We start from the raw sequence: 72089 nt of genomic DNA on the forward strand, positions 1-72089 counted from the left end.
GACCAGGCGCCAAACACGAAGGCGCAAGGAAAGATGAAACTGATCCGCAATAAGCGCGGTGAGGGGCCCAATTTAAGGTGCAGGTATGTGGGCACACAAAGGTAGACTTAAAAGCAGGGGCAAACACAATTTAAAACAAACGAAATACAAAAACGGTATTTTTAAAAAAAAGAAGCAGCGCTGTAGATTATAATTCCAGCAGCATAGCGCGCGTGCGTGCTATTACCTTCTCCCTTCGGCCTTGTTCCTGTAGCCCTCATAAGTTTTACTGGTCCATGCGCAGTGCAGTGAACTGCTGATCATGCCCTTTTACTATTGCGGACGGTGCTGCAGCCAGCAGCACCGTCCGCAATAGTTAACGACCAGGATGCGCCCACCAGTATGTCGGGTGCATCCTAATTGGGCGGGTGGGACCGCCGTACGTCTGTCGGTCGGTCCCATCACTGTTATGATGGCAGGTGGACTGATGTCCGTCCGCCACCATAATGAGCCCCATAGTGAAAGAGGAGTGAGAGGATTGGATAGTTTAGATGAACAAAAGAAAAAATATGTGAGAAGAAAAGGAATTCAGATTATAAGGTGTACATCCTAGATCGAGAATAGAGCAGGTAGAAAGAGGTGGATTTTGCATGAAAGAAATACTTCCATAGAAAAGGATAAAGTAGATTTTGTAGAGGAAAGTGTGTGAGATAGGTCTTATGAAGTTAGTGGAAAACTTTTGACTGAAGAAGAACCCAATATGAGGGGAATTTTCTATGCTTGTAGGAAAACTGCATATTTGAATCTATAGAAAAATTGGGTAGGTTCAATTTTTTTGACTTTAGTTTTTGTTTTTCCTAGGGTTTAGCATGTGGATTCATTGGGTGGCGAGTTTAGTTTGAGGAGAGCAAAATAAAGCTTTGGACTCGTAGTTTTAGGTATAGTAGGGGCTATCATGCCTTCTGTAGAAGTAACGATGAATGACATGAAGATTACATGATTATCCACAGTGGTAGATAGGCTTGCCACAGATACAGCAGGGTCATTTAAGCTAGTGAAGGAAGAGATGTTAGTAATAAGGGCAATGGCTATTCACAATTGTCTTGCTGTGGATATTCTTTTGGCGAAGGAAGGTGGAGTCGGTAACGTAATTAATGCTAAGAGGTAATATATTTACATCCTTGATCACAGTGGACCTATTGATTCTTTCATTACTAACATGACTAATTTGATTTATGAAATTAACTCTTTGGAAGAACTTGATCTATGGGAAGCTGTAGGAACTTGGTTTCATGAGACAAAGAAGAGTTTAGTGGATCACTGGCCGATAATTGGAAACAGAACAATTGTGTGGACATAATTATTTGTCAAAAGTATTGAGGGCCAAAGTATTTAAGAAATGCAAAAAGGTAAGTACAGGTTTACTCTGTACACAACAAAGGCAGTAGCCTGGTATTACAAAGCCGCACTACCTGACATCGTCATTGAAAATGTACTAGATTAACACGTTGCTCACCTCAATGGCAGCTGCTCACTGACCAAACATAAACATAGATTATATACAAGTAGCTAGGCAACTACAATCAGTTGTCAGTGTTATGTATACAGAAAACAAGAAATAGATGATCGTTGGTCTTGGTTGATGTTTCAGTCACTGTGCTTTATTGTATTTTTTGAAAAGGACGCAGCCAACACATTTTACCTTAAAAAAGGCTTAACCAGGGAGAGCGATCTTTGGAAGATCAAAATTCTTGTTTACATTCAATCGAACGCATGGTAATCTTTCACTAGTTGGTTCGTAGACCAAAGGTATTAGCCCAGTGGTCTATTGGATTATTTCAGTATTATTTCAGTATTATGAAGGTGTACGCAGTCTTTCGCCCATATCTATAGCGTCACTTCTCTTAAAGGCTAAAAGCAAAGAATCTTGGGACCAGCATATGCCAAATTGGATAATTTATCGTCAGTTGCGGGGTTACTATTCACAAACCCTCTTGGTCTTTATGCGTGGGTCGTGTTCGGGTCCATTGCACTCTGGATGGTTGTGCACATTACCTAAACAATGGCTAGGCTAGAAGGGTTAAACCTGAAATGTCTGCTCTTTAACAACCATTTCTGAAGTTTTGCAGCAGGGCGTTTGAAAATCTTGTGTCAAATCCAAAAACAGATAATCTTATCTTACTTTACTTGTGGCTTCTGTTAGAGAAGGAGTCACAATTACTGGCACCACCACAAGGAGAGTCGAGATTCTAGTAGAGTCAATATGACGACTCACTCAGTCTCACTCTCTCACTACCTGACCCATGGCCCACCCAAAGACCGACAATGAAGTGAAGTAACAGTGATGGATCAAACCCAGATCTTTTGACTGGGTGTGAGTGATTGATTGGTTCTGATGCTCCGTCCATCACCACCCCCTTTTGTACCGCTTTGTTCGCCATAAGTTGGGAGGGTATGCTCAGACGTGAGTCCCTTGCTCACTTTGCCACTGGATTCAAGCAAGCCTGGCTGAAGATGGCTGAAATGCCAGAAACCGGTCCTAGGAAGCTTGTTTCCGGTCCAGGGAAGGCATGGCTTGGCAGTTCGGGCTGGACTGTTCCCATGAGGCACAGGGTCAGACTGATTTGCATATTGCCATGTCGGAACTGGGGTGGCAGAGTGGGCTAAAGAACGGTGATGGATCAAACCCAGATCTGTTGACTGGGTGTGAGTGTTTGATTGGTTCTGATGCTCCGTCCATCACCACCCCCTTTTGTACCGCTTTGTTCGCCATAAGTTGGCAGGGTATGCTCAAGCTTCCTAGGACCGGTTTCTGGCATTTCAGCCGTCTTCAGCCAGGCTTGCTTGAATCCAGTGGCAAAGTGAGCAAGGGACTCACGTCTGAGCATACCCTGCCAACTTATGGCGAACAAAGCGGTACAAAAGGGGGTGGTGATGGACGGAGCATCAGAACCAATCAAACACTCACACCCAGTCAACAGATCTGGGTTTGATCCATCACCGTTCTTTAGCCCACTCTGCCACCCCAGTTCCGACATGGCCATATGCAAATCAGTCTGACCTTGTGCCTCATGGGAACAGTCCAGCCCGAACTGCCAAGCCATGCCTTCCCTGGACCGGAAACAAGCTTCCTAGGACCGGTTTCTGGCATTTCAGCCGTCTTCAGCCAGGCTTGCTTGAATCCAGCGGCAAAGTGAGCAAGGGACTCACGTCTGAGTATACCCTGCCAACTTATGGCGAACAAAGCGGTACAAAAGGGGGTGGTGATGGATGGAGCATCAGAACCAATCAAACACTCACACCCAGTCAACAGATCTGGGTTTGATCCATCACCGTTCTTTAGCCCACTCTGCCACCCCAGTTCCGACATGGCCATATGCAAATCAGTCTGACCCTGTGCCTCATGGAAACAGTCCAGCCCGAACTGCCAAGCCATGCCTTCCCTGGACCGGAAACAAGCTTCCTAGGTGTGGAAATATGGATTTTTATGATCAGTTATGTCCCCTATCTTGGACCCCAACGGTTTCATGTATGAATCACAAGTACATGTATGTTCCCTCCAGTTCCAGTTATGAAGACGCAAATACATGTGCGTCCACCGTTAACATGTCCTCTTTCAGGACCGCCATGAATGGGCCGGATATTCCATTCCTAAGTACGAAAGGCCACCGGCTTTATATGGTTCACTTATGCCATTTTACAGTCCAGGCAAGTAGGCCCTGATTCTGCCATCAAGCTTTTCCTGCCTTCTGCCTCTGAGAGCTCCAGTCTGAGCCTGTATCTGTATCCATGAACTTTGTCCTCATTCTCTGCGCAGCTAACGGTGCCTGACATCAGCTTGTAGCCTGCCAAAAACTGTATTTCACCTTCGAAATTATCTGCTCCGCTCCCTGCCCAATGCATTCCTGTCTGGTAGTTTAAGTAAACATCCCCCAGCTACCGAGCAGAGGCTCGGCTTCTCTGTCTTTATGCAAGTAATTCATAGCCCTATTATTATGGAAGACTTCTGCCCTCGCATCTAGTGTAGACACTTAGACGCTTGTACACGCACTAACAGTCAGTATAGTCAGTATAGAATAAGATTCTATTCTAAGAGACCTCTCTTTTGGATAACATAGTTCTTTAAACATAGGATGTTAGATATGATTTGGGATTAGGTTGACTTGACCCTCCAGACATCTGTCGCCACATGTAGAGTTAAATGTCAAATCCCCTTCACCCCCTAGTCGCACGTCAATCATACGTCATGCCGCTGCGCGCGCATTTCTGTCAAGTATTTCTGCTGACATTGCGAAATTCTTTCATGGAACCACCCTATTATGACATCATACCTGATGACGTTCTTTAGTTACACCCAGTCACGCCTACTTTTGCTACGCATGTATGTTTTATCTTCACTATCAATTGTTACGCCTCCTGCATTTGCTTCACTGTAATGCCTATTGTATAAAAGTGATTACTTATCAATAAAATATGTACTTCACTTCCTGAACCTCCGTGGTGATGGAACCTGGAGTCAGCGATTCGAATCGTCCATTGGAATAAAGCCCATTCCGAACCTCTAATATCACGGATTCTGCCTCTTATTTTACTGAGCTATATTTATTATTTTTCTGTATCAAATTAAGTCCCGGTAATTAAATTATTTACCACATGAATGGCGCCCGAATAGGGACACTTTCTCATCTCACGCGCCGGCGGTGCGTTGCAGGCCCGGTCTCCTGCCACAGCTGGACGGACAACAACGCGTACCAGCAGGATTTCCTGTATCTCCCTCCGGTCAAGCGGGGGCGACTGAGGCTGCGATCAACACCCAGACGAGGCGGTGAGAAGTGCGAAGTATCCCGACCAGAGCCTAGCTGAGAGAGCAAGATCCGAGGTATACAGAGGCCCACCAAGTTCCGAAATTCCGAAGTTCCGAGGTTTCCGATGTTCCGAAGTTTCCGAAGTTTTCGAGTCGAGTCCAGTCCAGTTCAGTTCAGTTCCGTTCCGAGGCCTTCCGTTCCGAGCTACCCGGTGAGTACCATTACTGGGGAGGCGTTCTGGCGTGCACATAAGTTGTGCCGGTCCAGACGGGTTTGGGTACACAAATCCGGTCTGCACTGTTTTAGCAGTGTATCTGTACTGTTTAGCAGTATATCTAGTATATCAAGTATATAAATTCAGAATAATTCAGTTAATGTCGAGGATTATGTCTTGTGATTAAGTTTTCTTAGATCGTCATCATCATTGTTGCTCATTTAAACGTTAAATGTTAAATGTGTTAATACGTCCTGCATATTGTGGTGTGAATGACTGTTCATTATTGTGTTTATTGTATTAAGTTTGTTCAAGACCAAGTATCAGATCAGTTCTCAATATGCCGCTCTTTTCGAAACTAAGACAGATCACAACTAGAAAAGGGGTACTCGAAGAAGCTGTTCCCATTCCTCCTAGGGACACTCCAGGGTACTTCATGTATCATAAACATGGCCTAGACGCCATATTATTTCTTGATCTATGGGTAGACTACACTAAGGAATTACCAGAAAGTCAGAGGTGGCCCGCAGCTGGGACCTGGGATGCAGATTGCATCGTGAAAGTAGAGGAAGAATTATGGAAAAGGAAAGCCAGACAGTCACAGAAAGACGCCATTGAATTATGGCGTAAAGAATCGTATAGACGCACAGAAAAAGCACGTAGACAGGAAGAGAAGAGTAAGGAAAATTCAAATAAAGTCCGAGAAAATCTATTAATTGAAGAAGGTACACGAGTGAAATCAGAACAAGTAGACAGACAAAGAAATGCCCTTATGAATGGTATGTATCCCCTTCTGGCCGAGGGATTACCTAAGGCTACTCCGGAGATACCAAAAGACTTGCCACCCCCATTATTCCCAATAAAAATGCATCCTAAGGGGCATCCTAGAACAGCAGAAGATGTTTTTCTTTCCTCATATTTAGATGACGCAGCTCCCGAGTATGCTAACTCCGCCCCACATAGACCGTCTGCCGGGGAGGTTCAACGCCAAGATCCAGTATCTGTATCCCTACAGCATCAAATCCTGACACAAGTTCCGGCAAGCACATCTGTTTCCACATCTGTTCCTACAGCTGCTTCTACAGCTGTGTCCACACCTATAGTTGCTGTATCGCGTTCAACGAATCCTTTCACGCCCGATACCCCAGACGGGGCTACCGGAGGTGCTACCAACATTTTTTCTACGCCACCCAGAATAAATAAACTTACTTTTCAAGAATCAGCACATCCACGTACCCCCAAACTCATAAATTCCCGCACGCTTAAGGAACTTCTTGTAGATTGTAGATATGACCCTGTGCCCGGAAAAGAGGACGAAATGATCCTGGCATCATTACGTATCAGACGAGCTGCGGTGTATTTAGGAAAGCTACCAGGAATGACTATGCATCTAGACAATATATATCATTTTGTCCAAACAGGGCGAGATTCTGAATGTATTAACAGAGCTATGGAATACCAGAAAGTGGAGATACAGGGGGAACTGTTACGTTTCCTCATAAACTGTGTGATCAGAAATCAAGACCGACCGGGGGTAGATCCGGAAATAATGCAAACTCTTACCAGATGGAGCCAGAATATATCAGAGGGGAGACATGATAGGCAAAAATGTATAATAGCCATGTGCCGAAAGATCCGTAAAGAAATAGAACGCTTACACGAAGAGAGATTAGCGGTAGATCAGTTTGAACAAAATGAGGAGGAGGAAGGATCAGGACTGCCCACAGGACAGTCAGAAACCATAGCCTATGTAGGTAGAGGAAGATCTTGTAATAGTACTAGATGTTTCACTGACCCGATACGTCCGATATGTTCAGATAATAACAGGAATTTCCAAACACCTATAATGAATATAAGGTCCCCCGAGCATTCGTTCCAAGCCGCTGACAAATTACTCCGAGAACGAAGGGGTTATCATTTACTCGATTCTATGGATGAACAAGAATTAGCCAGGTCAGCCGTTCATTGGGTTGACAGTCCTGGAAAATATGGTGATGATACAGTAGCACACACATTTTTGAACCTCACCCCAGATGAACAGCGTTTAGCTGGGATTTATATGATTCAACAACTTCTTATACTTTATCAAAGTCAACATTCCGATCCTGGTCTTTTACCTGATATATTGACTGAATTACTCTCGAATAGATGGAGAGGTTCAGGTACTAAGTTAATTAGAGATATACTAGAATCAAGAAAGCAGTACATTCTTTTTGTATGCCCAGAACATGTCTCACTGCCCATCAAGGAAAGAACGACGTATTACATGGACAGACAGAATCCCTTACGAGAAGTACACCCAATAAAGGGCGAGGACAATCAGTTTAAACGTGTATATGTATATACGCCCATATCGAAAATAGAATTGTTAGAAATGAAGAAAGTGGTACCCAGTCATGACAAAGACCCAGCGGGTTTTCACCGAGAAATTAAAGACATGTTACTCATGGGAGAGTATACCTATCCCGACATTATGACAATATTAAAGGTATTAATGCCTGCTGGCATTTATGAAAAACTCAAGGAAAAAGAGTGGGAGGTGGGAGACCAAAAGATAGACTGGACAGCATTAGAAAATGAAGAAAAGGCCCGAGGTCCAGGTTCGGGGCTTGGGGATAAAACTAAAGCACTACCAGGTTTACTAGTACAGGTACTGCCACGTTTATTAACCACGAAAAAGGAAGACTGGGGTGCAATCTCAGCCTGTAAACAAAAGCAAGATGAAGACACTAGTGATTTCTATGCCCGATTCGAAAAATGTTTTGGTATAAATAGCGGTATAAAAGCAAGTAGCGAGTCATACCCACATCTGTTTGTGACAAAATTAGTTGAAAATTCCTTGCCCCAGGTAAAGAACAGAGTATTAAAATTCGAGAGCACCTGGCAAGGTAATACCCCGTCACAAATGTTACAAATGTTACAGTACCATTACAATAGAATTAGAGAGGAACAAGAACATGAACAGAAACGCATGAAAGACACAAAAATGAAAATGCTAGTTTCCCAGACAGTTCCAGCTGAAGGTCATAAAAAAGGTACGACACAGTCCGGTGATTCAGCAGGACCTGTAAAAGGGACATGCAACTATTGTAAACAACCAGGTCATTATATACACGATTGCCCAGTCCTGAAGCGTAATATCGCCACAGGTAAAACACAAGAAAGACCACGGCCACCTAGACAGGATCAGAACGAACAAGGAGCACCGCAGCATGCACAGTCCATGCCAGCTCCACAACAGTCTATACAGTTTGTGCCAGCCGCACCAGCGTTGCCTGTTGCTGCCACACAAACCACGACACGACAGCTGTACCAGACCGCACAGTATGACTATCCTGATTATCAACGATACGCATGAACCAGCCTAGAGAGGGAAGTTGACTTACCCCTTATCGAGGTCCCTGTAGACCAAGAAGGACCTTATGTACATAGTGAACTATTAGGCCAGGATAGAAAATTTTTACTTGATACAGGGGCAAGTCGAACAACTATAAAACGTAGTGAAGTTCCAGGGGCACCCCTCTCAGGCTCACAGAATATTTCCCTTGGTTTTTCAGGAAAACCTATTGTTAATGAAGTATCACAGCCTCTTCCACTTACGATAGGACCCTTGACCCGAACTACAGATTTATTGCTTACTAAATCATGTCCAGAAAACCTGTTAGGTATAAAAACACTGAAAGCTCTAGGAGCTATAATATGTTGTTCTCCGGAAGGAGTAAGATTGTTTTTACGTGATTTCAAAGGTCACTATGTGTCTCGAGACATGGATCCCCGACTGCAGACTTTACCTACACATTTATGGGCACAAGGCCCTACTGATGTTGGTTGCATGAATATTACACCATACCGAGTTACACTAAAGGCAGGAGTGGTACTACCACGAATGCGACAATATAAGTTACCACCAGATGCTGTAGTGGCTTTACTGCAAATTATTGACGAGCTCATTGTCCAAGGAGTGGTTGTGGAAACAGACTCCAATGTATGTAATTCCCCGATAATTCCGATTCTTAAACGAACAGATCCAAAGGCCCCGCCAGTGTATCGATTGGTTATTGATCTGCGCGAATTGAACAAATGCATTGTGCCACAATTCCCTGTGGTCCCAGATATCTCGTCATTACTGACAGCTATTGATTCCGGAGCAACATTCTTTACTGTAATTGATCTCAAGAATGCCTTTTTCAGCGTCCCAATAGATCCGGAAAGCCAATACTTGTTCGGATTTAGTTTAAATGGACGTAGCTTTAAATTCACACGCGCACCTCAAGGATTTACAGAAAGCCCCAGCATCTATAGCCAAGCACTAAAACGAGAACTCGACAGTATCCACATGCCAGTCAACACTGCCCTGCTTCAATATGTCGATGATCTGCTGATCACCGCTAGAAACGAACCTGAATGCGAGAAAGCATCACTGACGGTATTACAATTTTTGGCCGAAAAGGGGCACAAGGTGTCCCCTTCTAAGCTGCAATTCTGTGTCCAGCGAGTTGTTTACCTTGGTCACTCGCTGTCCAAGGAGGGAAGGCAGCTTACACCAGATCGCATCCAGCTAATTGCAAATATGCCGATACCCAAGACACAAAAGGAGGTGCGGGCTTTCATAGGCCTCACTTCATATTGTAGGCAGTGGATCCCTCAGTATGCATTTCTAGCAAAACCACTCATTCAATTGACAACACAGGAGGCAGCCACATCGACTGTCCTCCCTTGGACTCAGGAACATACACACGTTTTTGAAAGTTTAAAGAAAGCTTTATGTCAAGCACCTGTCCTAGCAACACCATGTTACAATAAACAGTTTACACTCTTTGTTACAGAACGCGAAGGTACTGCTTTGTCAGTACTCACTCAGGAACAAGCAGGATCACACAAACCGTGTGCTTATTTTTCTAGTACATTAGATCCCGTAGCTCAGGCTTTGCCTGCATGCCTAAAATCAGTGGCAGCAACAGCTTTAGCAATCAGACAAAGCGATGCCATAGTATTAGGACATCCATTGACAGTACAAGTACCACATGCAGTAGAGGTTCTCTTGAACCGCACACAAACACAACACTTGACTATAGCACGACTCACCGGTTACGAATTAACATTGTTTCAGCCACATATAGAAATCAGACGTTGTAGTACATTGAATCCTGCCACACTGTTACCTGTAAAGGGAACAGACCCACTTGCACATGATTGTATTGAAGTTATCACTATCACGACGAAACCTAGACAAGACTTGACAGACGTTCCATTGTCAGACCCAGACCTGACGTTGTATGTAGATGGTTCATGTATGAGAACAGGTACAGGAGAGTTAGTGGCCGCTTATGCAGTCACAACAGACACTGAAATCATTGAAACAAATTGTATAAATACCTTGTCCGCTCAAGCAGCAGAGCTCATCGCTCTGACACAAGCCTGTATTCAAGCCACAAATAAAAAAGTCAACATATACACTGATTCACGTTATGCATTCGGAGTTGTACATGACTTCGGCGTGCTGTGGCGAGAGAGAGGTTATTTAACTTCTCACGGTGCCCACATTCAGCACGGACCCCCCATTCATGCCTTATTAGATGCAATACATCTACCCACTGCCATATCAATCATGAAATGTAAAGCTCATACGAAAGTCACTGATATCATTTCTCAAGGCAATGATCTAGCTGACAGAACAGCTAAACAGACTGCTCAAACTCAAACATCCGACATGACAAAGACAATAGTCCCGACGCCAACACATTGTATGACAGTTAAGGATCCCGCTCTTGACGTAATTGACATACAGACACATGCTACTCCAGACGAAATAAAGAAATGGACTGAATTAGGAGGGATCCAAACGGATCAAGGATGGATGACGAAGGAAAAATCTGTGTGGTTCCTTCCTGATTCAATGGTCCAAGTCATTATTAACACTGTACATAGTCCAGCACATCTAGGAGAAAAAGCTATGCTAGACAGCATCCAACACATTTGGTTCAACAAACATTTACGAGCAGCAGCTAAACAAAAAGTCCGTACCTGTATGATCTGTTGTCAGTTTAACCCAGGAAAAAGCATTCCCGTAGAACAGGGTGGATTTCAGCCTCCTGATCACCCTTTTGAAGTCCTCCAGATGGATTATATCCAGATGGAACGATGTCGAGGATTCAAATATGTTCTCGTAGTTGTCTGTGCTCTTTCCCGCTGGACAGAGGCATACCCGGTTTCAGATTACACTGCCCCGACTACTGCCAAACAGTTAGTTCGAGAATTCTTCCCACGGTACGGTTTACCACGTGTTGTCTACTCAGATAACGGCCAGCCGTTCTCATCCGAACTAATGAAACACGTTTCACTTTTGTTAGGTTATCAGTGGAAGTTTCACTGTGTCCGACACCCCGAGGCAGCAGGTCTCGTGGAAAGACATAATCAGACCCTGAAAATTAGATTGTCCAAAATTTGTAGAGAGAAAGGTGTCGACTGGGTAGTAGCTTTACCCGTTGCACTCTTTTACATGAGAATGGTAGCACACTCTCGAACAGGGCTATCCCGTTATGAGGTGATCTTCGGTAGACCACCAAATATGTGGGGGACGCCTATACCACGCAAAATAACCGATATTGACTGTAACATGCTGACAGATTACATGGCTTCCTTGATGTCTGCACTACAATCTTGTCGTTCACAGGTAGCTGCAGCTTTTCCCGACAACACTGAGGTGAAACCCCATGACGTAATTCCAGGAGATTTGGTCTTAGTGAGGAACTTTGATCGGAAGTCTCACCTGGATCCTAGGTGGAGGTCGCCTCAGCTCGTATTACTAACGACGAGGACAGCCGTGAAGATCGAGGGTCGAAAAGGCTGGATACATTCAAGTTATATCAAGAAATTTCATGGACTACCATCAGATGTAAACGACACACCTTGCGTGTCTTCCCCGAGTGACTCTAAACTTCCTTTGGTTGAATTGAATAGTCGTGAACTATATAAACTAAAACTCAGGTCTAACCAGTCAGGCAATTTGATTGTTTAAGTCCTCTCCAAGGTGAAGCGGTCGAATTTGTCTCTGACATGTACCCCTTAGACCTGTACAGAGAAAGAAACAAAAGGATAAAGCTGAAACGACATGCGTACTGTAAATCACTGCGTAGTCATTGCACAGTGACGTTATTAATTTTGTTTTTCTTAAGCCTTTTAATAATTACTGCAAGTATATTGTTGCACATATATTATCCTGTTTCTAGACATGTTTATAATGTTACTGCTGAACATTCTTTTAGTGAATTACCTCCGCATGAATTGTCTTATAGATTTGCGCTGCGCAATAACACTTTTATTAGTATGTTACATCATTCCCATCAGGTTAGCAATGCTACAAATTGTTGGATATGTGGCCGACTCCCTCCCTATCAGAACTATAAAGGAATTCTACCTCTCTTTCCATACCCGTTCACACACAACGGCTCCTGTGGAGCATGGTTTAGTTTAATTAATTACCTAGATTCGAATTCTGCAGTTTACCAGAAAAACTGGGTATGGGGAAACCTGAACTTAGTTTTACTCAAAGTCTGCCACCCCAACAAGGAGGGACTTCCCAAAAGAACAGGAACTGATCTAGAAAATGAAGTATATGGATTAGGTAATTTTACGCTTAATCTCATGATCCTGAATGTCGAATCCGAAGCTACTCCAATTTTGCCCGCCATGTCAGTATTTCCAGTTAAAGGTGAATTATGTGTAAGAAAGAATGGTTCCATACATATGGGCCATAGTAGATGCCCCACTGTAATAGAAATTAGTGATCAAGGCAAGTCTACATTTAGAGCTTCCCGCCATTCCTACTTCATATGTGGTCAGACAGCATACATACGTTTGCCTCTAGATTGGGATGGTACCTGCTACATCGGATTCCTTTTGCCACCTGTTTTTCTAGCTCCTCCTGATTATCACAGAAATACTCATTTAGTACACAATAGAGAAAGGAGAGATCTCCCAATAGTCGATTACACTGAAACAGCATGGGAAAAATACACAGATTTCAATAAAGGTCTCTTTCCCTATATAGGTACCGTCACTAATAGTAAGCTGATACGTAGATTAACTAGAACCCTTGAAGCAGTAGTGAACGAAACTATTTCCGCCTTAGGCAATTTAACAGAAGAACAGTCTGCTATGCGGATTGTTGTGCTTCAAAATCGTCTTGTCCTTGACGTCATCCTGGCCGATAGGGGCGGAGCTTGTAGGGTCATCGGATCAAGTTGTTGCATTTTCATACCAGAAAATTCGCCATCTGTATATAAAGCCATAACTCGCCTTCATAAGATTGTAAGCCAGATACATCAGAATCCAGGCACCTGGACTTGGTCCGGTTGGTTTTGGAGTGTATTATCTACCTTTGGATGGAAGGTCCTATCCTTCCTAGGTATTGGCTTTCTCATACTATTCAGTTGCTGTCTATGCCTACAATGTGGACCAGCGATTTGTGGTCTGTGTGCCACATCGTGTATTCCACCACCAAGATTTCGTTCGTCCCAGAAGAAAAAAGAAGAACAAATGATGCTATATGAACAGATCAATGGATTGATGAAGATTGATATCTCTTGACGGGCAAGTAGGGGACAAGGAGGGAATGTGGAAATATGGATTTTTATGATCAGTTATGTCCCCTATCTTGGACCCCAACGGTTTCATGTATGAATCACAAGTACATGTATGTTCCCTCCAGTTCCAGTTATGAAGACGCAAATACATGTGCGTCCACCGTTAACATGTCCTCTTTCAGATCCGTCATGAATGGGCCGGATATTCCATTCCTAAGTACGAAAGGCCACCGGCTTTATATGGTTCACTTATGCCATTTTACAGTCCAGGCAAGTAGGCCCTGATTCTGCCATCAAGCTTTTCCTGCCTTCTGCCTCTGAGAGCTCCAGTCTGAGCCTGCATCTGTATCCATGAACTTTGTCCTCATTCTCTGCGCAGCTAACGGTGCCTGACATCAGCTTGTAGCCTGCCAAAAACTGTATTTCACCTTCGAAATTATCTGCTCCGCTCCCTGCCCAATGCATTCCTGTCTGGTAGTTTAAGTAAACATCCTTCCAGCTACCGAGCAGAGGCTCGGCTTCTCTGTCTTTATGCAAGTAATTCATAGCCCTATTATTATGGAAGACTTCTGCCCTCGCATCTAGTGTAGACACTTAGACGCTTGTACACGCACTAACAGTCAGTATAGTCAGTATAGAATAAGATTCTATTCTAAGAGACCTCTCTTTTGGATAACATAGTTCTTTAAACATAGGATGTTAGATATGATTTGGGATTAGGTTGACTTGACCCTCCAGACATCTGTCGCCACATGTAGAGTTAAATGTCAAATCCCCTTCACCCCCTAGTCGCACGTCAATCATACGTCATGCCGCTGCGCGCGCATTTCTGTCAAGTATTTCTGCTGACATTGCGAAATTCTTTCATGGAACCACCCTATTATGACATCATACCTGATGACGTTCTTTAGTTACACCCAGTCACGCCTACTTTTGCTACGCATGTATGTTTTATCTTCACTATCAATTGTTACGCCTCCTGCATTTGCTTCACTGTAATGCCTATTGTATAAAAGTGATTACTTATCAATAAAATATGTACTTCACTTCCTGAACCTCCGTGGTGATGGAACCTGGAGTCAGCGATTCGAATCGTCCATTGGAATAAAGCCCATTCCGAACCTCTAATATCACGGATTCTGCCTCTTATTTTACTGAGCTATATTTATTATTTTTCTGTATCAAATTAAGTCCCGGTAATTAAATTATTTACCACATAGGACCGGTTTCTGGCATTTCAGCCGTCTTCAGCCAGGCTTGCTTGAATCCAGTGGCAAAGTGAGCAAGGGACTCACGTCTGAGCATACCCTGCCAACTTATGGCGAACAAAGCGGTACAAAAGGGGGTGGTGATGGACGGAGCATCAGAACCAATCAATCACTCACACCCAGTCAAAAGATCTGGGTTTGATCCATCACTGTTCTTTAGCCCACTCTGCCACCCCAGTTCCAACATGGCCATATGCAAATCAGTCTGACCCAACTTTGCAGTTTTGCTAATTGTTTTGCATGAATTATGTATAAAAACCCCTGGTTTTGGACGGTGTGGGGTGACTTCTCATTTTCCTCTTGAGACTGTCCGATTTGACTGAGACTTTACCTTTGCCTTAGATGCTGTCAGTACTCTTTATTAGTTGACATTGAATTCCTGGAGAGATTGAAATGCTTAAATTGGGATTATTATTCTGATTCTGATTTTGTATTCTGTATCTGAGTCTTCATGACATGTATTGCATTTTTCCGGTGATGCTGTTACTAAGATTTCCTGTAACACACTTTTAAAACTTATTTTCCTGATCGAGAACTCAGTTTTTGAATGGTCCTTGTTATTATTTGGTTATGTTGATTCATACTCCCCAAATTTGATGAGTTCAACTAAAGAGGGCAGTATCTGTAGGCGCTAGATCAACAAAACTGTGGAGCTGAACTGTCAAGGGTTAATTTTGAGTTATCTGAATTATTGGGGTTAATTGAATTATTAGGGTTCAATGCACACAAACCCTCTCTAAACGCTTAGATGAGCGGTCATAAAGGTGTACATGTGGATGGCCAAAGATCCCTTGCCATGTCTAGGGTGGTTCAAAACAAAGCTCACGTACCAAGACCTGTGTGTCGAGGCTGACATTCACATGATCAATAGACCCACGGCAGCAGACTGTCTTCTAAGTCTACACATGGCAGAACATCTAAAACTGGTGGCCATTCTGTACAAGGTGAAAGACAAGTCCCCAATTGTGCACAAATATCCTAAGCTATACAGTTGCTTCGGTAAAATGGTGAACTTTCAAGTCCAACTGCACATTGATGAGCAGATGAAACTGGTAGCGCACCACAGAAAGGTGCCATTCCACTTTCAGAGAACTGTAGAGAACGAAGTGCAAAAACTGTTATGGGTGGACATCAATGACAGATCCACAGGGCTGACAGTGTGGGTATCCTCTGTGTTACCAAAGCAGATCACAGATGGAAAGTATGCCTATATGTTGACATGAGGCTGCCCAATACTTCCATTGAGCGAGAGAGACATACTGGACCACACATCAGCAACATGATCACATTGTTAAATGGTGCCAAATATTTTCCAAGCTAGACCTTAACAAAGGGTATCACCACCTAGAGTTACATGGAGACACTAGGTATATCACCACCTTAACAACCCATCAAGAACTATTCAGATACAAATGACTCAGCTTCGGCATATGGTCAGCAGCGGAGATCATCCAGGAAGCAATCAGGAGTAATTTGTCCTGTAGAAAACACCCTAGACTACAGTGATGATACTTGGTCTTTGAAGCCATGCTGGAAGCTCACAACAAGGTCTTATATAAAGTGTCAACCTCTCCAAAATTCCCAGCTATCTCTCAATGCCAATAAATTTGACTTTCACAAACCCAATATGTGCTAATATGGACACATCTTCTCAGGGGAAGGCAAGAGACCAGATCCAAGTACTTAACCAGACACCCAGCGGAGTATGAATATTTTTTTCAATAAAATCAAATGCAGGGTAGGCAATGCTGCTAACTCGACTTACTTTATTCCCAGTCTCCAAACCGAGATCATGGTAGATGCAAGACCTGTCAGACTGGGATCAATACTAACACAACACCATAAAGAAGATGAGGGACATCAAATCATAGCATATGCAAGCTGCAGTCTGACTGACACATAAAGGGCATACACCCAACCTGAAAGAGAGACCTGGGCATGTGAACATTTTCCTATCTTCATAAATGGCAAGCACTACACAATTGTGACTGATCATCAATCCTTGCTGGCCATCTTTGGCAATCCACAAGTAAAAATGCCACCCTGGATCGAAAACAGGGGGTCTACATAAGAAAACATATACACCACCATCCACAAGCCAGGAAAGGCAGAAAATCTGTTCGACTACATATCAAGGCATCCCATTGCTTCCACCAAAAAAGGGTCATTTCCAGCTAAAGAATCTCCACACTGTGATCGACAGGTTCAACCACCTGCTTTGCCATTAGAGGCCAATACTGATGCCACTAATAATGATGTCATTCTTCAGGCGCTCAAGAGGCATTTGATCAAAAATGAGTGGAGACAGCTTGATGATAATACCGCTCTAACTTGGGTAGACTAAAAAGAACTGGTCTCATTCCGACACATCAAAGACGAACTGACCATGGTGGAATGTGGACTGATAATAAGAGGCAAGTGCATCATCATTCACAAGAAACTACACCTAGAAATAGTGAACCTGAGAAATGAAGGGCACAGAACGTTAATGGCAACAAAGCGAGCCCAAGGAGAATGGGTTTGGTTCCCCTGCTTAGACCTGTTGCAGGGATTCTGCTCATGCACAGAACTATGCGCAGGAAACCAGGACCTCGGTGTAATGATGTGTACCAAAAAAAACACCTCAGTGCCCAGAACCCCAATCCGACTAGCATTAGTGTTTCATTCGTTCTCTGTACTACAGCAAAGCTACCAATGATTTGACAACCTAGAACATGCGACTTAGTAAACTCTCGGGAATAGTAGGAAACAAGAACACTCTTTCGTTCACACTCATATTTGTCCACAACGTGAGTAAACAAAGACACTGTATAGTTTAAAATGTTTATTTTTAACTAACGTGCTCTAAGATGCAGTACTCTAGCCAACACGAGAAGCATAATGCATAAAAACAATATAATTATCATTGCTACAATTCCATAAAGCACAAAAGAGGAAATCATATTATAATGACTGTGGAAACAGAACTATAGCTCCTTTTACCACCCTCCCCGTGCTCATGAGCTAGTTTAGAATAATTATAGAAGACCTCTGGGCTTTGTCAGCGAGACCCCATACAATCGAGATCAGATTATTGAATTACATCTCAGGATCAGCACAGCTCTTCTATGTTGGAAAGGTTTTCTCCAAGTGCTCTTGCATGCATGTAATGCCATATTAAGGGCACCCGAGTTGGGCCGCTGTGCTTCATGTTATGTCTATGTGCGTGGGACTGGCCAAAGTGAATCAACAAAACACACAAGATGATGGACGGAATGTTGCACATTGGCAAAACATTCACTCCCAGTCACAGATCTGGGTTTAATCCATTGTTATTTTGCTCACCACGACACCCCAGTTCAGAGATGGCCATATGCAAATCAGTCTTGACCCTGTGCCTCATGGGAACAGTCCAGCCCAAACTGCCAAGCCATGTCTTCCCTGGACCGGAATCAAGCATCCTAGGACCGGTTTCGGGGTTTCACCCCTCTTCAGCCAGGATAGCTTGAATCCAGTGGCGTAGTGAGCACGGGACCCACGTCTGGGCATACCCTTCCCACATAGGGCGAACAGCAAAACACACAAGATGATGGACGGAATGTTGCACATTGGCAAAACATTCATCCCCAGTCACAAATCTGGGTTTAATCCATCGTTATTTTGCTCACCACGCCACCCCAGTTCAGACATGGCCATATGCAAATCAGTCTTGACCTTGTGCCTCATGGGAACAGTCCAGCCCAAACTGCCAAGCCATGTCTTCCCTGGACCAAAATCAAGCATCCTAGGACTGTTTTCGGGGTTTCACCCCTCTTCAGCCAGGATAGCTTGACTCCAGTGGCGTAGTGAGCACGGGACCCACATCTGGGCATACCCTTCCCACATAGGGCGAACAGCAAAACACACAAGATGATGGACGGAATGTTGCACATTGGCAAAACATTCACCCCCAGTCACAGATCTGGGTTTAATCCATCGTTATTTTGTTCACCACGCCACCCCAGTTCAGACATGGCCATATGCAAATCAGTCTTGACCCTGTGCCTCATGGCTTGGCAGTTCAAGACTGATTTTCATATGGCCATGTCTGAACTGGGGTGGTGTGGTGAGCAAAATAATGATGGATTAAACCCAGATCTGTGACTGGGGGTGAATGTTTTGCCAATGTGCAACATTCCGTACATCATCTTGTGTGTTTTGCTGTTTGCCCTATGTGGGAAGGGTATGCCGAGACGTGGGTCCCGTGCTCACTACGCCACTGGAGTCAGGCTATCCTGGCTGGAGAGGGGTGAAACCCAGAAACCGGTCCTAGGATGCTTGATTCTGGTCCAAGGAAGACATGTCTTGGCAGTTCGGGCTGGACTGTTCCCATGAGGCACAGGGTCAAGACTGATTTGCATATGGCCATGTCTGAACTGGGGTGGCGTGGTGAGCAAAATAACGATGGATTAAACCCAGATCTGTGACTGGGGGTGAATGTTTTGCCAATGTGCAACATTCCGTCCATCATCTTGTGTGTTTTGCTGTTTGCCCTATGTGGGAAGGGTATGCCCAGACGTGGGTCCAGTGCTCACTACGCCACTGGAGTTACGCTATCCTGGCTGAAGAGGGGTGAAACCCCGAAACCGGTCCTAGGATGCTTGATTCCAGTCCTGGGAAGACATGGTTTGGCAGTTCGGGCTGGACTGTTCCCATAAGACAAAGGGTGAAGACTGGTTTGCATATGGCCATGTCTGAACTGGGGTGGCGTGGTGAGCAAAATAACGATGGATTAAACCCAGATCTGTGACTGGGGGTGAATGTTTTGCCAATGTACAACATTCCGTCCATCATCTTTTGTGTTTTGCTGTTTGCCCTATGTGGGAAGGGTATGCCCAGACGTGGGTCCCGTGCTCACTATGCCACTGAAGTCAAGCTATCCTGGCTGAAGAGGGGTGAAACCCTGAAACCGGTCCTAGGATGCTTGATTCCGGTCCAGGGAAGACATGGCTTGGCAGTTCGTGCTGGACTGTTCCCATGAGGCACAGAGTCAAAACTGATTTGCACATGGCCATGTCTGAACTGGGGTGGCGTGGTGAGCAAAATAACGATGGATTAAACCCAGATCTGTGATTGGGGGTGAATGTTTTGCCAATGTGCAACATTCCGTCCATCATCGTCTGTGTTTTGGGGTTTGCCCTATGTGGGAAGGGTATGCCCAGATGTGGGTCCCGTGCTCACTATGCCACCGGACTCAAGCTATCCTGGCTGAAGAGGGGTGAAACCCTGAAACCGTTCCTAGGATACTTGATTCCGGTCCAGGGAAGACATGGCTTGGCAGTTCGGGCTGGACTGTTCCCATGAGGCTCAGGGTGAAGACTGATTTGCATATGGCCATGTCTGAACTGGGGTGGTGTGGTGAGCAAAATAGCGATGGATTAAACCCAGATCTGTGACTGGGGGTGAATGTTTTGCCAATGTGCAACATTCCATCCATCATCTTGTGTGTTTTGCTGTTAGCCCTATGTGGGAAGGGTATGCCCAGACGTGAGCCTCGTGCTCACTACGCCACTGGAGTCAAGCTATCCTGGCCGAAGAGGGGTGAAACCCTGAAACCGGTCCTAGGATGCTTGATTCCGGTCCAGGGAAGGCATGGCTTGGCAGTTCGGGCTGGACTGTTCCCATGAGGCACAGGGTCAAGACTGATTTGCACATGGCCATGTCTGAACTGGGGTGGCGTGGTGAGCAACATAACGATGGATTAAACCCAGATCTGTGACTGGGGGTGAATGTTTTGCAATGTGCAACATTCCGTCCATCATCTTGTGTGTTTTGCTGTTCCTCCTATGTGGGAAGGGCGTGCCCAGATGTGGGTCCTGTGCTCACTACGCCATTGGAGTCAAGCTATCCTGGCTGAAGAGGGGTGAAACCCAGAAACCGGTCCTATGATGCTTGATTCCGGTCCAGGGAAGACATGTTTTGGCAGTTTGGGCTGGACTGTTCCCATGAGGCACAGGGTCAAGACTGATTTGCATATGGCCATGTCTGAACTGGGGTGGCGTGGTGAGCAAAATAACGATGCATTAAACCCAGATCTGTTACTGGGGGTGAATGTTTTGCCAATGTGCAACATTCCGTCCATCATCTTGTGTGTTTTGCTGTTCCCCCCATGTGAGAAGGGTATGCCCAGACCTGGGTCCCATGCTCACTACGCCACTGGAGTCAAGCTATCCTGGCTGAAGAGGGGTGAAACCCCGAAACCGGTCCTAGGATGCTTGAATCCGGTCCAGGGAAGACATGGCTTGGCAGTTCGGGCTGGACTGTTCCCATGAGGCACAGGGTCAAGACTGATTTGCACATGGCCATGTCTGAACTGGGGTGGCGTGGTGAGCAAAATAACGATGGATTAAACCCAGATCTGTGACTGGGGGTGAATGTTTTGCCAATGTGCAACATTCCATCGATCAGCTTGTGTGTTTTGCTGTTCGTCCTATGTGGGAAGGGCATGCCCAGACGTGGGTCCGGTGCTCACTATGCCATTGGAGTCAAGCTATCCTGGCTGAAGAGGGCTGAAACCCAGAAACCGGTCCTAGGATGCTTAATTCCGGTCCAGGGAAAACATGTCTTGGCAGTTCGGGCTGGACTGTTCCCATGAGGCACAGGGTCAAGACTGATTTGCATATGGCCATGCCTGAACTGGAGTGGCGTGGTGAGCAAAATAACGATGGATTAAACCCAGATCTGTGACTGGGGGTGAGTGTTTTGCCAATGTGCAACATTCCGTCCATCATCTTGTGTGTTTTGCTGTTTGCCCTATGTGGGAAGGGTATGCCGAGACGTGGGTCCCGTGCTCACTACGCCACTGGAGTCAACCTATCCTGGCTGAAGAGGGGTGAAACTCTGAAACCGGTCCTAAGATGCTTGATTCTGGTCCAGGGAAGACATGGCTTGGCAATTCGGACTGGACTGTTCTCATGAGGCACAGGGTCAAGACTGATTTGCATATGGCCATGTCTGAACTGGGGTGGCGTGGTGAGCAAAATAACGATGGATTAAACCCAGATCTGTGACTGGGGGTGAATGTTTTGCCAATGTGCAACATTCCGTCCATCATCTTGTGTGTTTTGCTGTTCGCCCTATGTGGGAAGTGTATGCCCAGACGTGGGTCTCGTGCTCACTACGCCACTGGAGTCAAGCTATCCTGGCTGAAGAGGGGTGAAACCCCGAAACCGGTCCTAGGATGCTTGATTCCGGTCCAGGGAATACATGGCTTGGCAGTTCGGGCTGGACTGTTCCCATGAGGCACAGGGTGAAGACTGGTTTGCATATGGCCATGTCTGAACTGGGGTGGCTTGGTGAGCAAAATAACGATGGATTAAACCCAGATCTGTGACTGGGGGTGAATGTTTTGGCAATGTGCAACATTCCGTCCATCATCGTTTGTGTTTTGCTGTTTGCCCTATGTGGGAAGGGTATGCCCAGACGTGGGTATCGTGCTCACTACGCCACTGGAGTCAAGCTATCCTGGCTGAAGAGGGGTGAAACCCTGAAACCGGTCCTAGGATGCTTGATTCCGGTCCAGGGAAGACATGGCTTGGCAGTTCGGGCTGGACTGTTCCCATGAGGCACAGGGTCAAGACTGATTTGCACATGGCAATGTCTGAACTGGGGTGGGGTGGCGTGGTGAGCAAAATAACGATGGATTAAACCCAGATCTGTGACTGGGGGTGAATGTTTTGCCAATGTGCAACATTCCGTCCATCATCTTGTGTGTTTTGCTGTTCGCCCTATGTGGGAAGGGTATGCCCAGACGTGGGTCCCGTGCTCAGTACGCCACTGGAGTCAAGCTATCCTGGCTGAAGAGGGGTGAAACTCCGAAACCGGTCCTAGGATGCTTGGTTCCGGTCCAGGGAAGACATGGCTTGGCAGTTCGGGCTGGACTGTTCCCATGAGGCACAGGGTGAAGATTGGTTTGCATATGGCCATGTCTGAACTGGGGTGGCGTGATGAGCAAAATAACGATGGATTAAACCCAGATCTGTGACTGGGGGTGAATATTTTGCCAATGTGCAACATTCCGTCCATCATCTTTTGTGTTTTGCTGTTTGCCCTATGTGGGAAGGGTATGCCCAGACGTGGGTCCCGTGCTCACTACGCCACTGGAGTCAAGCTATCCTGGCTGAAGAGGGGTGAAACCCTGAAACCGGTCCTAGGATGCTTGATTCCGGTCCAGGGAAGACATGGCTTGGCAGTTCGGGCTGGACTATTCCCATGAGGCACAGGGTCAAGACTGATTTGCACATGGCCATGTCTGAACTGGGGTGGCGTGGTGAGCAAAAGAACGATGGGTTAAACCCAGATCTGTGACTGGGGGTGAATGTTTTGCCAATGTGCAACATTCCGTCCATCATCTTGTGTGTTTTGCTGTTTGCCCTATGTGGAAAGGGAATGCCCAGACGTGGGTCCCATGCTCACTATGCCACTGGAGTCAAGCTATCCTGGCTGAAGAGGGGTGAAACCCTGAAACCGGTCCTAGGATGCTTGATTCCGGTCCAGGAAGACATGGCTTGGCAGTTCGGGCTGGACTGTTCCCATGAGGCACAGGGTCAAGACTGATTTGCATATGGCCATGTCTGAACTGGGGTGGTGTGGTGAGCAAAATAACGATGGATTAAACCCAGATCTGTGACTGGGGGTGAATGTTTTTCCAATGTGCAACATTCCGTCCATCATCTTGTGTGTTTTCCAAAGTGAAACAACAGCATAAATTGTTATTTGACCTTGAATAGGCCGTACAGACAGAGATCACGGTGCCCTGCTGGATATGTGAAAGGTAGACAGTTCTCATGTGAAGCAGCTTCATGAAAGTATTTCATGAGAACAGAGCCCTGTAGTGTCGTGTGCAAAAGCGGCAGAATGGCAGCCAAGTGTATTCTACTCATGCTAACATAGCAATGTCTGCTGTTAAGCCCCTTTCCCCACTATAGACCAGATGGTTGAAAATACACTAAAAGAGTGCCAGAACTGTCAAGCCAATGCCAGGGAGAATGATCCCCTCTCCTGTGGATGTCCTTAGTAATGGGTGACGTTTGGTGCCCAGTCACAGTTCACTTCTTCGGCCCACTGCAATCTGGAAAAACACGTCTTCATTAAGGGCGAATACTCATGGGTCCCAATAGCTCAGCAAGTGACATTCACCAGAGCCGAAGTCACCAACCCAATCCTAGATTAACTGTATGTGGCACTGGGTAAACAGGAGGTGGTTAAAAGCGACAATGGGCCTCTGTTCAATGGACATCAATTTGCGACATTTGCAGCACATCTGAATTTCATACATAGTAAGATCACGCCTCTGTGGCTCCAGGCCAACGAGATGGTGGAGCAGTCCATGATCACACTGAAGAGAACCGTTCAACAAGCTGAAAAGCATAGATGAGCAGTGCAGTTTTCCCTAAATGAGGTACTATGTGCATACCAAAATACACCTCATACAACGACTGGGAAGCACAAGAATTCTCAACTGGAGAGAGAGAGTTGTGGCACTGAGTTTGGACAGAGAGTGGAAAGAACTACAACAAAAATACAAGCAACAAAAGGATAAGATAAAGAGATATGCAGACACTTATTGAGGGGCTCATGAGTCGATCTCCAGGAAGGACAAGAACAGAAGAAAATAAATGTCCGCTATGCCAACAAACCCCTGCAAGTAATAGCCAGGAAATTAACTATGGTCACAGCTGTGGCAGAGGACAACAGAGTGACTCGCAGCATATCCCATTAAAAAAATATGTTGCTGGGAAAATGGCGCAGGGTGAACTGGACAAAAGCAGTACATCAGTTGATTAAAGTGAGATTAGCAGACCGCACATGGAAGTGGTCACTGCTGACCAACCTCCCGTATGACGTAGCAGTGAAGTCACAATAATCCAGCGTGATTAACGAAAGAAATTTAAGGCACTGGTCTGGCAGACAACAGGGACATGTGGAATGGGAGATGCTCATAAAGTGGGGCAGAGATGTTGGATTGACAAATAGATCAGGCCAGGACACTAGGACCCTGAGAACAAGATGACCCCACCTCACAAGGGACCAGGTCATCCCTTGGGAGGTGCGGCCAGGAGAAGGAAGAGGAAGACTCAAGGGGATAAAGTGAACAGTCACGGTATAGCGCAGGAGGTGGACGACATGCAGAGCTGACACACGAACTACGTCCCCAGTCTAGTCATCGGCCAATGGACAAAGCTGGGGAGTCTATCAAAGGAACAACTGGTTCAAGCACTGTAGGATTCCTATTTACTTTCTAAGGTATGGGCTGAAGCAGAATCACTTCTTCAGCCCCACCCCTCCTTTTGCTCATCTGTGATGCCTACACACAGTGTGGCAGGCTGATGTCACAAATAGGACATGTAGGAAGCTAGGTTTCTGTTGCAGAACCCTTCCTCTACACACTTTTTGCCAGATTTCTGATGCACTTTGACTTGATGTGCCCTGGGTCCCTACCAGTCAGGTTCACAGGGCCTGTTTTCTTTACCAAAACTGTTCCCTGTACCCCCCAATTGGCACGTCTATGGCCATTTGTCAGTCAATTGTAAAAGGTACCATGGGTACCAAGGGCACTGTTACCAGGCAAGGCCTCTAAGGGCTGCAGCACATATTGTGCCACTCTTAAATGTCCTATACATTAAGACACACAAACTGCAATTGTAGGCTGTGTGTTTTAGTACACAGAAAAGTGATGAGTCAACATGGCACACATACTCGTGTGCCATGTCTGCAACCAACTGCCTATGGCATAGGTAAGACACCCCTCTAGCTGGGTGCACTATACCACTGGTGAGTGCCTAAGGGTATTCGTACACATTGTAAGTTCAGTAAAGCCATAAAGAGTATATGGTCTGGGAGTTTGTCATTATGAACCCCACAGCACCATAATGGTTTTACTGAATTTTGGGAAGTTTGGTATCAAACTTCTCATAATAATAAACCCACACTGATGCCAGTGTGGGATTTATTATCCAATGTACTCAGAAGGCATCTTAGAGATGCCACCTGAAAAACGACCAGCCTCTGGTGGGTTCCCTGACTAGTAAACACCAGCCTGCTATCATGAGACATGTTTCTGGACCCCTGGGGTAGGAGCCTTTGCTCCCTGAGCCCAGAAACAAAGCCTTTCCTGGGCAGAGGTGGTCACACTTCCCTCAGGTGAGGAAGAGCCATCTGTGGTAGGGGAGCTTCAAAGGCCTTGCCACCTTTGGAATGCGACTCCCAGACTCTCCTGCTTTCAGGAGCAGGCCCCCTTCCTGTCTCCCCTCCTTTTTTGCGGGAAGACAGGTGGGAAAAATGATGTGCCCACCTCTGCCATCTCCTCCCTCTCAGTTAAGGAGGTGAAGTGAAGCCCACTCTTAAGTGCCCACCATCTTGCATATGGCAGGCACTCTCCAATCAGGATTAGGGATTGTGCCCAATACCCCACGTGGGGTGAACACACCAAGGGTGTAGTCATCCTAAGGTCAGTAGCCCATTGGCTACTGAACTCGAGACCCCTAAAACACCCCCTAAATACAGTACATTTACAGTGGCCAGGAGATCAGCCGACAACGGGGCCTGAGATGTCTCCGATATATTATAGACCACTTCAAAATGGGCAGCAAAGGTGTCGGCAATTTGTTGGGGGGTCAGTGAGAAGTACTTCGTCAGGGCTAGAAATCGCATGAACCCAATATCGAGGCTTGTTCCTTCCATTCCAACCATGCCAGGAGTTTACCCGTGTGTTCACCTTGCTCATAGATTCTGTGAGGGGTAGCTAGGGAGCGCGCTGTGATGTCTTCCAAGATAAGCTGCCTATAGTCCTGCCGTCTCATATTCAAACTATGTTGGACATCAGGATTGGGGGCGCGTGCAATGGCCCCTTCCCTGGTTAGAATATCTGTTTCCATCTCTACCACCCTCTTAGAGTGCTCAGTCCTGTGTGCCACCATTAACGACAGTGCACTGCCCTTGATAACAGCGCCAAACGCTCCCCAAAGTGTCCCTGCAGAATCAACAGACCCCACATTTTCTGCAAAGTAGAAATCAGTATCTTTAAGTAGCGCCTCCCTGATGTGTGGTATATTTAGCGCCCATGGTTGTACAGTAAGGGTACCGTGGCTCCTGGCCTGCTTCAGGCCGAAAGTCGTGAGGCTGGAGAATGATCAGATATTCTGCGTGCAAACATCTGGACATAGTGAAAGCATGAATATCTTGTGCATGTGTAAACATGTAGTCGATTCGAGACTGGCTAATGTGAGCCCCCGATTGGAACGTGAAGTGAGTATGGTGTGGGTTCAGCCACCTCCAGACGTTCACAACGCCGAAGGCGCTAGCGTACTCGTGGAGCTGTGAGCCCCGTGGCGGATCATCTCTGGGTGGGAGACAGTCCCGAGATCCATCCATGGTTAAATTAAAGTCACCACCCAGTATCAACGCTCCTAAGGGTAGTTCCAATAATAGCTTCCCTTCGTCTCGTAATGTCAATCGTTGTAGTCCAGGGGCGGCATATACGGAAACTATGTTAAGGACTCGTTCCTCCCAGGTGCCCGTGACAGGTGACAGCTGAGTATCTACCCTGTGCGTCAGTCCAGGTGTTAAGTATCATATATGGGCAGCCTTTGTGGAGGAGGGTCCCCACCCCCCTTGAGCCTGAAGAGAATCCTGAGTGAACTATCATTCGATACCTCCATCTGTTCAGGGCCCCACAGGAGTTCCCTACCAGGTACATCTCCTGGAGCATTACAATGTGCAAAACCTGCAGTTTGATATACTGCAACACAATACCCCTCTTAATCTTGTACCCCAGGCCGTTAACTTTCCAGGTCAATAAGTTAAGAGCTACGCAGGGCGCCATCTAACCGTTTTATTGGGAAATTAAATCATCGTGATGAATTCAGCAGCTAATAGGCCTCCAAAGCATCCCTCCACCCAGTGGTAAATGCTAGGCAGAGGACAAGAACGGTTCAAATGGAGTACGTATTCACAAGGGACAGTGGGACCAGTCGCTTCACAGGAGAATTCACAGGAGAACCAAGCATGACAATGTACCGATACAAAAACTAAAAGAAACATAAACAACAAACCTATTACCCCCCTCCCAGTGAGGACCCCCACCCTGCCTCCCTGCACAATGGGTCTAGAACCACCTGCCACTCACAACTTGCAGAGCGCCTGTCGCCCTCCCTCGTCAACTTCGGGTACGTGAACAACCCCACTCCCTAGAGCAACAATCAACACAACCTAAATACTAGCCCCGGCCAATAAGCCCCGAGGGCGGAACATGTTGAAACGAATGTAAGGTTCCACAGTGCAAGACAAAGCCTATGAGTCTGAGATATCAGGTCAACAAAGGATCATACAGAAAAAGTTTGATTCCTCCAGTCAATACAAGGAAGAACTACAACTTGAGCATAACACTTAATCCCCAGCTGAGTGTGAAAGTCAAAGACTCAGCAGATAGTCACTCTTACTTGCCCAATGTTCGCATTCACCCCGTCGGGCTCTGAGACTCTGAGTCAGAATGAGGAGTGGACCGTCATTGTTGACGCCGTTCACTGGTCGCGCCGGCCACAGGTGTCGATTTGTAGGACCGCTTACCAACTGTACGCCAGCCATCAAGCCAGTCCCAGGTGTCCTCAGGTTTCGTGAAGAACCACAATTTACCATCCGATTCGACCACCAGTTTTGTGGGAACAACATGGCGTATTTGACCTCTTGGTCGCCGAGAGTACGCTTCACTTCCAGGAAGCTACAATGTTGTTTTTGTACCCTCAAGGTGAAATCTGGAAAAAAGGAAGCGTTACTGTTTTCGAACGTCAGTGGGGGGGGGGGGGGGGGGCGCCCACGCAGTTTGGAGGATCACATCGCGGTCCCGAAAATTAAACACACGGGCAAGAAGCGGTCGGCGGGGCTTACCCCCAGGCACACGGTGAGCTAATTCAATAGAGAAACACTTGGATAGGCCTTGTGGTCGGACTCGTTGTAGGATCAGCTCTTTAACAATCAGGTCTGCCGACTGTCCCTCCACCCGCTCCGGTTTACCAAGAATCTGAACATTATTGCACCTCATTCGTCCTTCGTAATTGTCCAGTTGTCGGGCCAGCACCTCGTGGGAAGTTTAATGTACGGTCACCTGTTTCTTGAGGAAGGCCGAGTCATTCAGCAAGTCTTTAGTGGTGTTTTCGACAGAACTCACTCGATCCGCCATTTTTTGCATATCTTCCCTGATTAAGGCAACCTCCGTGGCGACTGTGTCGATCTGGGATTCAATGGAGGTCTGTACGGTGGTTATCGCTGCTAAAATATCTTTGTTTGTGGGTTCTGGGCTCTCACTCTGGGTTGCGGAGGTGCTCTGGCCTCCCTCTTGACTCTTCTGCCACGCATACTTGTCCAGCTTAGCCTGCATGGCACTTCGTCCACTGCAGCCCGTTGCCATGTTCGTTCCGCCAGAGAGGGTGCGATGGAGGTCCGGGGAGCGCCAGCTACTCATCGCCGCCTGCAGTGGGATCCCCCAACCGGCCTGTCGGTTTTGGCAAAGAGCACCCCAACACCCCAAGCCAGTGGACCACTAGGCAGCTCCTCTCAGTAGCGTCAAAAGTTATGGCCGCCCACAGTGATGTACTAGCAGGAGGCCCTGGTGCCACGTTGGGTAGTAGGCCTCAGTGTTGATATCCCACCTCTGAATAGTTCTGCTGCCTCCACTTTACCTCCAGCACCAGGCCAGGCAACCAATAGGAGCACCAATCATGTATTGCCCCTGAGATCTATGATGGCCGCCAGATGAGGGATCCTTAGTCACCCCTCTCCACTGGGGGAAATGGCCGCAATGCCGTGGGACACATCGAAATACTCAGACAGAGGCTGAGTGGACACTGCAGGCAGCAGGCATGATGGTTCAGCCCCTCGGGACATCCAGCGCACCACAGGGGGAATTGCAGGCGTTGTTCAGACCCTCCCCTCCTTCAAGGGGAGTTACTTGTTTGTGGCCCTCCACTCCAGAGACACTTACAGATATGTCTTTGGCTGCGCATGTCTGATTCTGGATGTGAGGGGGCCGGTGAGAGAAGGGCAGCGTTAGTCTCTCGGGTCGTGGGGAAGCCCTCTTCCTTTCTGAGAGTCCCGATCTACCATGGACTGTGGCGGCTATGTGGGGATGTGGCCTCGGCCGGCGCCGGGTCCTCCCCCCTCTGCGTCCAACAACCTTCCGGGCAGCTCCGCCGGGTGCCTCCTGTGCGTCCACTAGCACCAGGGTGTGAGCGCCGATCGTCCGCCCCCGCAACGTCAAACTGCGGCCCAGGCCTCAGCCGCGGTGTCAAGTAGAGCTCCTCTGCTGAGGAGCAACACACCCCTTCGGTACAGCCGCGTCTGGTGGCAGGAGCGGAGGCCACAGCAGCACAGGGGCCCCTCCGATATGGCCCACAGTTCGTACGCTCTCGGGGCAGCAGCTGAGAGCTTCGTCAAGCACCCCGGAATGGAGATTTAGCCAGGGCAGGCGATGTTTTACGGATGTTTCGGGAGTGGCGCAGCGGAGCTCGGCTACCGTGCACCATTCCCTTCGGCAGTTGGCCACGCCCCCCCCAGTCTCATTTACCTGCTTCTTTTTTTTTGTGTCTTGGCTTGCCCATCTTGTGTCTTTTCTGCCCCTGGAGCATAATAACTTTAGTTGTGTCCTTCCAACGCTCACTTTTAGGTAACTACTTTTTTTTCTTTTGCTGAAGCCTCCCACCAGTGCATGTTTCCTTTTTGTTGAAGCACTTCATGAAAGTGCATATGGTTTCCAGCTGTCTCCCTTGTGTCATTCTCTCCCCCTCCCATTCCTTGTTCTCTCATGTCCATATGTTTCTCTCCTATTGGATGCCATTGGTTGGCATTATTGTCAGTCTCATTTGCTTGCATCTGTTTTTTATGTCTTGGCTTGTCCATCTTGTGTCTGTTCCACTCCTGGATCATATAATCATTGTCGTTGTGTACCTCCATTGCTCACTGTTAGGGAATTGCATTTTCTTTAAGCTGAAGCACTCCACCAGTGCATGTTTTCTGTTTGTTGAAGCACTTCATGAAAGTGCATATGTTTTCCAGATATATCCCTTGTGTACTTCTCTCCCCCTCCCATTCCTTGTTACTCTCTCACTGCCATGTGTTGCTCTCTTCTGTTCTTGTGTTGTTCTCTATCCACTCCATGTTGCTTTCTCGTCTGTGTGCTTTTCTCTCGCCCCTCCCCCCTCACTGCTCCCTTATGATCATTTTTGCAGAAGCACCTGATGGGTTCGTATGTTTTCCAGCTGTCTCCCTTGTGTGTTTGTCTCCACCTCCCATTTTCTGTTGCGTATGTGCTTCTCCCCCATTACCTCTGTGCTTCTCTCTCTTGTTTTTGTGTTTCTCTCCACCAACCCTGCGCTCCTTGCTGCTTTCGCTCTCACGCCTCTGGTGTCCTCTCCCAGTTGTGCTTCCCCTGCCTTCTAACTGCTGCTTTTCATCATTTCTCCCACAACATGCTCCCCATTATCCCTAGCACACGCAATGCTTTATTTTTTAATTATTAGTGTACAGCACCACTAAAAGCAACTGTCAATGCTTGTTAGGAGAGGATGTGGGTGTGAAGTACAGCAACGCGTCCCCTTCGGGTGTTTTAATTGTGTACCCTTGTGTTCATTACAATGTGACCTCACACAGTGTTATTTAACATCTACTGCAACATCCACATTATCTCTGAAAAGTGCCCAGGTAGGGCACCTTTGGACCACTCATCACACTATGCATGCCTGTACTTTGACTTGACTAACAGCATATCTGCAGGGTGAAAAGCACCAAACTTTCATGGGAACAACTCAACTTGTTTTAAGAATATTGCTTTTAATCACACTTTTATCTACATCACTTTATAATGAACAATTGCGTAAGCAACCATTATAATTACTCAATCTACTCTAGTACCTATTTCCATAGAATGATGAAAGGCTGAGATGACAAATCCGACATATGAACCTATTCCCTACAGATCACAAACAAACCTCAACAATAAGTTATTAAACGATTGAGCTTTATTTAGACACATGGCGCCTCGTTACAAGTGGCAGGATTCCACCTAAGGAAATTCTGAGTATATCATTGTCTGGAACTTTGCATCAAACAACTATAAGTCCGATTATTCCTGGCCTTGAGACACTGGGCCCTGTTACATGCTGCAGGGATGAGGCCTGTGGGAAGAGGAAAAGTCTGGCCTCGACCCATTTTCTGGAGTAGCATGGGGAGCGGGCAGTGCTCCCACTGAACACGCTCAAACCTTACCTGACACCCCCCTCCCCAACTCACTAACTCACCAACCTCCAACGCTCACCATCTCTCCTAATGATACTTTCTCCCTGCTCCGAGCAGGCAGAACATTTAAGTAGTTTACTCCCCAGACTCAGGGGAAACTGTAGAGAGGGGCCTAGTATCATCCGGCCATGGAGTTATTCTCCATTCTGGGGAGAAAACATGTGATCTCATGAATCTGATGCAGGATAGCTGCTGGATTCAGAAGTTCCAGTTCCCTCGGTGCATACACGCCAAATTCGGGCACACAAGAGGGCCATGTGCAGGCTTATAATTGTTAAAATGTATCACACGACATAAGGAAAAACTCTCTATATTTATATATGTATTCTGCTCAGAATAATCACTTGTGAAATACAGAGAATGCTTGACTGACAAAGAATATAAAACAGACTCTCTCTCGTTAAATTCGGGGTATGTTAGGGTATTTGTGCCATTTTGTTAAAGTAAAGGTATTTTAGGGTAATTTTGCCATTTCTTGTGACATTACTTTTTGTGATGTCACTGTGAAGCATAATTCAAATTAGTCCTATCCCTACGTTTTGTAGGACTTGCGTCCTGATCATTCCACTATAATTCGGAGGGCCTGAGCAATAAGTACAATAGAAGTGCAACAAAGTCTTCCCTTCTTTACTTTCTGAAAAGTTACATAGCATATTCCACTCTCCAGTTTTCATGTGTAGAGGTTTTCCACCACACTGCCTTAAGTCTTGCATACTGTAGGTCTTAACAAGTCCAGGCCTCCTAAGGCCTAAACTGAGTCATTACAAAGCCCCATTTCTAACATAATCATGACCTGTGTGGAATTAGACTTGAGGCCTGATTTAGATCTTGGAGGATGGGATACTCTGTCACAAACGTGACCGATATCCCGTCCACTGCTTTACAAGTGCATTATATCGTATGGTACACGTAATACAGCAGACATGATATCCGCCATGTTTGGGCTGGAGTATGACATCCACCAGGAGCGAAATCAGGCCCTATATTTGATATAAATATGTGGGCATTGAGTTTCATTTAAATACATTCTACAATGGAAACAGTTAAACTTCTTGCCTATTAAACTGATATTATTGATGCCAAATCCTTCACAACTAATGGCCACATATAAAAGGTAAAGTGAACACTACTAATATTATGTAGAAGAACAACTTCAAATATATTTTGTATTGTATTGTAATTGCATTTATATAGCGCTTACTATCCCTGACAAGGCGTTGAAGTGCTTTTTCGTCGAGTAGCACGCTACTCCAGGAACCATAGAGGAGTTGTGTTGAATTAGTATAGTCAAACGTACAAGTAAATTTTAAATTGGTCGATAGGTTAGTCAGTTATTTGGATTCGGAAGGATAGTAGAAGGATAGAAGAGGAAAAAAAAAAGGTTTGTATTTATATAGCGCTTGTTACCCCTGATGGGGTGTTGAAGCACCCTACTCCGGAAACCAATAAAGGATTAGTGCTGAATTAGTATGGTGAAATATGAAAGTAATTTGATTGGTGGATATTAGTCAGTTATTTGGAGTGAGAAGGATAGCGGAAGGATAAAAGGGGAAGAAAGATTTGCATTTATGTAGCACCTGTTACCCCTGATGGGTATTGAAGCGCTTTTCTGGTGAGTAGGACCCTACTCTGGAACCCATAAAGGATTAGCGTTGAAAATTAGTATAGTGAAATATGAAGTAATTTGAGTGGTGGATATGTTATTCAGTTATTTGGAAAGAGAGGAGTAGGTTGTGGGATAGAAGAGGGAAAGAGGTTTGAATTTAAATAACGCTTGCTACCCTTTGAAGTTTGGGTTTTGAAGCGCTTTATTGGCAAGTAGCACACTACTCTGGAACCCATAAGGATTAGTGTTGAATTAGTATAGTGAAACATGAAAGTAATTTGAGTGGTGGCTTTGTTAGTCAGTTATTTGGATTGAGAAGGGTTGGGGAGGGGTAGAAAGGGTAAAAAGGTTTGCATTTATATAGCACTGGTAACCCTGATGGGGTGTTGAAACGCTTTATTGGCGAGTAGCATGCTACTCTGGAACCCATAAAGGATTAGTGGTGAATTAGTATAGTGGAATATGGAATTTGAGAAGTGAACATGTTAGTCTGTTATTTTGATTGAAAAGGATAGTGGAGGGATAGAAGAGTGAAGGATTATTTTTCTTTTTTTTTAGGCCATAGCAGTAGGAGGAGGCTTTTGGATGAGTAAAAATGGGTTTTTGAGGGGAAGAGTCAGAGGGAAGAGTTTAGAAGGGTTTGTTTTGGGGTATCGGTATAGTAAAAGAGCAGTGGCATAACGAAAATTGAGGGGGCCCCCCTGCAAGGTATGTGGAGGGTCCCTGTCTGGACACAATCAGGAGCTCCACGGCCGGAGTACTCTGATGAGGGGGACCCCTGGAGCTTGGGGGCCCCACCGCACCACGGGGTCTGCGGGGTGCTGTGGTACTCCCCTGGAAAAGAGGTGTCAGATGATGCATGGAGGGGTAGAGTAGGAGAGAGTCTAGAAAGGATTATTTTGGGGATCATAGTAGTGGTATGGGGTTTGGGATAAATGACAGAGTGGATGTAGAGGATATATTGATAGATGTATAGGGTGAGAGATAGGGTAGTGCATTGGAAAGTGTAGTAGAAAGAAGTTTGAGATGAGTCAGAAGGTTAAAACCAAAGGAAATGATGGACGGAGTGTTGAACATTGCAAGCACTCACCCCCAGTCAACTGATCTGGGTTTAATCCATCACTGTTCTTTAGCCCACTCTGCCACCCCAGTTCAGACATGGCCATATGCAAATCAGTCTGACCCTGTGCCGCATGGGAACAGTCCAGCCCGAACTGCCAAGCCATGCCTTCCCTGGACCGAAAACAAGCTTCCTAGGACCAGTTTCTGGCATTTCAGCCGTCTTCAGCCAGGCTTGCTTGAATCCAGTGGCAAAGTGAGCAAGGGACTCACGTCTGAGCATACCCTGCCAACTTATGGCGAACAAAGCAAAAACCAAAGGAAATGATGGACGGAGTGTTGAACATTGCAAGCACTCACCCCCAGTCAACTGATCTGGGTTTAATCCATCACTGTTCTTTAGCCCACTCTGCCACCCCAGTTCAGACATGGCCATATGCAAATCAGTCTGACCCTGTGCCTCATGGGAACAGTCCAGCCCGAACTGCCAAGCCATGCCTTCCCTGGACCGAAAACAAGCTTCCTAGGACCAGTTTCTGGCATTTCAGCCGTCTTCAGCCAGGCTTGCTTGAATCAGAAGGTTGGGCTAGAAGATATATTGAGAGAAGTATAGGCTGAGAAATAGGGTAGTGCATTTGAAATGCTAAATTAGAAGAAAGTGATACATATATAGATCCATAAGTACATTGAAAGTATATAGCTGCATAAAGGAGGTAAGTATATGTCGATTAAAAATATTGATAGAGGTACAGGATGAGAAATAGGGTGGTGCATTGAATATGCTTTTTCAGAAAAAAAGTAACAGACACACAGATCCAAGTACATAGAAGGTACATAGATGCACAATGGAAGTAAGTGCATGTTGACCAAAGATTATTTTTATTTATTTATTTATTTATTTTCAACAACATAATTATTCTACATGTTTATACAAAGCAATACACAAAGATTGGTACATATCTATAGTGAAAATAAATTTTTATATACAGAGGGATATGCTGTAAATTTCCGTTTGCGTATGGTGCTTATGTGGGGAAGAGCCAGTTCTTGAGTAGTTATCTGTAGATAAGGTGTTTGTCGGTGTATCTTATGTTGGGGGGTAAAGAGTTCTATAGTTTGGCTGCTTGAACAGAGAAGGATGTGCCACCCATGGTTTTTTTCTTGAATCTTGGGATTTTGAGGCGAGATGCCAATTTAGAGCGTAGGTTCCTTTGTTGAATGTATTTGGTGATTTTATTCTTGATGAACAGTGGTCCCGTTCCATGTATTGCTTTGTGGGTGATACAAAGTAGCTTGAACGTGGATCTTCTGGCAACCGGTAACCAATGTAGGGCTTTCAAGGCAGGTGAGATGTGGTCTCGCGGTTTGATATGCAAGAGTAGTCTGGCAGCCGAGTTCTGAATCCGTTGTAGTCTTTTCATGGTTGTTAAAGGTGATCCGTGGTAGAGGCTAGTGGCGTAATCGAGTTTGGACAGAACAAGGGAGATGGTAGCTTGGACTTGTGTGGAAATCCCAAATGAGGGAAAATTTGTCGCAGTGTTTTTATAGTGACAAATCTTGATCTTGCCAGTTTGTCCACTTGGGCATTCATCGACAGCTTGGAGTCCATGGTCATTCCAAGGTTTCTTACTTCCTTTGATACTTTAGGCGGTGATCCCAGTTCATCAGGCCAGGCGGCAAGTGGGTTGTAATGTTTCCAATCGCAACACATGAGTATTTCCATTTTTGAAGCATTCAATTTGAGATGGCTCCAAGTCATTAACTGATCCACAGCTCTGAGACAACTGAAAATTGGGGATTTTTCAATGTCTTTGGGGCATTCCTGTTGAAGAAATATTTGCGTTTCATCTGCATAGTTATAGCACGTGAGGTGAAATTGATTGATCAGTACAGGTAATGACTTCATGTAGATGTTGAAAAGCATGGGAGAGATGATAGAATCTTGAGGGACCCCTGCTCTTTTGTGGAGTATGGTTTGGATGAGAAAGGTGGGGTATGGATGAAATTAGTTCTGTTTCAAAGGTAGGACGTGATCCAGTCTAGAACAGTTCCCTCTATGCCGGCTTCATAGAGTCTTTGTTTCAGAGTGTCATGGTCAACCGTGTCAAAGGCAGCCGAGAGGTCCAAGAGGAGTAGCGCAGCAACCCCGTTGCAGTCAACTGTATTCTTCAGGTCATCCCAGATAGCAAGGAGGGTAGATTCAGTGCCTCTTCCCAGACGGAATCCTGTTTGGAAGTCTGAGAGTATGTCATTCTCTTCAATGAATTGTGACATCTGGGCAAGCTGCTCTTTCTATCAGTTTGCCCATGAAAGGTCCATTTGTAATGGGTCTGTAGTTGTCAGGGTTCAGTGGGTGTAAGTTTGTTTCCTTCAGTAAAGGGCGTATGTGTGATTTTTTTTAGTTCTTCTGGAAATATTCCGGTAGTTAAAGAATCATTGATAATTCTTCTTACTGGAGTGGCAGCAGAGGTTGTTAAAAGAATTATCTTGAAAGTTTGTGGTGGATAGGGGTCAGAAGGGCTGCCGGCAGGCCTGCTTGCATTGACCAGGTCCATAAATTCATCGTGTGAGATGTGTTGGAAGGAACGGAGAGGCTGGGTTAGAGTATTCTTGGATTGTTGTTTTGTACAAGGGTTATTGCTGGTGCTTTGTTTCTGTTTTAAGTACGAGTGCAATGTGTCTGCTTTGTCTGTTTAATGATTTACCAGTTTGTCTGTGAAATCTTGAGTAACAGGATGAGTTCATTCTTGGTAATTTGGTTTGCGAAATTCAATGAGTATTTTATAGAATGTTTTATTTGCACATTTAGCATTTTGAATTCTGTCTGAATAGTACATTTTCTTAGCTTTTTTTTATAGCTGACTTGTATAATCTGTTAATTTTTTGTAGGTGAAGTTTGTCTTGTTTGGTGTTTGTTTTGAGCCAGGTATGTTGCAGCTTTCTAATTTGTTGTTTTATGTCTTTTATTTCTATGTTTCTCCAAGGCGCTTTTTTTCTTTTATGCTATTGTGTGGTTTTGAGCTGTATCAGGATGTCAAAAGCTTCCTGTAGCCACTCATATAGATTTTGAACAGAAGTTATTGTTTCCAGATTTGTACTTGATGTTAGTTGTGTTTCTAAGTTTCCAAACTGAGTTTGTTCCATGGCCGATAGGTGGATGGATGTAAGGTAGTTTTAGGTGAGTCCCTTAGTGTTGTTTTATGTTGGAAAGCAAGCAAGTGGTGGTCTGACCATGTGACTGGAGTTATAGTTTGAAAGGTAACTAGTTCAGTATTAGCAAAAATTACATCTAGGATATGTCCAGCGATGTGTGTGGGTTTGTGGACAATCTGATGCAGATTCAGTGTGTCTAGGCCAGTGATTATTGTTTTTGGATGGGTCATATTGGGGTTGTCAATCCAAATGTTGAGGTCACCCAGAAATCATAGGTTGGAGTGTATTATTATCAGGTTTGAAACTGTGTCTAGAAGTGCGTCTGGGAATGTCGCCTTGCTAGGTGGAGGCCTGTAAAGGAGTTACAGGATGAAGACGGTGTAGTATTGCATCTTGTTCGAAGAGTCTCACAATTCTTTATGAAGATGTCCTCAACTTTAGTGATATGTAATGTTTGCCTGAACACAACAGCTAGACCCCCTCCTTTTTTGCCTATACGATTTTGGGTGATCGTTCGATAGCCTAGAGGAGCGGCTTCATGCAGGACTGGAGTCATATCATCTCCCAACCATGATTCAGTTATGAATAGTATGTCTGGTTTTACATCTGTGAGAAGGTCGTCGATGTGATGTTTGTTTTTAGAGAGGGATCGAGCATTTATTAGTAGACAGTTTAGAGCATGGTCTTTGGTGATAGTGAGACTTTGTTTTGTAGAAGAGTGATCAGTTTTGTGTGGGTTTGTAGCAGATGTGTTTTTAGTGCTGGCATTAGCTGTATAGGATAACAATTGTGTAGCTGTTCTGTATCATGTTCCTCATCCAGCATGCTAAGAAGGCATATTGATGGGTCTGTGTGTGCATGTGGTGGAGATGGTGTTTGAGAGTGAGTTGGTGTGCTGTGTTGTTTTCGTGGTGTAGTAGACATGGGGAAGCCAAGTTGTGAGGTGTGGCACGTCGCTTATATTGTTTGCACGTGTATATGGCGGAAGGTGCATGAGTCAGGGGAGGTGGTGAAGCATGTGGGTCACGTAGTAAGGTTCAAAATTGTCCCATGGATGAGAGGCGGTTAGAAGAGAGTTGCTGTGTTGCTGTATCTGTGTTAAGTGTGGTGGAAGAGAGAAAGCTTGGCATTGGAGTTTGTTCCTTTGTGTGGTTTGAAAGGTGGGTGTATGTTTGTATTTTGCGATGGTAAGTATTTTGAGGTATTGCGCTTTGGAGATCTTGTTGTGCTGGTGTGTGTGATATGTTTTGTTTTTGAGGAGTAGTAAAAGGGGTGCTGGTGTATTTGTTTCATGCAATGGATTTGGTTGTATAGTATTGTTTGTGAGAGGAGGTTTTAAGGTAGAGGGGGTTGTGATGTGTTTATGAGTAGAGTGTATGTTGTGTGTAGGAGGGAATGAAGTAGAGGTAAGAGTTTTTGTCTTAGACTGGTTTGTTGCAAGAGTTAAAAAGTGTGGTGGTGTGCGGTGTGTGTGTTGTGCGTTATTGTTATTATGGTAGAAGGAGAAGGGAGAGGAGGTGTTGGTTGGACCAATGATGGAATGATGAATATATGTTTGTTAGTTAGTGATTAAAGGTGGTCTGTTAGTTGAAACTAGAGCAGGGAGCGTGTATCTGGATGGGATGTAGTTATGTATGGTATTGAATGGCGTTGTGTTAGTGCTGAGTGGATTGGTTAGTGGTATAGGATAGAGTTGTGTACTGTTTGTAGGTGATGGTGGGTATGTGTGGTAGTCGGGATAGGAGGGTGTATAGATGCGGTTTGGTTGGGTTTGTAGTGCATGCCGGTACATTGATCTGTGCATAGGGTTGTGTGTGGTGTGCATTTGGTGTGATTGTGTTATTATGATTGTGGATGGGGTGGGGTGGCTATTACTGAATGTGAACATGGGCAGCATTTCTGGCCCTAGTCCAGACCAGTCTTGAACAGGCTCAAACAGGCAATTGCCCTTGTCCTCTCCGCCCTTAGTCGAGACGCCCGGGCTGAGATGCCCTAAGCCTCTGCCTTTTATAGCCCTAGTAATCACGAGACCCCTTCAGCCAATGGGAACCCTAGCCCTAACACTATCCAATCACAACACTAGCCCTAAAATCTAGAACTCATTTTGTATGAATCTTTGAAACAATTGTAAGCCTGTTTTTCCTTTTAAACTAATTGTTTTATGCATGTAAGTCATATTGCAAATGGTTTTAAGTAACTGTGCAATAAAAATAAAATTCATTCGAGCCAATAGGGTGCTGGGGCCTGATTTAGATCTTGGAGGATGGGATACTCTGTCACAAACGTGACAGATATCCCGTCCACTGCATTACGAGTGCATTATATCTTATGGTACTTGTAATACAGAAGACGGGATATCCGTCATGTTTGGGCCGGAGTATGACATCCACCAGGAGTGAAATCAGGCCCTATATTTGATATAAATATGTGGGCATTGTGCTACGTTTAAATACATTCTTCAATGGAAACAGTTAAACTTCTTGCCTATCAAACTGATGTTATTGATGTCAAATCCTTCACAACTACTGGTCACATATAAAAGGTAAAGTGAACACTACTAATATTATGTAGAAGAACAACTTCAAATATGAGCAATTCGCTTTGTGAAACCATCCATACTTCTCTATTTGGTGTTATTTTGTTTCTTTTTCGAATATTGGCTACTATTCGAAATTGCATCACTGATATTTAAATAGGTAAGTATGGTTAATTCATAAACATCGTCTAACATAACTGGCAAGTGGATCCATTTCATGTGTGACTCAGTCAATATTGTAGTTTTCAAATCATAATATTGACTAAAAAACCAGGACTTGCAGAAACAATGCAATGATGCATGCAAACTATGGGGCATTTTTATAATCAGTGAAGCAAGTGTAGAGGTACCTGAGCCTAGGGGTGTGAGGGGTGACTGCAACCCATTTATGGTTTTATTTCTTTTACTACTGAATTTGGCAGTTTATAAGCAAATTTCCCTGCCTGAATTAAGGCCCATGGCACCCTTGCTAACCCATTGCTGCAACCTCAGTTACCAATAGCTGTGGACCTCTTTTTGTGTGCTAATGATGTAATTTCAATATTTTTCAATGTGTATTGGATACTCCATTACCTAAATGGAGGCAGGGTCAATTCCAAGTTGTTGTATTTTGTCTCCCATCACATTTTGTGCAATGAACAATGTGACTAAGGTGGGAATCCTGGTGGAATTACTACAGCCCCTAGTGCCTCACACCCCTCGGCTCTAGTCACGTACCCAAGATCCGGACAGATTGTCGGTTAATGAAGGAATCCGTCATCTGGCTTGAGAGCGTGCAGAGTTTCTGAATCTTTGGTGCATCTTTTTTTTCATAATTGCATTGTTGAAACTATCATTGAAATAATTCACAGTGCTCCTTTGTTTTTCCCTATTAACAAGTATACTTGATTCCTGATAGTGATATCTGCTCAACCGTCACTGGTAGCTTACACCGCACCCCCCTTCACCCGCACCTGTGACGAAAGACGTTGAAGGAAAGACACCGGCATCTTGGCTAGAGTGGGGGAGGGCTCCAGACTCCCACCACCTTACCCTGGACATGTTGCTCGCTGCTGAACACTGCAGAGTCCCGTAGTGCCCCCGATTGCCCTCAGTTCCACTGTTCATTTCTCTGCTCTATGGCCCAAACGTTTCAAATGCCCTGTCCTCTGTTGCTAGGGCTCACTCTGCCCCACTCCCCCTCCCTGCTTTACACCACAGATGTACTCGAGGATTTGTTTGGGTGCATGGAGCTTACACGGATGTCCACAAGGGCTGCATTGCACTTGCAGACCTTTTCTCTGTACAACGCTCGGTAAAGTGTTCTCCCTGGGGCAGGAAGGAAGGTAAGCACAGCATGTATGCAGGAACAGCGGCCCTTGCTCTGTCCTTGCTGCTAGGGCTCACTCTGCCTGCTTTGCACTGTAGGTATAATGAAGATTTGAATGAGGTGCCTGGGGCTTATGAAGTTGTCTACGAGGACTGCATAGGAGGACATTAATGAGAAGTCAGGGTCAGAGGAGAAAGGGTGTGTGAGTTGTAGTCTTTCTCGGAGTGCCCCTGTGCTAAAAATGGTTAATTTTAATGTTCACTGTTAAGTAATTCTCCTGCACTTCGCCCTTGACAGCCTTTAGTCTTCAGCACACTCATACTCCCACTGGACTTGCTGGACGGCTGGAATCAGGCTTAAAATGATAAACTTGCTCAAAGCAGCTATTAAGTAAATTAAACCCCATGGCGAAAGAAGTGAACCGATCTAAGGGTCTGCGTACCAAGTGCCCCCCTATTCAAACAAGTTTTGCCCCTCCCTGACCTGCAATTGTAACTTGAGGGCCAGAAGGTGAGAGCCCTCTCTGCAGCACAGGAAAGAGCTGGCAATGCCACACACACTTGACCGCTGCCCCTCTCCCCTAAGACGCTTTCCTACCGTAGGGGAGTGAGGAAGTTGGGATTGATCCCACTAGAAAGCATTCTTACATTCATGGCGGTTAACACTAGGGATAAAAGGAGAATCACTCTGCAGAACCAGGGAGGATAACATTGAACCAAAGATACATTCTTAGTTCTGGGGACATACTAAACATAGAGTGAAGCACCCCCCCCCCCCCCTTCCCTAGAACTAGATAGCTCAAAAGTCCTCTAACATAATCAAAAAATGATAAGAGGACCACCTAACACATTGAGGATAGGCCTCACAACTTACTGCTGTTTTGCTCCCCACAGGTAGAATAAACTCATTATATCTGACAAACTACTCCATTCACTAAACAGAATACACCCTCCTTGGAATCACTGACCTATAACCCAAATCATTTTCGTGTAATACACCGTACTCTGCCCATTCTCGACAGGGATTCAATTGCAAGGAACAGTCAGGAGGACCTACCCTTACCCTAAATTCCTCGACACTGCACTCAAGAGATAAGGCCCCAACTCAGGGGCATCAATCATCCTAAAAATCTCCCCAATAGCGCAAAAAAGAATTTCCAGCACAACCTACTGAAACACCTTCTGGAAAAACTAATAGCAGATACCTACTACAGCATGAGCAATTGCAATAACAAAACTAACTTCACATTCTACTCAAAATGGCCTGCAAAATAGAGAAACATCTTCCTTCTCCACCTACAAATTACTAAAAGAATTAACATTCCCTATGGAACAAAACTCACCACTGCCCCCTCCCAAAGCTTTAGAGGGAACATCTTCATATCTGTCTTCAGGGTGGTGAGCATACTTTTTCAAGCAACAGACCATCACCTCACCATCTTTGACCAGCACTTCCCTTTGCTTCTTTCTTCATTAACACAATATGGTCACTTGCCACAACCACTCTCCTCCCCCCACCCCAGATCATTAAGCCAGAATCTATTCACTTCCAGGACTCAACTACCACACTATGCACCTTTGCTGGCCCCAACACACTATGCACCTTTGCCAAGTAATCACTAGTATGACCTCCAGTGCACTGATCCTAGCTAATGACCACACCGAAAAAAAAACCCTGATGCACACATGAGGCTTGATGGTGCCAGCCGCAACTCAAGATCATTCACCACCGAGCACCCCACAAACACAACCCTGACTCTCAATGTAGAACCTACCATACAAACCCTCTACTTTTCCTACCTCGAAGACACCATCCTCCCCTCTAGTGAATTTCACTCGCCTTCTATAAACACTAGATGCTAGATGCGCAGCATGCCTACTTCACTTACAGAGCTGGAAGCCTCCCTGATATGCTTACTTACCCAGCTTCTGAACTGAATAGAACAAAAATGTTATTCTCTAGCTAAATAGATTTCTCATGTAAAAAAAAATTACCTCGCAATCCAGGCCAAGTTAACTCACAATCCCATTCAACGAATAGAGAAATGGTCTCCCTATAAAGAATCTCCAATAGTCAGCCAACACACCTGGTGGACCTCCATTCCCTTGAGCTGTTTGTCCCACAGACCCTACCAAGTTCTCAACCCCATATCCTATCTAGAAGCAGAAGCTCTCAACTAATCATACATCACAATGACCCCAACAATGGTCCATAAGCCTCCATCCACAATCCCATTACTCATGGGCACAAACAGTTTCCCTCGAGTAAACATCTCGACCAGACCAGCTGCTCAATACACCACTATACAGACACTACAGTCCTCAAATACTAGTCCTAGCCCCCAAACTGCATGCTCCTCAATTGCAATTCAGCAGTTAAACATGCTACAGAAATGGCTGAAACTACACTTGCTGCTGGAATCGACATTGCATTCCTCACCGAAACCTGGCTTACCGAACACTCAACCGCTATAGTAAACTTTCTCACACTACCTGGATACTCCATCATTAGACAGGACAGACCAGGATGAATAGGTGGCGGGCTAGGGATCATCCACAAAGAAGAAACCCAGCTTATCACCATAGAGACCACAAACTACTTGACCTTCTAATACTTCGTAGTCGAACTCACAACCCTCCTAGCAAACTTGACACTTTCTATCACCCCCCACCCCCCGGTAATTGTACTCTGTTCACAGAAGAACTAACTGACCTATTCATCAGTTTCTCCCTAACTGACACTATGGACCTGTTCCTAGGCGACTTCAACCTTCACAGGAATGATACAGAAGACACCGTAGTGACTGGTCTGTAGCCTAGCAAACGTTTTTGAAATAAATGCCCTCAATCAACTCTGCGATTAATAGACACATTATAAAGGCTCCACTCTAGATGTGATAATTACCAGAAGTGAGCTTGTCTCTCTTCGATCCATCATTCCCATCAAGTGGTCAGACCACCATCTAATACTGTTCAATCTCAAGACCCACCCCTTATCCAACAAACCTACGCAATGGGCTAGGAACATCAAACAAATCCCAATAACAGAGCTTGAATCCAGGATCAGCACATAACTACATTCTCAACGTCTCCCTCACACCATAAATGACCGCACTGACCACTATATTTACGCAATGACAGATGTTCATGACCAAGTGGCAACGATCAAACTAAAACGATCTAGAAAAATCCAATCTAGATCCTGGTTCAACTTAGATTTCAACAAAGAGAGGGGACCACTAAGACAGCATGAAAGGCTATGGAGACAGAACCACTCTACTGCACCCCTCTCACTTCTAAGATCCATACAGCTCTCCTACAAGAAACACATCTTTAGGGGAAAAGCCACTTTCTTTCACAACCAACTTGTCTGCGAGAAGAACAGACCCAGGGAGCTCTTCAATATAATCAAACAACAAACTACCCTTACCTCCCAACACAAAACAACAGCCACCAATGAACGCTGGGAAGAAGTTGCCAACTTCTTCACTGACAATGTTGCAAAAATTGAGTGATCCCTCATCCAAGACACAAGTCTGACATCCCTACTCACCTGCTCCACTGACATACAGAACACCATGGAAACTGACCCTCAAGACTTAACTAATGATCTGAATGCCAAGAGAAAAAATAAAGTCAACAATGATCTCCTACAACCGAAAAACAATGCTTACTGGACAGACTTCAAACCAATGACAGGAAGAGAAGTCTTCAATAAAATTGTGATTTTGAAGCCTACATACCACATTAACGAACCCCCCCCCCATCCACACTAGTACAGTATCTCAATCATATCATCTTGAAGTTTTGGGCCAAAATCTTCAACGCATCTCTCTCCTCAGGCCATGTACCTGACTATCTCCAACTAGGCCAAGTTACACCCATACTCATAAAACTGGGGGTGGGGGTTGGCAATGACCTCAATAACCTTGGACCAATCACCAACCTTCCCTTCCTAGCCAAAACAATGGAGAAGTGCATCCCACTACAGCTCAAACAACACATAGGTGAATTCAACCTCCATGACACATTCCAATCAGGATTGAGGAAAGTCTGAAGCACAGAAACTGCTATGCTGAATAACTCTGATGACATTCATAAATCCTTAGATGAAGGGAACTCTTGCCTCCTAATCCTACTCAATTTATAAGCAGCTTTTGATACAGTAAATCACCCCGCCTTACCCGAGACACTCAAGAACCGTACTGGTATCAATGGCACAGTCCTGAGATGGTTCAGATCCTGCCTGCAACATTGCTAGCAAAAAATAAACATCACCAACTGTCTCTCAAAACCTGCAACAGTTCCACAAGGTGTACCTCAACAATGAATTCTCTCCTCAGCCCTCTTTAATCTCTTCATAGAACCCCTCACAGTTATTCTGAACCAAGCAGGGGTCAAATATCACCTATATGCCGATCACACCCAACTCAACTACAAAATTAAATCACCCAGTGACATCCTGCATCTGAATGCCACACTAATCAAGATACAAACATGGCTAAACACCAACCACTTAAAGCTGAACACCAATAAAACTGAATTAATACTCCTCTCCCCAAAAAATAAACCTTTACCAATCCAAGAATGGCTCAAGAATTTGGGCGCACTATCACTATCACACTCTCTAACTCCGTAAAGTCCTTGGGTATCAGCCTGAACAAAAACATGTCAATGAAGGAGCACATCAACAACTCAGCCAAAGAAGCGCTTCATACACTAAAACATCTCAAGAAAATCAAACCTTTCATTACCCCTGATGATCTTAAGACGATTGTGCTGTCACTAGTCCTCTCAAACTTGACTATAGCAACACCATCATCACAGGAAATACAAAAAATGAACTTGCCCCCCTAAGAGCACTTATCAAAACAGCTGCCCAGCTCTTCACAGGTGGTAAACGGTTGATCACATCTCACCTGCCATCAATAGCCTCAATTAGCTTCCCATTGAAGGAAGATGCATCTTCAAGATAGCTTGAATCATCCACAGAGTCCTTCAAATACAAAATTCGAAATACTTAGAACCAAACTTTCGAGAGCTGGAAGAGGCCGGGCCCTGAGAAGCTCAAACTCACTCCTTCTCATACCACCTACCTGAAGAAGAAATCCTCCCAAACACGTTCTTCTCAGGAAATGCTCCCAGGATTTGGAACTTACTCCCCAAAGATCTCAGCTGTAACCTCTCCCTTTCCTGCTTCAAACAGGACCTCAAATCTGTACTGCTCAACAACTACTTCAACATGCACATAAGCTGATCTATGTTTCTCAAACTTCCTACCCACAGTGACTACACCAGTTGTGGCAATCGATTGAACGGTTTCAGCTTCTACTCTGTCTCTAACACCATTACCATAATGCTGTATTTGTTATATACATATTGTTACTAAAAAAAACACAAACATAGCAACACACAAAAATCAATTCAAGATGTTATGGACACCAAGATGTTATCAATAACAGATTGCGAAGACGATCTGCTTACATCTAACCTGAGTCTCAGAAATCTACGTATAAAGAGTGATCCTTCTATCACAAGTTGTCTTAAAAAAAAATCTAAATGGACACTCACTTTACACACAGGCAACAATATAGATATTTTTTACAGAATCGTGACCTCTGATCTGGACAAATTCATGGACAAAAAAAGACCCACTCTCATTAAAAGTGATAATCTTACTAGTAAAGAATGAGATGTATTTAATACCTTATGTGAAAAGAGGAACCAAGAGCTTTTTTACGAGGTCCTGCACAATGCTCCAAAGGTATGCTAAAGGCAGTGGGTATGCAGTTCCTCAAGGGGGAGAAGGGAACAGGGAGGGGAGCAAGTCTCTTATTGATTGCCCTCACACACCTAGCAAGGTGTCATGCTTCATCATTGGGCTGTGCTCCTCGTCGGGCCGGCACTGCAATGCCCGACGGGCTCCCGCGTAGGGGCTCTTTATCGGAGATCTTTTAAGAGACAGCCGTATAGCTGCGTGGGGGTAAGAGAAACAGTGTAGTGAGTGGGTGTGTTTGTGGTTTAAAATAGGTCTGGTGCCACCACTGGGCATTGGATTTATTCTAGTGGTGTACCAACCTAACTAAAATATGTGAGCCCTGTCTGGATAATAATGATCCACAGGGACTGATGTGTCAGTTTGGTCCAAACCGTCAGGCATTGCAGCGCCGGCCCGATGACGAGCACAGCCCAATGATGAAGCATGACACCTTGCTAGGTGTGTGAGGGCAATCAATAAGAGACTTTCTCCCCTCCCTGTTCCCTTCTCCCCCTTGAGGAACTGCATACCCACTGCCTTTAGCATGTATTTAATACCCTCATGGGAGATGACAACAAAGTGATCAGGGAGGCTGACAAAGGGGGAATATAGTGATGATGTGCTGTTCAGACTAAGAACGGGACATTTTGATGCAACTTAATGACCATAACTGTTATGACCCCCTCACCACCAACCCGATATGGTCACTTACTAACTGTATCAATCGGCATTTGAAACAATGGTATGGGTAAGGCTTATTAGATGAAGATGAATATATATATCTGCAGGTAGATCAACCTAAATATACCTGCATATATACTTTACCGAAAATACACAAAAACCTTCCCTTCCCACCTGGCAGACCTATCATATCTGGCAATGATGGGCCCACCGAGAGAATATCTGAATATGTAGCCATCTTTTTGAAACCCTTAGTTAGCAATTTGCCATCCTATATACGGGACACCAAACATATCCTGGGTACACTTGCAGACTTGAACTGGGAGGTAAATATGACTTTAGTGACATTAGATGTCACAGCATTATACACTAGCATTAAATGAGAGTCTGGATTATATGCTTTGAGATGCATTTAGAATACGAAATCGGCCAGTTTGTGGGATCATACTGAAATGTGGGTGAATATGATTGAACTGATTCTTGACAACAATGAGTCCCTGTTTAAGGAAAAATGGTATAGACAGAAACAAGGTGTTGCCATGGGGTCCAGATTATCCCCCTCGTATGCCAACCTTTTCATGGGGTGGCTGGAGGAGAATTGGATCTCTGGCCCCATGGGATCAAGATGGAATGATTCGATCCTTTTCTGGGGGAGGTACATAGACGATTGTTTAATGATTTGGACTGGAACTTAGGAAAAACTCTGTGGGTTTTTTGAAAATCTGAATAGCAACCAATCTAATATCATATTCAATTTTGAACACAGTAAAAGTAAGATTACATTTCTTGATGTGGAGCTATACATAAGAGATAACAAAATACATAGCCGGTTGTACCGTAAACCAACTGCATGCAATGCTGTATTACATGCCACTAGCGCCCATCCAAAACAAGGCGATCCATTTGGGAAATTGATACGAGCCAGAAGAAAGCGTAGTTATGATCCAGAGTTTGAAGAAAGTACCACAGAAATGATTGCAGGTTTCAAAAGAAGAAGTTATGACACTTGCACCCTGGCCAGGGCCAAACATAGAATGTGAAACATCAACAGTCAAGACACACTAGGAGAATGTAGCAAGGGAATTGGACAGGACAAGAGAGTGCGTTTGGTAACGGACTTTACTAAATTGTCTGATGTACTGGTTCATAGTCCTAAATGACATCGGCATATACTTAAGGCAGACAGATCCTTAGATGGGTTCATTACTGAGAGACCAGACACCACTTATCATAGGAGGATCTGTCTGAGGAACCTATTGAGTCCTAGCTAGCCAATCAAACAAACAAAAGCTAATTGGTTGACTCCACACTCTTTGGGACTCCACAACTTTCGGGCAGACGTGAGGACGGGGTAGGTTTAGAAGAGCCAGCACCCGAGTTATTTTCCAGGTAAGTTGCGGGCACCCGACGTTCATAGCCCTTGGAGTACTTCTCTGATATTATTTAGGCCTACCATCAGGAAGCAGTTTTCAACTATTTAGTTGTAGCCAATCTGTAGAAATCACAGGTTTGGCCCTGCACTGATCTCCCAGAGGGTGATTGACCCTCTATATTTATTTATTCATTTGTTTGTGTATTATTCCTTACCACATACACTAGACACCACACCACGTTCACTTGGTCCTGAAGAAGTGCCACGGATGCTATGGAACCTTGGAGGCGCGAAACATGTCGACTGTTTGAGTTACCCAGGCACATTACGCTTTGTAGGGTAACCATTAACCTATGGGTTTTTTACTTTGGCAAGGGCACCGCCATATTAAATCGTACTTTCCTGGTAACCCTTAGTCAATTTTAGATCACTGCACACACTTTGTCACTACTTACTTAGGACTTCCCCTACACACCCGCATGCACAATACGGCAGTTTGCAGAAGATCTCCGCTAAACTGACCCTTTGGGGGACCTGTAGGGCATTGCAGTGCCGGCCCGACGAGGAGCAACTGCCCGATGATGAAGCATGACATCCGTCAGGGTGTGTGAGGGCAACAAGGAACAAGGCTTGTTCTTCCCTGTCACTAGTGAGTCCCAGGCCTAGGTCCCTCACTCTTCTCTCTTCCCCTTCTTTCAAAGGAGTGTGTGACACTCTGCCAACCTGCCTAGGAAGTGTCCAATTGTTTTTGACTTTACATTCCACAAATGTGGCCATTGTGTTGGATGCAAGTGGGCATGGGACAAAAAGAAGCAATTTGAGGGCCCTTGCACTAAGATTTACAATCTCTTCCAATATAAATTACAATATACGAAATGTATTGTTTACATCATAGAATGTAAATGTGGATAAAGTATGTAGGAAGCACCATTAGGACCCTCAGAGAAAGACTCAGCAAGCATATGAGGGCTGTTAAACAAGCAGATATAAGATATCCTATCTCCTCACACATAGCTCTCTGACCATCCCAGGACAGAAACAGGGATTTTGCATTTTTGGGAATTGATCAAACACTTAGGCACCTTAGACGGGGAGATAGGGAACTAGCCTTACGCGGACGAGAGGCATTATGGATTTTGAGATTATGCAGTGTGGAGACAGGTCTAAATGTGGATCAAGAGTTACACTATTTCTCAGGAAGCTGATCGAAAGGTCATTGTGGGTTATGTCTGGCATCTATGAATAGGGTTTTCAATGAGAATTTACAGAGGTGTGTCTATCTTGAACACCAAAGGAATACCAAGATTCATAATATGTTGTGATTTATTCGCGTTTATTCATGAATATCTCAGTGGAATATTCTTGATGTGTATTGGCGAAACACAGGAACAATGAAAACTAGAATATTGTTATAGATATTATTTAGTTAGTTAATTCCTATGGATGTTTTGGATGGTTTATATATTTAGCATACACATGATATGGATACCTATGAGTCCGCATTGAGAGTGCTATACACAATGGTAGATACATATATAAACTTTTTTGTGGGAAAGTAATATAGAACTATGGACATTTAGGAGCACTGAGAATTTATACAGAACTACTCTGGTACATTCCAAAAGGAAATATGAAAATAATATTTTGAAATGTGTGGCAATTTGACTAGATAGTATGGAGAATAGTCCTGTCTGCATGAGTATTCGCAATGGATCGTGATGGATTAAGTGTTGATTGGTTTATATATAATGCATAATTTGGAGACATTATCAGTTATAATTTGGGACTAATAGCTATCCCAACTGACAGGTCCTTTCTACTTAATTTGCCTTGTATTTGCTGATATCATTATAGCATTATTAGCCATTTGCATGTTACAAGATAGCGCCTGTTTGAAAACCCTTAGGGACTCTGGTTCCATTTTGATGTTGATTACTTGTTATCATGTGGGCTCTACGAAATAGCTCATGGTAGAGTGGCTTTACTCGCACTCGGTAAAGCAGAGAGGAAGATAGAGGGACGGACGGCTTCTCTATCCCGGTAAAGAGAGGATCAGAGGTCAAATAAGAAACTTCTCCATAGCTGGATAGGCAGATATTTATAGAAGGATGGTCTGTTTTAACACACAACCCTGTGTTTTTTCTCCTACTGTTGTTTGCATTAGGAATGAAACAGATAGACATCCCTGTAAAGGGAGCAGTGCTGGGCCATGGCTTAGTTTGCAGAGAGCCCCTAGAGACATTCACAGGGTACTCATTTATACAGCTGTTTCGGTAAGGAAACCTTGGAGTTGAATGCAATATCGCATTTGTGGTAGATTCATGTTCACTTTGGATACGCTATAGAGACATTTCTTCGTTTTTAAATTTAGGGACAGATCCTCAAGTTTTGTTTGTATTATTACTATGCACTGGGCGTTTTGATATTTATTGATGACCAGCAGAAACCATATTGATGACTACCCTATAATACGTGGACGAAATTCTAATTTGATTATCGTTTGGGTTGGAATTATCACCAAAAGAAAAGTAGGTGAAAGAGTGTTTGACATGATGTGTCCACTTGATTTGGATAGCGACATTCTGAGGATTTTGATATTTACTCTTTCCCCTTCATATATCATCAGGTGTCATGAATAGAAGATTGAGGTATTTGTTTGGTACCAACTTTTTGCGTGTCCATTGGTGACAGGTTAGATGTGTGTTGCACTCTCCATGTGTACTTGGGACTTTAAATTACTCCTTCTGATTTACAAATGAGCCACAAAAAATGTAGAATTATATAATTTTGGTCGGCTTTTCACACTATCCGAGGGACTTTTTTAATCTTTATTTAATTTGGTAAAAACTACTAGTGATTACGGTTCGGTTCAAAAATCTTTATTCGATTCATACAATGAATCATAAAAGCACAAAGTTAAAAAACATAATACACAAATAAGGTGATCCATCCATAAAATAAAAATTACAATTCAAAAAAAATCCATCATACAGCATAAATACAAATCCAATGGCAAAGCACAGTTCTACAGCTAATTTATCCATAGCGTTTCCTAATCTGAAGTGAAACTCTTATAAAATTTAACATGGCACAGCAAGTATCAACAGAAGATAATGACAGCAAATAATCATAGCCTTCTTTATAAGTGCATGGTTGCCGCCCCTTCAGGACAGGTTTAATAAATCTAATCCTAGGATCTTGATATAAGGAGCAAAACAGGACAACATGTATAGTACTTTGGCTAACTCTGTCATTACAGGGACAAGGGGGTAGCTGCTCACACCAACCCCCTTGTTTAGGAAAGGCGAAAAGAAAATGGAGGGTATTTAGCCTAAACCTCGTGAGATAAAACCGCCATTGGACATTAGTTGTAAAAGTTAAATAAAATTGATGCTGTAACTTAGGTACATAGCCAATAGGGCCTCCCAGACACCGTGAGCCTAAAAACTTCCAGTAATTTGACTTAATTTGGGTTTTTATGTTTCCCTGGATGTTTGCAGGATTTTCATAAACATGACCCAAACCTATCTTATTCAACATGTCCCTGACGTATGACAACCAGGGGATCTTGTTTGCATTATCCAGGCTCAAGCAGTCTGAGAGAATTTCTCTCGAGAGCTGCAAATCGTCAGATAACCATATTTTGCCCCATAATAATAGGGGTGACAGACGAATGATGTCAGTCACTTTGGTCATTCCCATTTCATTATGACAGAAGCTATTCGATGAACCCGATGGAATCAGTAATACCCGTTTTAGGAATTTATTTTCCATCACTTGTACCACTGAGGGGTTTTCGGTCCCCCATACTCCTGCCCCGTAGGTAGCCACAGATAAACATTTAGATATATAAAGAGTTTTAAGGTGCGCAACAGGTTTTTGACCCAACTTACCACAGAAGCGAAAAAGACCTTCTATGGAGCGGGTAGCACTCTGGGCTCGAGCCTTCATTAAAGGAGCCCAACTTAGTTTGCTATTGAAAAGATTTCCAAGGTAATTAAAATTCTCCACCCTTTCAATAGTAGAGCGATTCACCACAAATTTTCTAGGTTTTGTTCCTTTAGGACCACAGACCATTGCAAAAGATTTTCCAAAATTTACCTTCAGGTCAAGATCCAGCATGAAGGTGTTAAAGGCATCTAGGCACAACTGCAAACTGTTTCCAGTGAGGGTCATTAAAACAGTATCGTCTGCATATGAGAGTATAGGAATACTCCTACCGTTTACCTTAGGAAAATCACAACAGTGGTCCAACAAGTACTTTTCTAGTCCATTTGTGTATACTAGGAACAAGAAAGGCGCCAAAATGCAACCTTGACGCACCCCCTCAGTTGAGGGAATAGGTTTAGTTGTTTCCCCCCCAGGTCCAAATCTTATAGCCACGGACGTTGCTGCGTGTAGTCTGCGGAGAAGTGTCACCAGGGGTTCTTCGAAGCCCATATCGTCCATCATCTGCCACAGCCTGCTTCTACAAACAGTGTCAAAGGCGCTTGACAGGTCCATGAAGGCAAGGTAAATTGCAGAACTCCTTGCCTTCATGTACTTGCCAATAATTAGCGCCAAATTCAGGCACTGCTCAACTGTCCCCTTCCCACTTCTGAATCCATACTGGGAGTTCACAATTAGACCAACAGAGTCAGCCCATGTTTCTAATCTGGCCAAAATAACCCTCCCCAATAGTTTACATGATGCATCGATCAAGGATATAGGGCGATAGCATCGGGGATCACACCTATCGCCCTTCTTGAAAATCGGCACCACCACTGCCACCTTCCACGATACAGGGATGCGACCAAGAACAACAGCCCTAAAAACATTCAGTAATAAAGGTGCCCAAGCTTCAATATTATGTTTAAAAAAGTCTAAAGGGACGGCATCAGGGCCCGGGGCTTTTAATGATATGCCCTTCCTCAAAGCTACTTCAACCTCTTCCAGTGTAAGTGAAGAGCTAAGAAGCAAAGCTGAAGATGGTACCACCAAATCCCCTACATCATCCAACAAATCCGAAAGTAATAATGCTTTGGGATTAAAGATTTTACCAAAGTGAACTTCCCAAGATTCACCAGTAATCTGCGTCAGTATACTTTCTTTGGTGTCATTTTTAAACAAGGGACGATTTACTACTTCCCAGAAGAGCATTTTTAAACAAGGGACGATTTACTACTTCCCAGAAGAGCTAGTGATTACATAAAATGATGACATAAGGGAAGTGCATGGGTTTCCTCCTTATGCATGACGAAGACAGTGGCGTACCGAAAGTTGAGGGGCCCCCCCTGCCACGTACACGGAGGGCCCCCCACTCCAGATTATATCCGGAGCTCTTGGCCCTGAGAATTGTGGTGAGGGGGCTCCCTGATGCTCGGGGCACCCCCTGCACCGCGGGGGCCTGTGTTACGCCCCTGGCACGAAGAAGAAATACCCAATCTGTGATTGGGCTTCACAAGTCACGGTGAAGTGAATGTTTTCAGAATGTACAAACAGTTGTAGGATGCCACAATGGCTTGTGTTTTTTTTTATTCTATTAGCCTTGAAGAAGTCACGGGACAGTGTGCCCACCAGGCAACGAACCACATGATGGCTAAAAATTCAATACAATGAAAAAAGAAATAAAGAAATAAAGAAAATAGAAATAAAAGAAGATTAATTGAATGTCTACTTTGGCTTTTACACACATGCGGACTGTTAATCTAGTGTGTGCTGTGGACTGTGTTTTTGTTGTTCTGTTGGCCTAGGCCACATCATAGGGAGAAAGGTGTCTCTCTCTACCCTTCAGCACCACTGTCAAAACTAGGTACAGGGCCTATCAGCTTGTAAACTTTGCCCAGAGGCGCCAACTCCCTGTATAAGCAGCACCCACCCACAACTATACATCTTGTTACTACTTTGATTGCTTTAATGTTGCTTTGTTTGGTACATTTTCTATTTTTGTCTTGACCCATACATGTGCACTTCAAGCAAACTTACTCATATAACATGTTAAGCGCTCTGATAACTTTGGGTTTAGCTAGAGCTATATAAAACACAAATAAATACAAAATAATGAACGGGTGGTTCATCTAGCCCTCATTGGGGTGTCACTGTCAGCTGCAGTGACCTAAGTGGAGCTGGAGGTAAAGCTCACTTTTAAAAGCAGATCCAGTGGACATTGAATTATGCCGTTCTATGACAGAGGTATTTACTGAATAGGTATAGATTTACCACTGTTGTCACATAACCCATCATCTGCTGCATAATTTGCAGATTTTAACAAAAAAATGTTTCTAGATAAACAAGCTGCTGGGAAGTGCAGTGAGAGGTTAACTGGATTCATTTCAGTTGCTGATTGCAAAATGTTGTTATTTAACTGACACCAATAAATTTAACCCTCTGCCCAGTCATTGTTAACGTCTAAAAATGCCAGAATACTGGATTGAAACAGCCACAAAATATTCCACATTGTGTCACATATTTTCCATAAATTAGTTCCCCTGCTGTATAATTTGGTCCTCCCCTGTTGCATAGGTCCAATCGCTCTGAGCATTCCTCTCATGTTCACTGTTTTTATTGTATTTGGGGGCATATCAACAAGGGCTTTATCTCTGCTTTTTTTTGGCTTTAAGAGCCAAAAAAGCAGAGATAAAACTAGCGCCCTATCAGCAACAGAGTGCTAACACACAAATGCGCATGTTAGCACTCTTTTAATCTACGCTTCCCCTTGCATCTCTAATGAGATGCAAAGGGGGCGTTCCAGAGTTAAATAATAGGAGAAATGTCGCTAAGCGACATTTCTCCTATTATCAAGGATATCGCTAACCCTGTTAGAGATAAAAAAAGTAGCGCTAACCGCGGTTAACGCTGCTTTTTTACGTCTGGTATTTTTCTGACTTAGCCATGATATCCTATGTAAGGTGGATATCATGGCTAAGTATGTCTATCCCTATCAGCAAGCTATCGCCAAACCTTGTGTGATTATCGCTGTATTTCCAGCGATAATCTCACAATTGGCAGCTTGCGCTCTGAATTTTATCGCTTTGGAGATAAGCGTTGCTAATAGCACGCTATCTCCGCGATAAAATTCAGAGTTGGCCGGCGATAATTATCCTCACGCTAAGTGCGCTGAGCGATAATTATCGCCGGCCCTTGCTGATATGCCCCTTAAATGCAATGAAATCGCTGCATTTTTTAAGTTTTGCAGGTTACCAGGGAAGAATAAATAAATCTTCCTTACAACAAGTGCAAAATTATGTCTGCCTCCATACCCAATGCAGTAGCAGACCGCCCATGCGAGGGAAACCTACTTTCTCCTAAGTGCAGTTTTACTAACAGTATGGCCAAGCCTCCATATGACAGAAAGACGCAGCTTCCCATAACGCGTGAAAAGATTTAAAAACATGTCTGATTGTTATGTTTATACCATATCTGACTTTTCTCTGACTTATTCACCAGCATGCTTGGGAGTGTGGTCTTTATCTTCACGTGCCATGAGTCAAATGGAAAATCCGGGATACCTAAAAAAGTAGAGGGGATGTCATTTGCAAGTTTACTGGTGAAACCTGTGTTTAAAAATTCAGATGTCCATGAGAAAATGCAATTTCTTGCTAAATGCTCTCTCTCGAGAAGCAGCGCTTCAATCAGACCCCTGAAGTTCTAAAAAGAACAAGAATATGGTAACATGTATTTCTTTTGCAGATACCGGGCGGTGCAAGGACTGAACATGCGAAACTCCCGCCCACAATACACCAGGGTGGGCTAGTCTCCCCATCCCTGCCCTACACATTTAAACACGATTTACACCAGAGGGTAAAGAATGCAGCCTTTAATGTGTGCCTCTGCCTCCTGCTGTGTGGGGAATGTCTCCTCAGTACCGACTGAAGAGGATCAGCTAATGATTCAGCTGTGACCCCGCAATTAAGCATTTACCATCGAGCAGTAAACCAGGTGACTACCACTTTTTCCCACAAAGGTTAACTTTGCAGCACAAAAGAGCAAATTAACTGAGTTGTTTAAACAGGAAGCGCGTTCTTCGAGTAGCCGTCGCCGTAAATTCAATGCGTCTCGATCACTTTGAAGGTGTGTCATTGCCGGGCAGAGGTAAAATGTGTGTTGTTTTTCTGGGTTACACAGCGCCTGTGATCTGACTTTGAGCGATGTTAAACGAGTGAAAGAACAAAGCATAACCCAGACGCATTGTAACGAGAACCGAGGTGACATTTAGTCAGCCAATGTCATTTTATTTCACTGTAAGTCCCAAAACGAGTCGAAGCGCTCAACCATAAAAAGAATAATTGTAACAGAAAAGTAGCGATTTAGTGTAGATTAAACTCGGACTGAAGTATATTTCAAAATGCGACGCATGGAGGAAATGTATCAATGTGCTCTCTTTCCGCTTGGCAAACTAATTGCTTCTGTATCATTCATTCGTTATTTTAGTTATTAATTTCAAGGTTTTGTGTCGCCTCACAACTCCTTGGGCGGGCTCCTAGAGTGATGTGGCAGTGGGATTTGAAAGTGTCCTGTGTAGCCCACGCAAAGCAGCGCTAAGGAACAACAGGGGATCAAGAGGGTAACTGGAGTGAGTGCACGTGCGCCTAGCTCCCGTGTATTGGCAGCGTCACGTGACTGGCGACCACTAAAATGGATTGGTGTGGGCAGAGTTTAGAGACAGACGCCCCTCTTCGGGAGCGGGACTGCACAGTGACTTGTCCACACGCACACTACATTACTTGGTGGTGGGTCTGCTGTTTATGTCAATTTTTTGTGGATTGCCATGGGCTCTTCACTTAGCTGAGGTGGAGAGTCAGACAGTGGGGTTAGTGTGGTCTGGAGTGGGGGATCATACTGACACCAGCCACTGCAAGTCCTATCTCATCAAGTTGTTTGCCATATGGTTCTCTGAACATGATGGTATTCGTTTCACTCCTGAAAGGGTGGTCTCTGCTGGACTCTCGAAGCCAGTTCCATATTGTTTCAGTGTTAGCCCTAAATCACGAAATGTTCTTCCTTTGTGATGCTTAATAAATGTTCTTCCTCTAGGTTTCTTCTTTTGGACATCTTTCGGGGTTCGAGTATGCTTGGCTGGAATGTAAGTTTTTGGTGAGACAATAGTGTGATGGTTCTTTTCATAGGTAATTTGGGTCCCTTTTCAGAATTATTTTGAAGCAGCTTGGATGAGGGAGCCAGTGGAGAACTTTCAAATTTAGGGAGATATGGCAGAGCTTTTTCCATATTAAGCATACTTGAGCTGCCTGAGATTTAGAGACAAATGAATAGACAAGCTCAGAGTAGGGTAGCCTTCTTCTTCCTTCCCTTATTTTCTTCTTCTTCCATTACTTTTAATCTCTTGCCCTTTTTAGGTCTCGGTTGAGCCAGCGCATGCGCTGCGAGACATTTAGTAAGCAGCTTTTGAAAGTGCCACCACAGGCTTTTGATGGCCTCAAGCTTGCGTGCATGCGAGCGTGCACGCGTGCAGCCCCCATCTGTCTTTCCGCCGTCACACAACTCCCGCTTCTCCCCCTCCCCCACCACAGATTGCTCCGTGCGGCCGCTTGGTGCGTGCGCGGCCAATGCTTGCATCGCTCGCCGCGCTTGATCGCGATCGTTTTCACTTTCGCGGCCACGCGGTCAATGCTTGTTTTTTATTCTGCATTGCAAACTGAACAGTGCTAATTACTTTACACAAACTTAAAGTGTGTTTTTTAACAGTTTCTAAGCATTCATAATAATGTATGCCAATGCTTGTTCTTCTTCCTTCCTTTCACTATCTCAAACCCAATTTCTACAGCTGCCACATCCCAAATTACCTCTACACCTGCCTATTTCCCACCTTTCACATTCCCATTTCACCTTCTCTCAAATCTTGTCTTAGTTTGATCTATATTTTTTTGTACAGTGGTCCGTTGATGTCACAATGCTCCAATTATTGCAGTAGTCTTTCAAGAAGTGGGCCATGACTGATAAATTAACAAACCTCATCACATATTTCCCTCTATAACTTCCTACTTCCTGCAAAACAGTGCTACCATTGTGTAATCTTCTTAATGCAACTGATAATCTTTTGTTTTCTATATTTTTATTCATTATGTTTCTTTGAACATGGTACTAAAACAAGAGAAATAAAGGAACAAAAACCATAAGTACCATTTGCAGAAATTCACAGTTTCTCAGTCTTCTTACTACAGATATAAAAAACCCTGACATATCCAATGTAATACCAATATTACAGTTATGGACTCAATGAAAACAAATACAGTCTAATATGATGGCCCTATCCTTCCAGTGAAATTATTGGAATGTCTTATATACATTTAGAGTGTCTCCATTGAATCCCCCTATTAGGAATCCTTCCTAAATCGTATTCATTGGGAGGGTCCCCTTTAATTCTTCCATTTCGACAAACGTCTTTATTCCCTCTGTTATCCCACCTGGCTAGTTTGATGTGTAGTTCCTCGGTACGGACCCTTTCCAACACATCCCTAATCCACAATGCTTTACTGGGACCCCTTGTTTCCATCTATTGCTACCAGCCTCTGTGCTAGCACTAGTTGCAGACGCAGAAATGTATGGTGTATTTTTCTATTCTCAAAACAAGAGTACTGCAGTTCCTGTGCACAGTTATAGGTTTGCCAAGGATTGGGTCTAGGGAAGTGCTCCTTTTAGGAGCAAGGGCACTCACACACTCCGGAGGGTGTCATGCTTCATCATCGGGAAGCTCTTCGTTGGGCCGGCTCTGCAATGCCCTGCAGGCCCCTCGAGGGGGCTCTTTGCTGGAGTTCTTCTCATTTTGCTAATGTGAAGAGTGAGGTGTGGTAAGCGACTGGATGTGAGTAGAAAGGAGGAGGAATGTATACTAAACATAACTGAAGGAGTCCAAAGGTTAACTGGGTTCCTTTGTCATGATTAAAAAATATGAGGTAAGCAACAGGTTGATATAATGGTCCACTCCAGCTAAAATAAGTGTAAGTCAAGGGTCACTAATGTTTCATGCCCTTTATTGTCCACAAGGATCATAGCATTTTGTCAGGACCAGTAATCCTTTTCTACTTGTCAAAGGTTGGTGCGCTTATGTGTATAAGGAAATACCCCGTATACATCACATGGATACCTAGTATACCTTCTTGGGACAAACCTATGGAAAGGAACAAAGTGAAACCATTTAAAAACATTGTCATCTTAAAACAATTGCAGTAACAGTGTGGAGCTGCAACTCACTCTCCATGTAGGTGCACATATGTATCGTGCACCTGAAAAGAAATGATCACAGAGCCAGTGAAAATGAGGGACAAGCCTGGCCCAAGTCTTGCTTTGACCAAGATGCCCTGCAAGGAGAATGTCAGGTGCCAGGGAAAGAAGAAAGCCCCAGAACTTCTGAGGTATAACCAACCTCCCAGTGGTACCAGGCCTGGGGTCTCTGCACTCAAAAAACAGAAGCCCATCTTCCCAATAGATCCAATCGGACCCACTGACATTCCGTGCCTCCTCAGCAGCAGCTTGCTGTCTGAGCTGTTCAGGAGAGGGGCAGGAATTCTGCTACAGACTCAAGTCTGCCATGGAAGGGCCCTCTACCCCCAATAACTCTGCTTTGTCATATCCAAGTTCCTCTAGGACAGTTCCTTCACAGGGGCTAGGATCATCTCCCTCAGGAGACTGATCCTCACTAGGAGTCTGGATGGAGAATAATTCCTTATCCTTCCTGCTCCTTCTTTTAGGAGCTAGCTGGTCCATTGTTCCAGGACCCAGAGCTCCCTCAGTGCCTAACTGTTTGGCCTGAGCCGAAGTAACAGCAAATGCTCTGGCTGAGATTCCCATCATCTCTGCATGTGTCCTGAACTCCACTTCAGCCCAGGATGAAGGTTCTAGGTCATTGCCCAACAGACAGTCCACAGGTAGGTCTGGGGAAACCACAACTCTTGCAGGGCCAGTTACCCCTCCCCAGCTGAGATTTACACAACTGCCAATGATCAGTCCTGACATTGCTTGCATTGTTCACTTGGCAAAGTTGACCAAGTATGATTTGGTCTGGAGACACACGTTTCTCTGTCACCATAGTGACACTGGCCCCTGTGTTCCTGTATGCCACAGCTTCCTGACCATTAAGCAGAGGCTGTTGTCTGTACTTGCCCAAGTTAGTGAGACTTACTAGTAAAGTGGCAAGTTGCATACCACTGTCACAGACAAGGACAGCCTTAGTGGGAGCTCTGACTAGGCCAGAATCCACTTCGGAACCCAAGGTTAACCCTACTAATACCTTGCCAGCACTACTACAACTTGTACTGGTGCTAGGGGTGCTAGTTGCCTTAGGGGCAGTAGTAGTAGGTTATTTTGTGTTAGCTTTAGAGCAATTGGCATCCCTTGCTCTGTGGCCTTTCTCCTTAGACAGGTAACACCAAGGGGGTCTCTTGCCAGAGAAAGAGGAGTTAGGGACCCACCCCTAGAGGAAGATTTTTGGGGACCTTGCAAAGACACCTTTTTGTCTTTATCTTTCTTCCCATCCTTCTCTTGAACCTTAGAAGAATCTTGCTTCTTCTGGTCACCTCCACCACCATCGTTGTTCTGCTTCACCCTAGTACAAAGCTATTTGTCTGCCTTCTTTCCCCATTCTTGGGGAGAGGTCAGATCAGAGTCCACCAGGTACTGGTGCAGCTGTTGATTCGGACAGTTATTAAGGATGTGCTCCCTCATCAATAAATTGTACAATCCCATAGTCATCCACATTACTTCCATTAAGCCAGCCTTCCAGAGCCTTAATAGTACTATCCATAAAGTCAACCCAGTCTTGGGTGTGTGCCTTCTATGTGTCCCTGAATTTAACCATGTATTGCTCAGTGATTAAACCAAACCCTTACATTAGGGCACTCTTCAAGCCTGTATAGTTGTCAGCATCTTTCTCTTTGACAGTGAGACGTTTGTCTCTGCCTTTCCTAGCACAGGATAGCTGCCCACTGCCCTTAAGGGATCTTCTGTACTTTACAGGCCCCCTCCAAGGCACTGATCCATTTATGGATATCAGCCCCCTCCTGGTAACGAGGGACTATCCTGCTCAGGTTCCTAGCATTAAAAGATTGCTCCCTGACCCTAGGGACACTAATGCTGCCACCATGGGACTTTAGTCCCAAATTCTTCCTAGCCCCCTGTACTTCCAAGGTTTCCTCATCAAGGTAATTCTGCTCTTGATTGTTTCTAAGCTTGGCTCTCCCAAGCTTAAGCAGGTGGCATTCCCTCTCTAAGGAGTCCTCCCTCTGACTAGAGATGGAGGTATCTATGGAATTATTAGAGGCTTTGGAATAAATAGAGGAGGATCTGGACCTCCCCTGCATTCTCTGCACCCTCCCAGGAGGAATAAAGTTGCTGATCCTTTCGAAGTCCGTGGAACGTCAGGAGCAGCAGACCGGTCAGCTTTGTTACGGTGCCTGCGGATGCAGGGGAGTGACTCCTTCACTCCAAGGGAGATTGATTTGGGTGTCCTTGATGCCCACAGGTCTGTTGAAGATCCTGGAAAAAGCACAGACACATACAACGAAGAAGACTTGCAGAACAACGAGACCAGGAGTCTTTCTTGGTTCAGTCTTGGTTCTAGGCGAAGTCCAAGTGTTCAAACGGTCGAAGAGTGATGTGTTTAAGGCTTGAGTCTTATGTCACAATGAATCTGAGGACCCACTCTCAGTGAATCTCTTTTATACCCCAAGAAAGGGGATAGGATGACTCAGGGGTCCCTCGCAGAGGAAGGGATGGATAGAGTGGAGGATACTCCCATGTACTTTGTCCAGTTTTGTGCCAGAGCGGGATCTAAGGGATACCAGAACTGGTTCCAACTTGAATATGCAAGGAGGACTCCAAATGTGCCTTCAAAGCTGTCTGGTGGCGCTGTCAAGCACCCCCACCCCAGCCCAATACACTAAGTCCTGTCTGGCAGGTGGTCACACCTCCCTGTGACAGGAAACCTATTGTTCTATATTCTCCTGCTCGAGTACAGCTCAGCAGCAGGAGGGAAGAATCATATCTGGGGTCGGCAGCAGCACAAGCAAGGCTGTTACCGAGAGTACTGGGGGCTTCCCGGAGGAGCCCCCTAGTGCATAGAATCATACCTCCAACACCATTAGCAGTGTTGGGGTATGATTCCAATATGTTTGATACCAAACATGCCCAGGTATGGCACAGCCAATATATAGTTAGCCATCACGTGACGGATGGCCACTATATGTCTCAAAATGGCTGACCGTACTTACAAAGCCTGGAGAATTGACTCCGGGGGTTTGTAGGGGTGTCCTGCTCATGCAGGGGCACCCTCACACTTATAACCCAGCACCCTGCCTTCAGGATTGAAAGGCCTGTCTTAGGGGGCGACATAGGTTTTAAGTGTAGTGACCTCAGATATAAGAAAACCTATATGTAGGGTGAGTGGTGCTAGCACCAGCTTACACAGGCTGCAATGGCAGGCTTGTAGTCACAGTGAAAGTTGTCTCTCATGGGTGGCATAATACATTTGGCAGCCCATGGGGGACCCCTGGTGTAAATGCCCTGGGTACCTGAGTACCATATACTAAGGACTTACAGAGGTACACCAGTATCCAATTGTAGAGGTACAGAAGTACATACGATTTCAAATTTAGGGAGGAAGCATAGTGACTAGACTCCTGATTAGCAAGATCCCAGTCAGGCTAGTCAAAAAAACATACTGACACCAGCAAAAAGTAGGGGTGCCCATGAATGCAGACCCTGCTTTCCTACAGCATAGTTATATCCACACATTTCAGATGTGACAAGTGTCAGGAACCTCATATATCCCCCAGATACACAAATGCTCTCAGACATAGTATGTAGCTAGAACTTGAGAAAGGGGGAATAAATATTTATCACCGACTTCAGTTGTTATTCCCCAGATAAAAGTGGGACATGAGTGGACTCTGGCCCCACCCAAGGTCAAACAGCTCCTGTGTCTCAACAACTTTAATTATGACCACACATTACAAAAGTCATAGACTTTTAGACCTCTTGATGACCCCATCAAGTTACAAGGGTGGATGTATAGTCCATCACAATGCTGATCTGGATATGTCCCAGAGTCCAGTTAATCCACTTGGGCATTTATCCCCCACCCCTTCAACTCATCAGAATCCAAGGTTAATGAGTAATAAATCTCAACTGTAACCTTGTCCTTCTTATATTTTTAACCACACTCTCAGTATCCTACTAATAAAGGATTTATCATGAGATATACGGTGAGGTATTTTTAAACTCACTACCTACCATCCTCTTCTGGATCCCTGCACTATCCAGTTTCATTCTATCTAAGAACTCCGAGAGACTTTTTTCTGGTAGAGTCACCCTGGTGGTATTACCCCACTATGGTGTGGATAGGTGCTGATGATGAAGCATGTCACGATAAGTGAGTGATGCATCTACTCCAAACTCTTTGTATACCCTGGGAAGATAATAAAGGTTTCGCCGTTTTTTCCCTCTTTCAGGGTCCAGTTGCCCTTTTGTAAGTAATTGCATGTATAGGTTATCATAATGCCAATCTGGACATGTCCTAGAGTCCAGTTAATCCACATGGACAGTTATCTGCCACCACTCCCACTCATCAGAAAGACAAAATGCATTTAATACTCTAAAAGCATCCGTCGCATGCTCGAAACTCAAGCGCCATCACTCGATTCCACACGAATACCTTCCCCCATATGAGGACCCCCCCCACAAGAATCATGTGAAGCGGGCACCACGTGCATCTTGAAAAAACTCTCCCGGTCCTGATCAATCCACACGGAATCCCAATGTTCCCACAATCCAAATACACCCAATAACCGCCATGCACACACTCTGCATACATTTGTTTACATATCCTTCATGTATCCTATTACTTCTCACAACCTGATGAATATTTAACATTAAAAAATGCGAGGTGTATGGCCTGGCAACATGGCTGACAGGATGTGAGTTCCAGAGCACTTGCCCAGCCGGGGTATTTTTCCCCTTTAATCTTGTGTAATCGTGCCCTGTACTGGATAAATGGATGAGACTTAATAGCACTACCTGTGCAATTCCTGAGCTATAACCTGCTGATGACAACCGCAAATCTGGGATTTTCTTTTATGAACTCAGCCTTCTCGGCCTGTGGGGCCTGAGGGGCTCTTGACGGGGCTAAAGTGACGGAACGGAGGCTACCCCTCAGAGCCAGATGACGGAAGGAGGAGTAAACCTGTGTCTTCTGCAGGGCAGTGGGCCTGGAGGAAGGCCCCTTGGGAGTACAGTGTTTCCCGTAGGTGCCAGTGAGGGCCACCGGGTAGGGCACTGCGGCCTAGGAGAGGGCGGTGACCACTTGGAGGGCAGCTGGGGTTAAGCCGTTGCTGCAGATGCTGCCTTGGTGAGCGAGCAGACTAGGCTTGGTCAGCGTTGAGTTCAGGGATCCTCTCTGTGACTTACCACCCCCGGCTCGAGGTCCTGACAACTGCAGGCTGGATTGGCAGGGGCCCTGTATCTTGCGAAGAGACCTCTCAGGAGGTGGAGACTCATCGTCCCATGGGGCGAGGCCCAAGGCGACAGTGTGATCGGGCTCCCTCCCGCTCCTGGGATTGACGCCGGAGGACCCCGTGATTTAATACCCGGTCCGGAGCCAATGCGCTGGGAGAGGCAGCCCATCTCCTGGTGGGTTGTGACTCCCACCTCTTCGAGATCAGAGTGAAAGAGGTCCACTCTTTCCTGGACTCTCGTCCCGCAGTGTGACAGCTTGAGGTGGAGACATGCTGATATTGCTCGTCTGGCCCCTTGGGTGGGGCCATGGTGCCAGCGACTGCAGTGAGTACCTCTGCTGTGGTCTCCTTGTGGGGCCCTCACCTTGAGAGCACAGGCCCACATTTGTCAACCCTGACTTCCCAGTCTGGAGGCCCCTCCATGTGGGGCAGTGAATTGCAGTCTTGGATCTCTGGCTTTTAGTGCTGGCTAACGTCTTTGTCCTTCCGGCAGTGACTCGTTAACTTGTGAAATTCCAATTGGGCCCTTGGGGACACTTGAGCACCCCAGCTGGTTGATCATATGATGTTTTTTGTCATTGAGGAACTCACATTGTGCTCTAGTGAGAACTGGGTGCTGCTGCTTCTTGAATGGCGGCCATTATGTGAACCCCGGTCTTCTTTTGGTGCACCGGGGGACACAGTGTGTTAGATTTGGATCATCAGGGTTCTGCTGAAGGACCTCAGAGGCTTTTAGGTTGTATTCCCAGACTCCACTTTAGAGCACCTATCAGGTTATCACTGCCTCCTCACCCGCATCTCTGGTTTACTATCTGACGTGGGCTGTGAAGGACTTGGGCATCTCCTCAACTGTGTTGGGTTATCTGAACATTATATCATTGCTCATCATGGGTAAGGATAAAACTGTACGTTCACAACCAACAAATACTATTACCCGATACACCACGGTGAAACAGCCTCAATATATACTAACAAGACAGTTGGGGGCCCTAGATGCAAAGGATGTTGGGTAGGATTCCTTTGAACCCTCTAGAGCAAATCTTCTTGCGACCATCCTAGATACAACACCGCATTAGAGAACAAGTTAGAGACCATCTCAATAGATGTAAATCTGTTGAGAGCTGACCTAAGAAAATTCTCTGATAAGGTACACTATGCTGAAACTAATATTGGTACCCTGCAGGGGGAGGTTGCGACTCTGAAACATAAATGGCCTCAATGACTACCACAGTGGTGGAGCTGGGCAGAAGGGCAGAAGATGCGGAGGGTTGCCCCTGCCATAATAACATTTGAGTACTGGATTTCCCTGAGAAAGTGGAGGGAGCATCTACTGAAGGTTTTCTGGAGGACTGAATTAAATCATCCCTTTAGCCGCACAGCCTTCCTATTTTATATGCCATAGAAAGGGCCCACAGAGCCTTAGTTCCGCTGCTGCATACTGGCGCACTTCCTAGGGCCATCATTGACAAAGTAGTCAATACCAGGATAGGACTGTATCTTGAGGGCAGCAAGGGTCAAGAGATCCCCTTGTTTAAGAAGTGTAACATCACATTTTTTTTATGGATTATGTAAAAACTGGTACAGGAACAGCGTAAGTCTTTCATAGCCAGCAAATAGAAATTGAGAGCCATGTTATTGAAATATATGTTATTATATCCGGCTAAGATGAAAGTCACAATTCCAAAGCCGATTTTTTTGACAAACCTAAAGATGTTTGGGAATGGCTTGAAGTTAGAGACTTGGCTACCACTCAACCTGGAGGTGCTAGCCATCAAAGAAATTAGGGGGGTGCATTCCCATGATGCCCTTCAGGGGAATCTAGCAACAGCACCAGCCCAAACATGTCCCCACTAGGGTCCGACAGAATGCGGATAGGGAAAGATGGCACAATGCACTTAACCATCCCGGCATCCACTGAACAGGGTGAAATGTCACCTGGGAGAGTATCACCAGAGAACACTCCATCGAGGAGCCCAAGCCCAACCTCTGAGATGATTATGGACACTGCTATCATGGAAGGTAGCGGAAGGGAGGGCTAAGGAAATCAGCCCTGGTTGGTCTTAGAGATGACCTCTTGAATGTCCAGGTGGGAACCTTTCCCAGGAAGAGCAAATAAGAAGAATTTTCAGCGACATTTTCACCTAGGTTTAAATTTATTTTTTACAGCTGAGCAGTCCCCTAAAATGATGTGACTAACTCAGCTACTAGTGGCTGTAGTCTTTTTGAAACCAGGGTGGTTATAGCCTTATAAGTATATTTATTCCTTTCGTATCTTACAATGATGATGCTCGTCGGGGTGCCTGGCTGAAATGAGGGTGAACCTTATTTTCTTTTCATTCTCCTTGTTTATTACTCACTTTTTCTTTATTGTAGGTAATGGGTCCCGAATGGACTGACTGTGGGCTGAGCTCGCCCTGGCATGGCAGTGGGTGGACTCCTACGACCACACAATGTTGATAAGGTTATCCCAGGGAGGGAGGTGGACAGGATAGTTCTTAATTCAAGTTTCAGTTGAAAATTGTTTGTGTTTTATAGGGAGAATGGGTATCGTCTCGAAAAGTGTGTAACTCAACAAAAAAAGCATCAGCGCATAACATATCATGCCTGTAGGTACTAACTACAACCTTCTCTCCTGGAATGTTAGAGGTCTCAGCGTTTGTACTAAACACTATTGAGTCCTATCGCTGCTCAACTGACATAGAGCTAGCATAGCGTGTCTACAAGAGGCCCACCTCACGAGTCAGAAGCAAAAATCTGGCAAGAAATGGAGGGGCAGACTTACTACGCCACTTATTCAGCATTCGTTAGGAGGGTAATTAATCTGAATAGTCCTTGGGGTGCCATTTGCACTGATATATATAGAGGCTGATGTGGAGGGCCGATATAGATTGATTCATGGTACGATGGATGGCCAAGACATAGCGCTTGTCACCACGTATGGACCGAACATTGATGACGATACATTTTACCCCACGCTCATAAATGTTATGTCATCTACAGCTGGGATTTACACTTATTGGGTGGGGGAGTTTAATTGTGTCTCAAGTGGTGACACCACCACCCTCCCCAACACAACACTAAACGCAGGATGTTAGCTAGATTGGGGAAAGTTATGTCCCAACTGGTGTTCAGTGATATCTGGTAGGACACTGTTCATTATTCTGTGTGCTCTGCAGAGGCCAATCTACTGGCAGGCACTTTGCTTTGGCTACAGCCTTAGCGCCAGCACACTCAATCAAAGCCCCTCATAAACACCTGGCATGGTTCAAAGCATGCACACAAAAAAACAGATAAACAGATAAACATTATGTAGTAAAAGACTCGAGGGTGAGTAAAGTTGAATTCAGGTTTATTAAGATGAAGGCTACACAGCAGACAAGAGCAGGGATCAGCCACCTCCACACCAACCGCTCTCCAGCCCCGTTTGAACCCCACAATTCTTTCCAAGGTAGCTAGGCAACATAACATTCCACAGCATACAATGGCAAACAAAGGTAAACTACTGTGATAGGATGATGTATAAAAGTATAGGGTATAACATATCCTCCTTTCTCAATAATAATGAAATATAAGCTATTAGATTAAGAGAAAATTCAGAGTAGAAAAGAATAATGTAAATGAAAGAAAAATAAATCACACAAATAAAAATAAGGATATATAACATTTCCTCCTTTCTCATTAACAATAAAATATAAACTTGTGCATATAAAGAATGACAAATAATTTCAAATCCATAACAACATAAGAACACTTACATATTCAGTGAACCTCCTAAGAAACTGACTAAATGTAAAACTCTTCATATCAAGAATCACTATTTTCAGGCAAATGAGGACAATTTGTGGAAATATCATGAGCATTCCTAACCTTTACAATTTTGCTGACATTCCACCATTTACCTCCCTCAACCTGCACAGAGTTCCTACCCAACCTAGTGACAGAAATGGGAGAACCAAACTTGCTTTCACCTTTCTTCACGTGCACAGGCGACTTAACTCGAACCAGGTCTTCTACATTCAGAGGTACAATTTTCACACCTCTTTTATTGTCAAACCAAGATTTTTGCTTTGACTGAGAATTGGAAACATTCTCTTTGACTAACAGCATAAGACTGTCAATATCAGGGACTGATTTAACCCACTTGTTCATCCATGCTGGCTTAAAATTTGTATTGGGCTTCCTTCCTCTTAATATGTCAAAAGGAGAAACGTTGGTTGTTGAATGTGGAGTGGTCCTGTAGAACCACAACATACTATTATTAGAGTTAATGATGTCACAGTTACATGATTGTGCCCACTTAATGCAATCCCCCACCACCCAGTTCATTCTCTCAACAAGGCCATTTGACTGGGGATGATAAAGAGAGCTTTTAGCTTGTTGAACATTACATGATTTAAGAAAAGAAACAAATTCACAACTAGTAAACTGTGAACCATTATCAGGGATCATAGTACCAGGAAAACCCTCCCTTAAAAACAGCTCTTTCAAAAAAAAAATTATGTTTTTGGTAGAAGCTTCTTTAACAAATTTTACTTCAGGCCATTTTGAGGCATAATCAATAAGAACCAGGATAAAACGACATCCCCCAGGTAGAACTTGTAAAGGTCCTATGACATCTAAGCCAACTTTTGACCATGGCTCAGATGGGCATTCAACAGGCAGAAGGGGAGGAGTGAAGGTTTTCAAACCTTTGTCAGCAGATTTACAAATGTGACAATGGCTGACAACAACATCAATATCACTGTCCATTGCGGGCCACCAAAAGAATTCACGAACACGTCGTTTTGTGAGTGTGGAACCCAAATGCCCCTCGTAAGCTTTAAGAATGATGTCTTTTCTAAGACTTTGTGGAGTGATAAGCATGTCCCCTCTTAACAATACGCCATCTTCAAGAGAAATTTCTGGTTCAACTTTCCAAAAAGGTTGTAGAGCATAAGGAAGAGCACGTTCCCTTGGCCAACCTGACCTAACAAACCCACAAACACGTTGCAGAATATCATCATCAGAAAGAGCTTTTATCCAACCTTCAGCAGTTTGAATGCCATGTTCAACTAAGTCTAGTGATGCTACTCAACAATCATCGGAATCTTCTTCACCAACTTCGACTAAGAAATTTCTACTTTTGTCGTTCTTTAGAGGAAAACGAGAAAAAAAATCTGCCCTGATATTCCTTCCTCCAGCGATGTGTACTACATCAAACTGATACTGCATAAGACGAAAGACCATATGCCGAATCCTAGGGGAACAACATTTGTTACTTCCACCCCCAAGAATAGAAATAAGAGGTTTGTGGTCAGTCTTCAATAAAAATTGCCTTCCCCAAATGTAGGGTCGAAATTTCTCGATGGCCCACAAACAAGATAAGAGTTCTTTTTCTATAACTGAATACTGAAGTTCACCACCCCTCAACACTCTTGATGCAAATGCAATTGTGTTCTCCCCTTTTGAACTATCTTGGGTGAGTACAGCGCCTAACCCTACTTGACTGGCGTCAACTGTAACACAGGAGGCTAGAACAGGATCAAAGGGCTTTAAAGCATTGCTCTTAGCAAGAGACTGCTTTACAAACTGCAAAGCCGATTCACATTGAGATGACCACTCAAAAAGGTTGAACCTTTGCAAAGTAAGGAACTGATAGGTCTAACAATGGTCGCATAATTAGGTATAAACTTTGAATAAAATTCTAATAACCCAAGAAGAGACTTTACACCACTTTTGTCGCAGGGTGTTGGAGCTTGAGTGATTGCTTCAAGCAATCCTTGCCTTGGTTTGATTCCTTCACCTGAAACCAGATGACCTAAATATTCTATCTCCTCAGTGAGAAACATGCATTTTTCTGGTTTAACAACAACACCATGATCTTGGAAAGTCAAGAGTACCTTCTCAAGAGTAGGATTATGAGTTGAAATATCTTTAGAATGTACCAAAACATCGTCTTGGAAAACAAGCACACCTGTAATCCCTCCTAGCATATTTTGCATGACACGCTGAAAAACTGAAGCCGCAGAGGCAAGTCCAA

Source organism: Triturus cristatus, chromosome 8 (assembly GCF_964204655.1).
Source record: "Triturus cristatus chromosome 8, aTriCri1.1, whole genome shotgun sequence".
In the NCBI taxonomy this organism is placed as follows: Eukaryota; Metazoa; Chordata; class Amphibia; order Caudata; family Salamandridae; genus Triturus; species Triturus cristatus.